Here is a 72,089-nt window from a genome sequence, read left to right as displayed (position 1 = left end):
ATCATTTCATACTACTGACTGCACACATTTCCAATGACATGTTCAGTATCTCAAAAAATATTACATTGAAACCAAAAAACTTTTTTTTTAAGTAAAACGAGAACTGTATAACTGAAACTCTGTTTAAACGCCTGTATTAATTTCCCATCAAAATCGAATTGATCAAATTTAATGTTATCATGATATCACTGTTACCCGGGACCAATAAATAACGCTGTTTACTTTCGGGAGCCAGAAATCAAATGCGGGTTTGGCTGGGATTGCTTCCCTGTGTACGGCGAAGTCATTGAAATTCATGAAAATAATGCATTTCACATTGAAGGTGAGGATGAGAGAGCTGTAAAGGTCTATTTAAATTGTTTTCTTCCTGTATCGTTAAAAGGACAAACTGAACTCTGCACTCTTACATACCTTCTCAACAATAAACAAAAATAAATTGGAATCACGTTCACTTCACTAACGTACGGTGCAGAAAAACAAAAGAACAATAAAAGTGCCAGCTGTAGGCCCATCAATGTCCCAGTAAAGAAGCACGGAGTTTAAAGAAGTTATTTTTAGAAAAGAACAAAGAGATGTAGTTCTGTGTGTGAGTTTGTGTAATGTCTAACTTCCTTCCCACATTTGATATTTAGATGATTCCCTTTGTACATTCTTACCTGGTTTAAATGTATCAAAAACACTCAGCTGTTAAAATTTTAGCCAGAGGCAGACATGGTGACAGAGTATTGGTTTTTTTCTGTTGAAATATTTTTTTTCTACTTCATCTTTAAGAGAAAAAAAAAATTCTTTAATTTAGAATAATTAACTCAAGTTATTGTCTGTGCTCATTTATCGCGTTGAGAATTGAGCTGTTCATCTTTGTAAGAGTAAAGTATTCTCTTTTTTTGTTTGTTTCTTAAAGAGGGGAAACATAAAGGAGGAACAAATTAAAAAAGTAAATCAATGAAGTGCTTCCTGAAGAGACTACTTACTTCTCGAAGAAATTTCTGGGAAAGTTAGACACCCATCTCTGACCCTAGGGGGAAAGGCGTTGCCATTCATTTGGAGTGTTTTCAGTCTGAAGATATTTAATGTAATTTTAGGCAATTTGTGGCGTATGTGTTTTTATTTCAGCGGCGCTGCGGATAGGCAGTAAATGTGTATTGGAGCAATAGCATTTCACAGGAGTGACTGAAAGTTCAGGAGAAGCCATTCTTCCATGCGCACTTTTTACAAATAGATGTGAAGTTAGCTTGGTAAAATAACTCCTGAGGCTTGCCGATGGGGTAATCACTAGAATTTTACCCCATCAAACTGAATCCTGGGCCACGACGTTAATTTTAATCGATGACCAGTGTCTGTCCGTACGTGCTAATTACGTGTGTAGACGTCTATTGGTGATTGTAACGGCTCTCTGTATTACTGTCCTCGTTGAACCTGGTTAACTTGTTCCTTTTTTCACTGAACCCTCTTAAGCTCTTCAAATTCTCCTAGTTGCAATTTTCTCTCACGCACACGTTGCATCTGCCTCTCTGTTTTAACATCCATCACCTACTTCCTCCATTTCGGAAAAGAGGCTGTATCCACTGTCTCGAGTTCAATTCAGAGGCAACAGTGTATCTCAAGTAGGTTTAAGTCCAGGCTCTTTCTGTGAAGCTTAAGTAATAATCCTTTGGCACAAGCGTTTGTTTACTTGACTTATAAAATATGACCTATTAGACCCTCCATCGAAGGGTACTTATGAGAATCCAGTGCAGTGGGAATAAAGCAAGCAGCTCACTGCAAGCTTTATCATAATCAGTCAAGGAATGGGAACGGCAGATACAATGATTATTCTGTTGTAGGTGACAGCTGAAACGAACAATCCCAAATCAAAGACGTACACGTTGGAACACGAGAAGGATCGAGTTTTAAACCCAGCATCCCGTCCCATATTTTTTTCAAGTTATGCATTGACAGAGCGAGTAGAAGTTCTTCTGTAGCAGAATGGCTCAAAATTAGATTTTTGCCACGTGAGCTGCTGGGAAGAGCATTGTATCACCGGCGGACACCCGCGGTCACACTTGAAATCCTTACGTGACCGGGGTCTCTTTCCAGTACACTCCCTTTCAGTCGCTCCGTTTCTGTTCCCAGAGTGACATCCACAGGACACATCCTTCAGTTCTCAGCAGAAATTTCTAGCATCCAACTGATGGTCCTGAATCTACAACGTCACCGCTTGCTGTGCCCTGCCCACCTTTGATGTCCTGACCCGTGTGCACGTTGCATGTGCCAGTTCTGCTGACTGTGTGTGCTGGGATGTGGACAGGTCCCTCAGCCACCTGTCTCCTCGGTCAGGAGAGAGGGAAAGTAATCACTTACTCAGAGGATCATTCTGAGGGATACACAACCATGTCGATCAATGACTTGAACATGATGCACCTTGCAAGTGTTTGATAAATACTACGTGATGACTACACTTTACAAGTGACAGTAAGTACATAAGGAAACACACATTATTGTTGACTTGGAAGTCAGGATGAGAAGAAAATAATGTAGCAGGCATGTCCGGGCACTCTCAATCCAGGAGAGGGTAACATTCAAGGGAAATAACAAAACAAGATGGTCTGGGAACCCTGCATATTTCTATGCGTTACCCGCACACTTCCAGCCCATATGGCGGAAACCCAACAACAGCCAGGTGGCCGATGTTGACATTAGAGACAGGTAATTTGAGTGTAGAACTTCTCTGTCAAATACTCACCTGTCAAGAATATCATTGGCACTATCACTGGCATTATAGTTAAATTGTCTTTTTTGCATTTAGATTTTTGGTCATGTGACACCAGGCAGAAAATTGGACCTACACACACACACACACACACATATGCACACACACAAGATCACTGGCAATGGAATAAATGAAAGGAAAATCAAATTAATTTTTCCTAATTGAATTGCTCTCAAAGACAGGTGTTGGAAGCAAAAATAAGAGCAACGTTTGGTATGTTTATAGCATCTGTGAATGTAAAGCGTATTCTCTTTCTACCGTCAAGTATGAGAGAAAGACATTGGGCATATGAATATGGTTGTAAATTCCTTACCCTACAGGCGAGGCAGTATAATGTTATTTAAAGACAGACTGCGATGAATTAAAGTTGTACATATAAAAAACCACACCATCCTCTAAATGGGACAGATTACCAGGTTGGATAGAAGAACAAAGCCTGATAAATTATATGCTGCTTACAAGAAACACGGTTCAAATAAACACATAAACTAATAATAAAATATTGATTCTAAAAACGCATGCACACGCTAAATGAAAGGTACTTGGAAGAAGCTATATTTTTATCAGATGAAGTAGCCAAAGGAAAAACGTAAAACATAAAAGGAGACATTGAATAAAGACAAAGGGATTTATTCCCCCAGAAGATTTTAAAATCCTGTGTGTGTGTTTGTAACGGAAAATAGGGATTGGCGGAGGACAAGGTATAGGAAAAACTATGGAACTGAAAGGAGAGATAGATGAATCTGCAATTACATTTGTTGAATTCACCATTCCTACCCCAATAATGAATAGAATGAGTGAATAGCAGAATAGCAGAAATTCTATCAGGGTATAGATGACCTCAATGAGAGTGTCAGCCACTTCATCCAGTTGACGTTTTTTTAAAACATCACACAAGAACTGAAGAATACACATTCTGCTCAAGTGTTAAAAGGGGACTCCCTCAGACGGATCATGTTCTGGGCCATAAAAAATAAAAAGAACATAAACAACTTAAGAGAATAGAAATGGCTACAAAGGATTATTTCAAACTCTTAACAGAACGTCCTAAGAATACATGACAAACAAATCTGGAATTCCTAAGCTTTTGAAAATTAAACATTCTAAATAACGTATGAACCAAAGAGTAAGCTTCAAGTGAAAAGAAAAAAAAACCTGCATAAAAAAAAATACAGCACAGGGTTGGGCGGAGCGTATAGCTCAGGCGTATAGCGCGTGCTTAGCATGCACAAGGTCCTCGGTTCAATCCCCAGTACCTCCATCAAAAAATAATAATAATGAAATAAATAAATAAGCATAATTACCTCCTCCCAGCAACAAGAATAAAAATTAGTAAAAGATAAAATTTTACAAAATGTAATTCCATTGCCTTCTGCCTTCTTCTGTTGACGATGAATTTGGATGTCAGACTCGGGACCCAGCTACACATGCCTGGGAAACTTCTGGTCTCGTGTGTGAGGAGAGCGACAGAAGAATGTTCTTAGCAGCATTGCAAGGCGGCGCAAAACCCAGGGGAGCCTCAAAGCTTGTTGGAAGAGGAAGCGGGTACAGAGAGCTTATTATACACAGAAAATGGAATATTACAGAGCAGGGAACAGAAATCTTCTTAACAACTTGCCTACTTGCAAACGTGGATAAGCACGTTTATTGATTTAAAAAATTCCTTAAAAAATTCCTTATTCAATATCTTGTAATAAACTATAATGAAGAAGAATATGAAAAGGAATATATATGTATACCCAAAACATGATGCTGTGCACCAGAAACTAGACATTGTAAACTGACTATACTTCAATTTAAAAAAAACTTTATTATAAAAAAAACTTTAAAAAAGAAAATATAGAGTATAATGCTCTTTTAATAAATTCTAAATCTGTAAACAGGCTGTGTTCTCCTTTACATATGTGTGGGTGCACATACACACACGTGCACACACGTACACATATACGTACGATATGTGCACGTGTCTATATAAATATGCATGCATACTATGTACGTACACAGTTCTAAACTTGAAACATTGTATCCTGTCAGAAATGAGGAATTGTGTTCGGTGCGTTCTGACTTGAGACATGCTTTCCTTTTGAAGAACTTGACTTGAAGAAGTTGTAAGTTTCAAAAGATTCAAGAAGTAGATGCTAAGCCATTAAGACAAATGGGTTCAGAGACTGAAATGAAGCAGCCAGAGATTAATTGCCCGTCAGGAAAGGGAAGACGTGAACTCTATCCAGACACATCCAATAACTGAACACAAGCAAGTTATGTTTGTGTTCAGTTATTGGATACAAAATAGAAAATACAAAAAAAAATTTTTTTAGGAAAGCTTTTGTTTTTTTTTTTCCCCTCCTCTTTAGGAAACCTCTCTGAGCAAAATGACTTCCACCAAAGTGATGTCTAAATGGCATTGTCAATAGCACTATTAAATTACACCGTTAAATTCGCTTTGCAGGCAAGTCCCTGCAGTTACCTACTGCATAATCTCTGCTCGTCAATTGTATGCCCCTCCTCTGTTTCCTGAGGTTCATCACCAAATAACCTCACGTAAAATACAATTTGAAGCCAGTCGACAGAGCTCATCCTTTTTTCAGTCATGCTACGTATTGTAAATTCTGCCTCTTCCGATGGGAAGACAGTAAAACGGGACACAGTTGTTCTGATAGCAGACTGCCAAGTTAAATTAGGACAGATTGGTCATAGGCGTTATTTCATATGAAAAAAACACAAATGTATATGCTCATCACATAACTTTAAGTATGCAAAATAAATTTCCTGTAATTCTTCCACTTTATAGCTGCAGAATTAAAACTCAGGAAAAGTAAATGGTGTATTAAGGGTAATGCCACCGCCAGCCATGAAACTGCAATGACTGGCTGTCAGATGCTAATTTTCCATGCACTATCTATTTACATTCTGAATGTTACACATGGGAATTAATGTTTGCAATGGAGGAGGGTATTTATATGCTCAGAAACTTCATCTATCAAACCTCCAGAATTTGCTTCCTGAACCTTGACAATTATAGATAATCTTAACATTTGTATTCGACATCCGTATTATAATTCATTTTGCATTGGTGGTATTTTTGTGCAGTTACACTAAAAAAAAAAAAAAACCTTTATCGTTACATTCGTGGAGTAGGAGATGGACAGGGTAAACTTCTTTTTTTTTTTAATTTTTTATTGATTTCTAATCATTTTACAATGTTGTGTCAAATTCCAGTGTATAGCACAATTTTTCAATTATACATCAACATACATGTATATATGTATGTTGATGTATAATATATATATATATATATATTTATTTATTTATTGTCACATTCCTTTCTCTGTGAGCTACCATAAGATCTTGTGTATATTTCCCTGTGCTATACAGTATAATCTTGTTTGTCTATTCTACAATTTTGAAATCCCAGTCTATCTCTTCCCACTCTCCGCCCCCTTGGCAACCACGAGTCTGTATTCTATGTCTATGAGTCTATTTCTGTTTCTAATCATTAGAATCATAGGAATTCTTTTAATTATGAGAAAGTGATGACTGTAATATAGAGAATAATTCTAGAATGCAGATACTTAAAAAATCTAGGAAAAGTGTCAGCTAGAAAACAAACAGTAAATTCCTTTTTAGGCTGCAAATGGTCAAACAGTTATACCATATAAAAAACATATCTTTACTTGTCCACATGTTTGCAAGATACACTGTGAAGTGTCCCTGGGAGCCAATGATGTCTTACTAGCAAGAATTGCACACAGTAACGTATAAAATAAGCCAGGGTCTTCTGGAAATTACAAATGATATGTTACCTTCAAATTCAAGAAAAGCAGTAATCACTGGAACGGGGATCAGAGAAGATTTTCAGGCAACAGAGCTGAGCCACGGAAAGGAGAAGGTCCCTCACAATGGGTGATAAGAAAATGTATTGCTTGCAAAAGGAGGTCATGATCAGAGATGGACTGCAGAAATGGGAAATTGGAGTAAAACCTTCTGTACACCAGCAAGGATGGACCGTCTTCACCTAACTGTTAATATTTTGAGGAATTATAAAGATACCTTTTGTATGTATGTAAAAATATACACACAGTATGTATATATATATACACACACACACACATACATTGTGTATATATATATTATATACAATATGTATAATTGGTATGTTTACTGTATATATATATGAAATCTGTATAGCCTCTATGTACAATATAAACATCTCTATATATACATGGAATCTCTCTCTAGAATATACACAGTGTATTTGTATGCGTATATATGTATATATATACATATATATGATCAGATTGTGTTTATAGAAGAACATAATAAATCTCTTTCAGGAAGGTAATAATCCAAAATCTCAGACCAAAGAAAGAGTGGCTGGAGTTTCTGTATCCAAACTGACCCAAGAAGTTACTTGAATATCCCTCTCAGATGCAAGTTATAGAATGATCTCACATGGGCTTTTTAGGATATGACATAGTTATGGTCCTTAAAAACTATTGAGAAAAGTCTTTGAAGCTCACAGTGACGTTAAATTAATGGATGCGTAGAAGATACTGTCATAACTAGATTCTTTTCTCCTTCATTGTTTTAAAAGAAATTCTGTTAAGAGAATTCCTGTATCAGATCATTTTTCTGCCAATTAAAAAAAAAAAACAAAACTCAGGCAAATGGACTAGTTTACATTTTCAGCCAAATGAGCTAATGTGGCCATTTTACAAGTGTTTATTACAGCTAAACCTTTCAGTCATTTATGATGGAACTGAGGTGTAAAATTATGTTCTTGGAAACACATTTTTAGTTCTATGTTGAGGAGTAAGTAAGATCAACTATCGTCAGTCCCCAAAGTGGGCATGTAAATATGTCGAATGATTAGGGAGCGTAGCAGGGTGGTGCTGTGTATTTTTCATCTTTTTTTGACCTCACGTGTTTCTGCAAGTTGATGGTCATTCTTTTTTTTTTTTTTTCAAGGTAGTTCAAGATCATCTTTTTGTTTTGTTTGTTTGTTTGTTTTTTAACATTTTTTATTGATCGATGGTCATTCTTCAGTTGATATCACCCACAACATGCAGGAGGTTTGTAGCTCAGTGGATTGACCATGAGAGGCCAAGTACCCCGTGCTGAAATGTAAGGACATGTTTTTATTTAATACTCTCAGAGTTTTCTAGTAGGTCTTCAGAATTGGAATGAAAAATACCAGTTCTTTAAACGTATTCATTCTTGCAGCGTAAGCAGAGATCTTTGGCCAAGTGCGTGTGATCCACCCTTTAATGTGTGACCGTTACTATGAAGGGGAACTCTTGGAAATAGTAACCAGATTGGCTAGTTCTTTCTGAATTAACCTTAAATTGGGGCGGGGGGGTCTCCACACATTCACGGCTCAAAAAAGTTAGCTGTATCACTGGAATCGGACGAATGTTTGTTAATGCTCCCATCCAAGGAATGACTGAACTCCTTTACCAAGAGGCACTAAAATGTATGGTCTCAGGAGAACAGTGCGGAATGATGATTTCTCCTACGCCGCGCCGGTGGGGCATCTGAGAAGGCATGGTGCCTTCATGGGTCTTTGCTTTCCTCTTTTCACGTCACGGTTGTCTGGATGAAAAATTAATCTATTGATCTAAGAAAGAAACAGAAAATTTTATTCGAGCCAAATTTGAGGATTATAACCCGGGAAGACCATCTCAGAAAGTTCTGAGAAGTGTTCTGCCCGTTAGAAGTCAAAATTTGCACAAGTTTTTCGAGACAGAGGGCTGTGCATCAAATGACGTAGTGCTGACAGTTTACAGAGTCCAGGTGTGAGCATCATCCTGGCGGCTCACCTGACCCCTTCCAAGATCCAGAAGGAACGTTCTCTTTGAGGCGCTGTCTTGTTGATGCTGGGAGAATGTTGCTCTTTATGGCTGAGGAAGTGTTCCTGCCGACGGGGGAAGATTGCCCCATGCCTGCCGCAGACACGCAGTGCACAGTGTGGGGAGACAAAGCCAGAGGGCAGACAAGAACTTTTTATGTAGATTTTCCTTGTGTTGCCGTAAATATGAATTTTCTTCACAGTTGCTCAGTAACAGTCACTTCCTGGCTCCATTCACCACCTTGAGGCGATGGGGTAGGTACACCGTTCCTGTCCGGGATGGTGCCACACTTTCGCCAACACGCATCCTTGGAGATCTCAGGCAGCCACGGAGTGTGGGGGGAACACGAAAAGTTTCCATTTAGGGGCGCGGTGGCTAATTTTACCGTCTCCACTTGACTGGGCCAAGAGGCACTCACATGTTGGTTTAAACATGGGTGTGTTGGTGAGGGTGTTTCTGGACGAGGTTAACATTTGAGTCTGTAGGTTGAGTCCAGCAGATTATTGTCCCTGCCTGACGTGCCTGGCACGATTCAGTCCACGGAGGACCTGAACGGAAGGAGAAGGTGAAGGAAGGGTGAATTCAGTCCCTGTTGTCCTGCCTCTGCACTTGAGCTTGGACAGGACATGAACTGTCAGATCAACTGGGTGACAGAGACAGAGATACATAGATTTCTCATAATAGGTTCTCTTCCTCTGAAGAACCCCAACCCACCTAACTAATACAGGGGGCTCTTTGGGGCCAAGAGTTCTAAAATGTGGAATATCCCACGTAGTCACGTCACATTTTGGACATCTTCAGGGTTGGCTGACCCAAGGATTATGGGATCTGCTCTCATATGTTCGTGGGGGCCCAGATAGGCAAACCATTTTGACAAGAATCAGAAGTTCTGTACAAAGAATTGTCTCTTTTCCCTCACTGTTTTGAGATATCCTCCCAGACATAAATGTAGTAAAACAAGAAACAAAAACCAAACCAAACCAAACGAAACAAACAAACAAATATCCCACCAAAAACCAGTTTATAACACTCTGAGTCTAGAGATCAAATCCATTTTACACGTGAATACAAATAATGTTTTGGATCGTTGGAAGACACGTTGAATTTTCAAGGAAGACATTTAATTATGTAAATTTGGGGGGGGGATGACATTTTGTTTCCTTTTAAAGGTCTTTCCTAAGGAAATCTTTCTTTCAAGACAGACTCGGAGCAAATTCCACCCAGGTTGCAAGTATAAATTCTACTGGAAGCGACAGTTCTTTCTGCACCACTGAGGTGCTAAAGGAACCGAGCTCCTCAATAACCATTCAAAACTCACCTGGATAAGTGAAAGCATTTCCCGCATTTTACATACAGTCGCACTTGGTCGATAACAGGTGAACGTTTGACTGTGATTCTGTCTCACCCAGATTGTTTCCCCTTAGGGCGGGGAAAGAGGCAGGGAGAGAGTTTCTTCCCTGAAAAGAAGAATTTATGGGAAGATAAAAACCTGACCATCACAAGATTATCCTATTCTTCTTTTGTTGTTGTTGTTGTACTTCTTCTCTGCGTGCCCTGCCATGTTCAGACACCAAATACTTCCATTGGCCGTTCTTTCTAGTAAGTTCTTCTGTTTTGGAAATTCAAATGGCAGGCACGCTGTGTCATCATTGACGGTTAGACGGTGTTGCCCCCTCCCCGAAAAAAAGGATGATAATGCAATTCAGGATGCCCAGACTTACAGTCTGTGGTTTGTCTGAAACCTCCCCGGCCGGAATAAGAAGCAGAATCAGGCAAGTTCTGAACGCAGGGCAGAAACCTGGCCCAATAGACGAATATACTACATTCTCTCATGCGATTTCAAGAAGGCTATTATCTGCAGAAGTGGCCTTAAGAGCAATCTATGATTCATGAATTGGTCCAAATGCATCTTTCAAAAGAAAAAGAAAAACAAAAACGATGGAACGTCCTTTGAAACAGTTGCTGCAACCCGTCTCGGTGAGGGTCGAAGCAGTTCCAGGCCATTCATCACCATACACACCCTTCTTGAGTAAAATTGCTAGAAAATGGCATTGAAAGCATTGAAATTGCCTTGAAATAGCCACAGAGCCGTCCTGTGAAAGGTGACCAGGGGAAGAGCGTGGATCTGGGATGCGGGAGAAGGAGAGGAGGCCGTGGACAGAAATGGAGTGATTGAGCCCCACGCAGAAAGGACCTTCCTGTCCTGTACGTTTCCTTGGGCCAACACATCCCCTCGTCTTGTTAATGCCATCAGGAGATGCAGAGATGGCTTCTACGCAACCCGCCCAGGACCTTGGGTGCTGGGCTCTTGGAGAGCTGGGGTGCCTCTCGGCGTGGTCCGCTTTCCATCACTGCAGACCCACACCTCTGAGTGGCCTCTGACACCTCGCCCGTCTATAGGGTGTGACCCGACTCATCACGGGGTCCGGGCTGTCGACGTGAGCCCTTTTCCTGTAGACTTCTCAGCAGTGTCTGTGGGTGGCAGAGGGCTCCTCTGGGTAAATGAAAATCAGAGCAGTTCTGCGGCAGGAGCCACTCAGGAGGAGGGCTGGGGGGAAATTACCCCTGACACCAGAGTAAGGAGGTGGGAGGCGTGCGGTGGGGCAGAGAGAAAATACTGTCCACCCTCTTGGGTCATTTGACCTATGAACATCTTGTCTGCTCTACTGCGTGTCTATCTCAGCATTAAAAATCCTGATGGAAAACAAGTGCCAACATAAGATGTAGATGCATTTAAAGTACTTGGAAATCTGAAAACGCCTGTCTTCCACGTGACTTTTAACAGCACAGAGAGTCAACGACGTCCTCCGTGGCTTGTACTTTGGAGAAGCAGTTTTCCAGACTGGAAGTGACCAGTGAAACACTGCCTTCCCGTGATGCTGCTGTTTTCCTGGTTGTTTAGTGACTAAGGGAAGAGGACTCTTCCTAAAATGTAGACCATGTGGAACCAGAGGAACCCATTCTTCCAATAGCAACTAGGCAGTGAATTCCCGCTCAGGGCTGGGCAGTATTGAAAGCCTGTGGATTTAGCAGGAAACAAAACCGTCATGGCAGGTGCGTTCACATCAGTGACATGGACCCGGCTGGGAGGCGTTGCTACCGAAGGGAAACTCAGGAGATTGCTTTTTTTTTTCTTTTTGCATTTAAAAAAAATTAGATTGCCTTATAGTCAGTTTACAATGTTCTGATAGTTTCCAGTGTAGAGCACAATTTTTCAGTTATACATGAACACACGTATATTCACTGTCACATTATTTTTCACTGTGAGCTACCACAAGATCTTGTATATATTTCCCTGTGCTATGCAGTATAATCTTGTTTACCTATTCTGCATATGCCTGTCAGTATCTACAAATTTTGAAATCCCAGTCTGTCCCTTCTCACCCCTCTCCCCCTTGGCAACCACAAGTTTGTATTCTCTCTATGAGTCTGTTTCTGTTTTGTATTTATGTTTTTTGGTTTTTTTTTTTTAGATTCCACATATGAGCGATCTCATATGGTATTTTTCTTTCTCTTTCTGGCTTACTTCAGTTAGAATGACATTCTCCAGGAGCATCCCTGTTGCTGCAAATGGCGTTATGTTGTCAGTTTTATGGCTGAATAGTATTCCATTGTATAAATATACCACCTCTTCTTTATCCAGTCATCTGTCGATGGACATTGAGGCTGTTTCCATCTCTTGGCTGTTGTAAATAGTGCTGCTATGAACATTGGGGTGCAGGTGTCATCCTGAAGTAGGGTTCCTTCTGGATATATGCCCAGGAGTGGGATTCCTGGAGTTTTGCTCTTAAACGTAATATTTTGAGGGGATCATTTCAGTGTTATATAAAAAGTCAAATGCACTCTTGGTTTTGCAAGTCTTGCATTCAGGACGAGAGGGTAATTTGGGACAATGGGCACACCAGTAGCACGGACCCTCTTTCATGCCCCAATCTTACTGGGAACACCTTCTGCCGTTTTAGAATTAAATACTGCCCACTGTTCATTCTTCATGACCACCTGGAGACCGTCTGTTTTTCCCCCCCATATGAAGCTTCTGTTTCTTTTCCCATATGTGTGTATGTATTTATACACACACACACATTTTTACCTGTAACATCATACACGTAATATCAGTTTTACGACTGTAACCATCTGAAAAAGTACAGCGCAGTGGCATTTAGTACATTTACCATATTGTGCAAACATCATCTCTGTCCACTTCCAGAACGTTTTTGTTCCCCCAGAAGGAAACCGCATACCTCTTAGCACTCGCTCCCCTACCCGCCCCCTCCACCCCTGCCCCTGGAGTGTAAGCAGCCTTCAGCCGCTAAGAATGTACCTATGCTGGACGTTTTAAGCACGCGGGATCTGACAGCGTATGGCCTTTCGTGCACCTAGCGTGATGTTCTCAAGGTGCGTCTGCCTCGTACCACGTTATCGGACCTTCAGTCTTTTCTGTGCTGTGTACCGTCGACACGAACAGAGAGACCTCGCCGGAGGAGAAATACGTGGGGTATCCCACCATTCGGAAAGGAACCCGAGTCCCGGGAAACCCCAAACTGGGAGTCAAGAACCTTCCAAAGAGAGAGCAGCCGACACCCCTGGCTCTGCAGCTCCGTGTCCTGTTTCACATCCACACGTGATCGTGCTTCTGACTTATTAAAGGGCTGAGAGCAACTCTCAGTGAATGGAACTCTTCTCTTTGGTCCATCCCAGCTTCCTAGAGACTTTCCTCTTATTTAGTAACTCAGTTCTGTCAAGTGTCACTGGCTCACCCGGAAGCAGAGAAGAGAGTCTTTGTCTCTCGTGGAATCGGCATTTTAATTAGCAAGCCCTTCCCGGAGAATCAGGCCTGCGTTTTCCTGACTTATGGGAAATAAGCCTCCCGGGAACGTTCCAGGCCCGGAAGGGCACACTTGCAACGTTTAGGAAGGGTCTTGAGGCTCCTTTATAATTAGCTTCTGGAAACCTTCAAACAAGGTCACGGTAGCTTCATAAGGAGAACAGGTCCATTTAAAATGCAAACCATTTAAAACGGAAAAACAGCGGGATGTGACAGCTGCCTAGCGGAAGCCACTCAGTGGGTGTTTTGAAACAGACACCACCACTCGTCCCGGCTTCTCCCCTGAGACGCGCGCCCTGCCTGTGGTCCAGCCGCCCCGCATCTTCACTCTTTTCTCTGAACGCTGAAGCCGGTCAGCGCAGTACGAGCCAGGGCCACGGGGGAGTTTGCGCAGGGCGAGCTGCCGGGGCAGCATTCAACTTTAAAACGTCGTGCCCAGACCGAACACCCTGGCCTTGTGGCCGTTGCTTGAAAACAGAGAATGCGCTTATAAACAAATATTCAGGGAGCACCGGCTTCCTGTCTTTTCCCTTTTCAACACGATGGCGAGCATATCTGTTTAATGGAAAACACCAGAGTTTAAAGCTGTAAAGGTGTCTTACAGATTATTGTATTCAACTGTGCTGTAAAGATGAAAAAAGTGATTTCTGCAGATGTCCAGAAATGTGTCCAGGGTCTCATAGCAGAAAGGTTGTCACTGCCAGGTCGAGCTCAGAGCACTGAATTGTCAGTGCAGAACTTCCATGTCTGTTGCTAATATTGGGGGAGAAGCGGGGGAAAAAAGAGTTGGGGAGGAGGCGTTGTATGGTGTGAATTTTTCGTTCAGGCCGTTGTAGGAGGGTGAGGGGTGCAGGAGAACGATTTGAGAAGCTCAATTTGCAGATCTGTCCTTTACAGTCCAGAATGCACGTTTCCACCCATCCCGCTGCGTCTATAATCTTGGTGTTTCTCAGTCACCATCTGGAGGTGAACATAACATGGAAACAGAATTGAAACTGAGTCCCTCTAAAACCGACTCCCTTACTGAGTTTAGGATGAACCTCTCTGTCCAAAACTGCATTCCCTTTCTTGTCCCATCCCCTGTTCCCCTCAGGATTGAGGGGTATGAAAGCAAAGAGGGGAATGAAACCGAGCAGGACCCACCAGCCCCTCCACGTCCCCTGTTTCTTGTTCGTAGAAAAAGGTTTTAGTTTCCAGGACCTTCCCCAAGTCCCAAAGAGCAGACTCACGCAGTTAATGGTCAGGACAATAGAGTCCCAGGACCCCAGTCCCTTCTGAAGGGACACATGTGACAATGTGATGCATGTCTTTGCGGTGATCTGCAGAAACTAAGACCCCATACTCAGCTGATGATTGAGGTTCCAGAGACATCACCCTGTTCCCTCCCCACCAGCCAATCAGAGGACGGTCCCCCAGCTGACCACACATCCTGGGACCCTCTGGCCTCCACTGTCTTTAAAAACGCTTCTCAGAAAGCCATCGGGGCATTCGAGTATTGGGGCAGAAACTGCCCTGCAAATAAACCCTCACTTGGCTGCAAACACCACTGTCAGAGTTTGGCTTTGTGCGCTGCCAGCCCACCGGCCCTTGCTGGGAAGCAGAATCAATTGCTTTTTTTTTTCTATTTTAAGTGAGTTTTTATTGAGAAATACTGAGAGTGCACAAAGCAGAAACACAGACCTCAGTGATAAATTACACAGTGACCCAAAGTAAAGAAATAAGACAGCTGCACCCCTGGCGTCCGTCTGCACCCCTCACCGACATCACCTCCCCTGCTCCGTCCAAAAACAGCGCTATCCTGAGCGTTTCGGCCATTGCCAGCCACCGTGGTGGACTTTGGGGTCATATCCAGGCTGAGGATACGAAAAATAAACCTGCCATGATAGATGCACCGTAGGTGTCATTCCTGCATTTCAAGGGGGTCTCCCTGCCAGGCATGGAGATTCTGTCTCTTTCCTACATGCAGTAGCGCCTGATGGGTTCTCAAAGCTGGGAACCAGCTGACTGTCCCCGCTCAGTCTATGGAAGTTCCCTTTCCGCGCCGCCCGAGCAGCACAGGGTGTCGTCAAACCGTTTCTCTGTAGCCGGCGTGTGTGTTGATGTACGTGGCAGTTGTTACAATGTGTATTTTCCTGTGCACACGGAGTTGGCTTCTTTCCTACGCTTACTGGTTATTCAAATACTGTGTTCTCTTTTGTGAGGCTCCTGATGAAGGCTTTGACATTTTGTCTCATTCCTGAGTCTTATTTTCTTCTGGCTTCCACCGTGGGCTTTATGAGCCCTCTCTGGTTACGTGTGTTATGAAATTCCGTGCCTGATGGCACGACTGTGTTTCATGCCAATCTGGTTACATTTGAAGACGACCAGTTCTGAAACGTAACATCCTCGATTTACCAACATCTTTCTAATATAAACACTAAAAATAAACATTAGGATTTGTGTGCCTGGCATTAAAATTTCACTTTACATTGGAATCATAAAAAAAAAATCACTCTGCAATACTATTTTATAGATCCGCGTGCACCACCATTTTTCTAATGTAAATGTTGCAAATGAGTATTAGGGCTTGCGTGCGTGACGTTAAAGTTTCACTTTATGCTGAGCTCCTTAAAAACACTCTGTCATATTATTTTATGGATCTGCACCATCTGGTAGAAGGGTCTGGGATGACGGAGATGTCCCCACCATTGCTGTCCAGTGCCGTGGCCTCTGCCACCCATGGCCGTGAGCACTTAGAAGGGGCTAACTTAGACGGTGAGCTTAAACTCTTAACGTTACTCCGTTTCCACGTAATCGGCAGCTGTGCCGTACTCAACAGGTGCTGTTCCAAGTGCTTCATAGTTTTACTTTCTTCCTTCATAACATTTACATTGTTTACGTTTCTCATTCGTAGCTCTGACATTGCTGAGCAATCATTTATTCACATAAGATGGATGTATTTCTGACCTCCCCGGTCTGTTCCCTTGGTTTATTTTTTGATCTTCGTCCCATTTTACTGGCACTCAATTGAATATAGCCTCACATCCTGTAAGGCAGCGGGCGCTCTCGTAACGCACGACCAAGCCCTATCAGGCGCACGTCAGTGCGTGCTAATGAGGTGGGCTTATGCTAATGAGTTTGCGGTCCTGGGTTTATGGTAATGAAGTGACGCTGGAGGGCCGCAGCGCAGCTTCCAGGTGGGAGCTGGTTGCCTTAAAGGCCGCCCTGCCCTGGTGACGAGAAGGTTGGAACGTCCGGCTTGAGCTCTTGACTCCCAAGGAGGAGAGAGGCCTGAGGTGGAGTTCAGCGACCAATGGCCAGTGATGGAGGCCTCATAAAATCCCATAAATACTAGGATTTGGAGAGATTCCAGATGGTAAACAGCGGGAAATGCTGCGAGGGCGGGCCATTTGAGGACAGGGTTGTGGGTACCCACACCCGGACGTCTAGTGCGTTCCACGTGCAGGTGGCCCATGAGGTTTTACAACTGGTGTCTGAAATGGGAGCAGTGTTGTGAGACTGAGCTTTTCCCCTCGCGGGGTCTGTGTTAGTGCTGGGAGTTCCCCTCAGAACCAGAGAACTGGTTGTCCCTGTAGAAAACGCCGCCACACTCCCAGATTTCCCCTCTTCAAGACAAAATCTTGTTAGTCTTTGTCCATCACAGTTACATATAAATTGTAGACTTAATTAATCGGATTCCCTAATAACCCGTTGGATTTTGGGCCTGGTGGATGGATCGGTTGGTGGAAAATTCAAACTTGTACAATATTGATTCTTCTATTCCACTAAATACGTTGGAAACCTCCATTCATTAACGTCTATTATTTTTCTCTTTTGAGTGCTTAATTTGCTTTTGTGATGACTTCCCCTTTCACCGTATTTTGTTTACATTTGTTGTAGGTAATTATTACTGCGATACTATTCTAAATGGTGTTATTTTAAAATTTTGTTTTCTCTTTTATTACTCTTAAATAAGAATTCAGTGATTTTGTGTGTGTGTTGTTTTTGAACCTAATATTGTTACGAAACTCACATATTGATGACATTACTATCTCTGGCTGCTTTTGGGTTTCGTGTGTCCTCCAGATACCGCCATGATTATTTCCTCTTTCTAGTTTATGTCACATATGTTTTTTTCCTTGCCTAATCACCCAGGAAACTACCTCAATACAATGCTAAATAGAATATGTTTTTGAAATACCTATCTTGTTCCTTATTCAAAAGGAAAGGTTCCAGTGTTTTGCTATTAATTAAGAGGTTTGTTAGAGGTATTTTAAAACTATGTACTATTTATCAGTTTATAAAAAATCTATTATATTTCTGGTTCAGTTACTTATCAGGGACTGATGCAAGATTTTAAATTATGATTTTTCTGCCTCTATTCAACTAAAATGGGGAATTATTTTGATGGGTAATAAATGATAAACTAAGTTAGAATTCCACATTATGATATGTATTTCCTAGAAAACGTTTTGCATAGAATTTTGCCAATCATGGTATTGGGAAATTGCAGACTGTAATTTCCCTTTTTAATGCTGTACTTTGATGGGTTTGGTATCAAACTTAAGCAGGAGAAGAAAAAGCTATTAGGAAATCTACTCTCTTCCTGTTAACCTGTCAGTAACAAATGGGCTGCTCTACCGGATATTTTATTATGTTTTGTTTAAAATATGCAGCAAATTGACTTATTTCTGCAGCAAATACCTCTGTAAACCACCTATTTTTAACCATTAGCATTTTCACTTTGCTGTTATCAATCACGTATCTGTCTGTATGTCTGTCTGCCTACCTATCTATATCTGTGCATCCGTGTGTCCATCCGTCTTCATATCTAACTGTAGCCATCTAAGCAGTCGCTCAGCCATCCGTATAATACATAATGCATTTAGCGCACAGATAATTCATAGCACAGAGTACTGAAAGTCCACCACATGGCATATGGCAGACAGCAGTCTTGTATATATTTATCCTGGGTTATCTCTGGACCGCCTCCTCATTTTCTTTGTGAGGACCTTTGATGATCAGACATTTTTAAGTTTGATGCCATCTAAATTGTCAACCATTTTTGTACATGATGGTTATTTCGGGTGACCTAGGGCGTGTGCTTTTCCCCAGTTCGTGGAGATAATCTCCCTTGCTCTATCTTTTATATGCAGGTCCCTCAAATTAATTTGTAAAAACTTTTGTTTGCAGTGTGAGGCAGAGATTACGCTTTATTCATTCCATAGAGATCACTAGTTATTCCAGCATCACTTGTGGAACAAACCCCGTCCTGCCTTCCGTGGACTGCTTTCTCGCCTTAGACAGAATCCCAGTGGCTGTAGAAGTGTGACCCTACTTCTGAGTTCTGGATTCTGTGCTGTTGGTGTAGTTACCGGTTGGTCTTCATGCCGGTAGCACATTGCTTGATAACTGCTGATCCGTTGTTGTCCTGGAGGTCATTTGGTATAAGTTCTGCATTTTTTTTTTCTTTCAAATCCCTTATGGATATTCTAAGTCCTTTGACTTTAATATAAATTTTAAAATCAGCTTGCCAGCTTCTGTCCATAATTTGCTGGGATTTTGATTGAATCTTTAGATTATTAACAGGAAACTCTCACACCGTCACTCTGCATACTTCAGTTGGCCAAGTCAAGTGACCATGTCCAATGTTAATGAGATGACAAAGCATACACCTCACCAGCAGGTTTTGCTGGAGGTGGCATGATGGTTAATTTCATGTGTCACCTGGCAGCGTGTCTTGGGATGAGATTAAAATTTAGATTGACGGACTCTAAGCAGATTGCACTACATCATGTGGGTGGGCCTCGTGTAATCAGTTGAAGGCCTGAATAGAACAAAAAGATAGACCTCCCTCAGCAAGATGGATTTTTCCAGCAAATGGCCTTTGGACTTGATCTGCACCATCAGCCCTTGGGTGTTGAGCCTGCTGGATCATCCTACAGATTTTGCTATCCTCCATCATTGCATGAGCCAGTGTCTCATGATTAATCTCTTTCTGTACACACACATCACACACACACACACACACACACACACACACACACACACACACACACACTGTTGGTCCTATTTGTCTGGAGAGCTAATATGGGTGGGAAAGTATGACTGTTTGCTTATCAGTAATCTAAGTGGCCACACTTAATTACATGTATTGCTAGCCTATCAATCACTTAGATAGATGGTCACTATGATAAACCATTAACAATCTTCCTTTTTAAAAACATCTGGAAAAAGAATATTTAAAATGTGATGGTCTAAATTCAACGTTACGGTCTTCTCAATCTTTTTATTTAACTCTCTTTCATTTGCCTACATGAACTGCCCCATTTTAATCACACATTTATGGTTTCTGAGCCATCTCCTGTTGCTGCTCACAGGACCCCTGTTATGCGTGAGTTCTGCTACTGCTTCATCAGGTAACAAATGTGGCCTCACCAAAGGTCTTGCGCTGCAGCTGTGACGTGTGTCCACCTCCTCTGTGTTATCAGGGTGTGGGTTAAGTGACCCTGCAACTCATAGCCTTGTGAACGATGTCTTATCATCACTAGAAGAACCTTCTGAGTGTATATGGCATCCCAGAGGGAAAAATATTTTTTTGCTTTAGTGCAGGCATAAATTATTAAATACAGCAACAGCAGGATGTATTTAAAATTCTTTCTACTGGCTTTGAAACATTCCATCAATTATAGAATAAGCCATATTGAGCAGGTAGAGTGTCTAAAGGATCTTATTGCTTCAGTTGAATGATACTGGTCCAGTGTCAAGATCTTAAGCATTGAGCTGCTAGCGGGCCAGTAAGTTTAACATAATATTCAGTACAAGTCAGTGCTATTTTTCATGTAGAGATGAAAAATTAAACTCAAACTAGGGAAAGAAATACAAAAAAAAAAAAAATGGGGGGGGAGGAAGAAAATTAGAAAGGTAAAATTTCAAGAACTATGCTGGTTATCCACTAAAATGGGCAAGAACCTTTCAAAATTGCAATTCTGCTTTCATTTGTATCATCTTCATGAATAGTCAGGTTCTTCCCTGTGGTGGTGGAGAAAAATTGTTCAGAAGGAGTTTGCAGGGAAGCAGATCTAGTGGACGTAGGTTTTCTTTCTCTATTTTCTCAGCAAAATTACTAGGATTCACTCTTGGATGAACTTGGACCACCTTTATGTCTAAATATGTTAGTGATGGGATGGGAAGGGATGCTTCCTTGGGGTAGGTAGTGCCCCAAGATCTCAGAAGGAGGGTCAGCTCTACTCAAAGGTCAGATACTGAGGGTGACAGGAGCAGGTATCATATACCCCAATGTTCAGAGCAGTATCATTTACAACAGCCAAGACATGGAAGCAGCCTAAGTGTCCATCCACAGATGACTACATTAGAAAGATATGTGTGGTGTATATACACATACACAATGGAATATTACTCGGCCATAAAAAAAGAATGAAATACTGCCATTCTGAGCAAATGGTACCTAGAGAATATTATGCTGAATGAAATAAGTCAGACAGAGAAAGACATATAGTCTGTGATATCACTTATATGTGGAAGCTAAAAAATAATACAAATGAATGTAGATACAAAAGAACAGACCACAATTGCAGGAAACAAACATGAGGTTACCAAAGGGGAAAGTGGCAGGAGGAATTAGGTGTATGGGATTCACAGATACAAACTACTGTTTGTAGAAATAAGCAGAAACTAAAATAGATAAGCAAGAAGAATTAACCGTTCAGCACAAGTAATTATAGCCATTATCTTGAAATAACCTATAATAGAATATAATCCGCAAAAATTCCGAATTACTATGTGCTACACCTAAAACTAACATCACGTTGTAAATCAACTATACTTCAATTTAAAGAAAAAAAGATGGACCATGTATCAAAAGGGAACTCAAGTAATTGCTCTTTGGTTATAACTGTTCTGCATACAGATATATCCTTAAACATGATCTTCTTTTGTTTGCTATGGGTTTGGATTTTGTACAAATTCATCTCAACTGTGTAGAAACTTATGCTTACTGCGTTCCTTACTCAACATCAGGCTTATAAATGCACTTTCATTTTAATTGCAATTAAGTGAACTTCACCAACGTATACATTCCAAAATACGACTAGGACAAGCTTTTTCTGTTCTCTTGTGTTTGAGCAACCTCCTTGTTTTATTTTCCCAAAAAATAAATTTTTTTTAATGAGTGCTGGTTTGAGGATTCTTTTCCAGACCTCCCACTAAATTTTATCTAGAGATGGTGTGGCCCTAGGTGTTAGAGTTACAGGTGAAACAGCTCGGTCCTGGTAAACACACTTTTACGTCTGATCAGTATATCCACTGCGTGCTTGACCCCGCTGTCGCACGTCCTCGCAAACACCTATTGCCACGGGATGGTTTCCTCCCAAACTATTGGTGGAAGCACGTGTCTTACTGTAGTTCTTACTTTCAGTTCCTCCTTCCTGCTGAAGACAGTAAGGTGTATTTTTTATCATGTTTGGTCCATTATTTTTACCTATGAAATGTTTACTCATGCCTTAGCATTGATTTTCTTTCTTTTTTTTTTTAAGTACTTGATTCCCTTATGCCTTATGCATATTACCATGTTTTCATTTATAAATACTACAGAATTCTACTTGCACTTTGGGATATTTTGAGATTTTTTTTAAGTGTCATCACTGGATAAAAACGATTGAATTTCTGTTGTATTTGAAAGCATCAGTCTTCCCTTTTACAGTGACCATCTGTGACTTTAAAAATATCTTCTTCTATGGAAAAATCATCACAATCATCTTCTATATTATTTCCTGGTAAATCTTAATATCCACAATGGCACGTGATCGCAAATGAATGCCTCCTTCTTGTGGAGCAGGTGACGTTCGAGGTACCTCCATCATTTACCCCATCATAGAACCGGAGTTAGTATTCCAACTTCTAAGACTCTGCCCTTTTTGCCTTGAGTCTGAAACTTAAGGCCCCAACATTTTGCAAGAGCAAATTACAGAAAGCAAATAACTCTGAAAAAAAAAAGTTATTTTTGCCAAAATGGACGATTGAAAGCATTTGCACTGCCTGACAGTGCTTTTATTTGAGTCAAAACCATTTCTTTTGGCCTGTCAATACTGAAACTTTCTCTAAAAAAATTTGCTAAAGTTTAACAGGAAAAATATTCATCTAGTTTAAAATTTTTTAAGTTTGTGTGGAAAAATGCAGCTTAAAATACAGCATATAAGGAATGAAACTGTATGTCCACAAACTATTGTTTATATACATATATAGTTGTATTAAATGTTTTTAACTCTGGAATTTAAGGCAACAAGGTTTTGCAAGAACAAATTATAGAAAGCAAATACCTGAGAAAATAATGGTTTTTGCCAAAATAGGAGACTGTATTATAACTATAATATGTACTTTTTTGTTCATATGCACACGTCTTTCTTCCTTTTTGTCTGTCTGTCTGTCTATCTAGCTATCCATCCAATCTATCTATCTTTCCATCCACACAACCATCTATCCATCCATCTATCCATCCATCCATCCATCCATCCATCCATCCACACACCTATCTCTCCATCTGTCTGTCTGTCTGTCTGTCTGTGTATCTATCTATCTATCTATCTATCTATCTATCTATCTATCCATCCATCCATCCATCCACCCATCTATCCATCCATCTGTCTGTCTGTCTGTCTATCTACCTACCTACCTATTTATCCATGGAGAGCATGGAAAAGTATAAATGATGATATCAGTTACTTTCTCTAAGTGGTGAAATAATTTTTTCTTTCCTCCGAGTTTCCTGCATTTTCCATAATCTTAAAATGAGTTCCTCTAACTTTGGGTTAAAACAAAATTAATTTTGAATATAAGCGTTTACTCACACGTGAACAGTATGATATCAGATGTTACTGAAGATCTCTGTAAAAACTGATCTGTGAAGGGGTTTGCCCTCTTTTTCTAAGAGAGCCGTCTGGAAAGAACCCTCTCCCTCCTGTGTTCAGACTAAGCCCCACGCATCCTCTGGTAACGGGAAGGGAGTTTGCAGCCTGGATGCAGGAAGGACCTTAAGCCCCACGGGGAGCTCCCCAGGGCTTTTCTGCACTAAACTTTGCTTCCGCAAAAAGAGACCCTGAAGCGAAACGCTGTATAGGGAGCCAGAGATACTTTATACCAAGAAAGTGAGAGAGAAAGTCTGGCTGTTTCCACAAAGCAAGATGGTCCCAGAAAAAAAAAAAAAAAAAAAAAAAAGAATGCATGGGTAAATGAAACAGCAGTCTCCAAAACAAAGTCTCAACTGGCAAGAGTGGATGGTTTTCTTAACAAGGCACAGAATAAATGATTTCCCCTCTTTAAAGTTACACCTGATTCGAAAACACTCCCAGCTTTCCAGAGTTTCCATTATGATTTCCAGATAGTTCAGCAGTAAATTTTAAACCTCACAGGTATTATTAACAATGATATTTCAGGGTACAAAGATAGTATGTCATTACCACTTTTCCTCAAAAGTTTTAAAAAAGTTGTACTGATTAGTGTGTTCACCATCCCACCTCCTCCCCAAACACACACACCATCACCATCACCATCGCCACCACCACCACCAAATATTAAAAGCATGTTTGCAGTGTGTTAACTATAGTTAACGATACTGTATCATATACTTGAAAGTTGCCAAAAGAGTAAATCTTAAAAGTTCTCACCAGGAAAAGAGGAACTCTGGGAGGTGGTGAATGTAGTAACTAACCTTAATGTGGCAATCATTTTGTAACATATACATGTATCGAATCATCACACTGTGTACCTTAAACTTACACAGTGTTCAGTGTTGTATGTCAAGTGTATGTCAATAAAGCTGGGAAAAAGGCGGGGCGCGGGGGAGCCTATTGTATCCACAGCATTGGCCAGGTTTTCCCCAAGACATCATCCATTCTCAAACTGTAAGATCCCATTTTGCATTAAAACAAAGTAGACTGTGACACAATGTAAAACGAAACAGCACTTTCTTGCCTTGTAAACATCGGAAAGTGGAGCAGAGGGCATGCCTGCACGCAACGTCTCTGAGAGTGCATCCGCCCGGCGTGGTTAGCAAACACGCCGCGTTTCTCAGAGGCTTCTGCGTGCGGGAAACAACGAAGTCATTGTCTGGGCAGAATAAAAGGCGCATTAGCAACTTTGCTGATACGGGATTGGACAGATCCATTTGAGGTGATGGATGACTTGCCATTATATGGTCATATCCCCTTTAGCAGAACAAGCAAAGATTACACAGAAGTGTGTCCGTCCTGTGCAACGCTCCTCTTCCAACAAGAAAAAGGGTGCTGTATCCTCTACGCAGGTCCTTCCTCTGGATGATAAAGTTTATTCCACAGTAGGGAATCTGTCTAGTCTTATCAAGAGTAGAAGGCAGAATATTTGTCTTTTCTGTGTCCAGACTCTCATCAATAGAACACGATTTCCTAAGACAGTTTTAAGAAACAGGAATCAGGTACTTCGCAGCTTTCTCTCTTTAGAATTTCGCTTTTAAGTCCACTTATAATTTGTCCTCTATGCATTTTCTTTAAGCTTTGTAGACGATCTGTTTTTCTTCTCTTGGCACAATTCCCTGTTAAACGTTTTCTCACAAAACTGGCCCACTTGGTAAGCCCTGGTCTCAAGCACCGTCTCACTGACATGTCGGACCAGACGGCTCTGTCGCGGGTGTCATCCTGCACATCGGAGCAATTGATCGGCTATTCCTGGTCTCCACCCGCACCCAAGACAGCACTCCCATCAAGTTGCGATGACTCAGAATCTCCCTCTGCTTTGACAAACATGACCTAGGGGCAAAATCATGCCCAGTTGGGTTCCATTGGTCTGGACTCCACCACCAAAGAGTTGGAAGTAGATGTACTCACTTCCTGATAATTCTCCCTCCAATTCTGTCCCTCCACCTCCGTGGCCACCACCATCACGTGTACAGTACAGATCAGCAAACTGCAGCTTGTGACCCAAATCCGGCCAGCTGCATGTAAATAGTTCCCTTGGCATACGGCCATGACCATCCCTATGTGTGCGGTCTACGTGTCTCTGGTGGAGTTCACACTATAGCTCTAGGCTTGAGAATTCTTGATAGGGACCATATGGCCTGCAAAACCTAAAGTATCTACTTTTTATTTGGATTTTTGGGAAAAAAATGTTGCAGACTTATGGTCTACATCATCTCCAGTGCTCTCCAACTTTCTCTCTTCATGGGCTTCATCCGTTTGGTGTTTTTAGAGTTCTCCTGGTTTTTCTTTTCTTTTTAAATTGAGATATAAGTGACACGTAACATTATCTTAGTTTATGTGCAACATAACAATTTGATATCTGTGTATATTGTGAAATGATCACCACCACAAGTGTCCTTAACATCCATCACCAAGCCTAGAGACAAAATTGTTTCATATGATGAGAACTTGTGAGATCTGCTCTCTTAGCAATTTTGAAATATGCAATACAGCATTACTAACTGTAGTCCCCATGCTGTACATGGCACCCCAGGACTTATTTATTTCGTAACTGGAAGTTTGTACCTTTTGTCTCTCTTCACCCATCTTGCCCCCCGCCACTCCTTACCTCAGGGTGAATGGATAAAGAAATGTGATGTATATGTAAGAGATAGATAGACAGACAGACAGATAGATGGATAGGTGGATAGATGGATGTATAGATAGAGAGAGATAGACAGACAGACACAATGGAATATTACTCAGCCATAAAAAGGGAAATCTTACCATTTGAGATAACATGGTTGGATCTTGAGGGTGTTACGCTAAGTGCAGTAAGTCAGACAGAGGAAGAAAAATACCGTATGATCTAACTTACATGTGGAATCTAAAACAGATAAACAAAACAAACCAGAAAATTCAAAGTCCTAGACACATAGGACAGATTGGTGGCTGTCTAATCTGCGTTTCATGGAACAACTTGAGCAATGTATTTCTTTTTAAAATGTCGACATGATTATTTCACTCTGCTGTCTAGAGGACTGTGTATCTCTTTGCAGTGAACTCAGGACTAATCCAGTCTCCCTAACTTCTATCTCCCTTGTCCAGGTACTCAGGTCGGTGTGTCCTCCAAATCCTTACCCACCAGGGGTCTTTCCAAATGCTGTCCTCTCTTCCTCCAGTGTGGGCTGCCTCCTCCTTTTGTGTGAATCCCTCGTCTTCGCTCTTCAAGTTTTAAGCTAGACATCATTTCTCTAATAAGTTTTTTTTTTTTTCAGTGACAACCGCTACCCATTTCAAGTGTACACTCCCCCCTCCCCTTGGCCATTCTCCACGATGCTGCATCCACAGGGATGCTCAGCTGCAGACAGACACATCCACATAAGCTCACGTCAGCAGGATGGACTAGGACAGGGTGAAAGCTTGAGTGTAGACACCGAGCCCACACTGCAGGACTTCTCCCATCAGGAGGCAGCTGCGTCTGCCCACAGGTTGCCTCTGTCACACCAGGAAGTGGTCAGTTCCATCACCAGGCTCATCCCCTGGCAGCTTCTGTCGCCATCACTACCATGGCGGTAGCTTCTGCTGCACCGTTGGGGTGTATTTCCAGTGAGAAGTCACAATCTTGGTCCTCGCCCACAGAGTGACAAAAACTTGAAATGGTTCTGTGGATTTCCACCACGGGAAGGAGTAATTCACAACTGAGGGAAAGACTCCCTAAACAAGGAGCCAATTAATAAATAAGGAGTGACCAGTGTCAGGGGGCAGGAGGATTCTCCCATGGTAACAGAAACGACTGGGAAATGGGGGGAGGGGGGTCATTTTCTACAAGGAAGTCTTCCATCTGAGGCTTTCTACGTGGACAACAGTGGTGACTCTTAACTCTATACTCATAGAATTTATACTCATATTTTCCTACTTTGCAAGTCGCAGTGACTACTGTATACTTGCCCTCTTTCCTCAACTGAAAAGTAAGTGCTGGGATTATGGAACCACAGCCTACATATTTACACGTCGCACAGCATGAGGATTTGCTGCCAGCTGAGGACCTCAATGGTGCCCCTTTGTTGAGGGCGATCATTTGTGCCTGCTGTGTTAAGTGGCAGCCGGTGCCCTGCCGCCATGGTAGATTCAGAGTGTTAGAAAAATGTAATCAAAATGGAACGATCAAAATGTAGAGGAGCACTTCGAAGTCCTCTGGACTCTCAGAAAGTCAGGGACGCGTCAGGGACGAGGTGAGTTAACGTGGCGTTTTCGCACAGCCGCTCAACGCGAGGAAAATGGGACGCAGACTCAAAGAACACCGTTAAACTTCGGGGGTTCCTGTGATTATTTTCATTTCAAGTCATCAGAGAAAGGGTGAAACAGAAGTTTAGCGATAAAGTGAGGATGGGAGAGATATTTGATGCTGGATTTTATGAAGTTGTTATGAAGATCGAAAGACATCGACTTCAGGCTCCTTCTGATCTCAGACAATTTTGAGGCAAATCGGCATTTTTTCCCCCCAGGGTCACAAAAGATTGTTTCAAGCAGACCAGTCATAAGTGCATCACCTCAGAGGCATCTGAATTATATATCAGACCCTGTTACTTTTCTTCTTCAAGTACGTCTATAGCTCTTTGCTGTCCCCACAGAGATGCCCAGCGCCTTCACACAAGCAAGGCCCTTCATGATTTAACCCCCTGTATATCTCTCCTAATAGCCTCCTTCTGGTCACTGAGCCCAGCCCTCCACACGCCATCACCCTCCCATTTCCCACAAGGGTTCCTACAGCTGTCCTTTACCGTGTAGACCCATGCTCAGAGGCTTTGCTGAGGCTGATCCCACTCCATATACATGCAAATCCTTTTCACACTCTTCACCTATAAGCAGCTCATAACTAAATCAAGACACAACTTATCTGTTACTCTTCTGAGCATCTAATCCTCCCAGACTCGATAGGATTTCAGATCTCCTCAGTGCGCCGTGTGATCACTCTGCATGGCGTTCTTATCCACTGTGTCTTGAGTATCTTGTAACATACCTGTCTCCCATCCAGGATGAGGAACCAGGTCTGTATCTAATGAACTTTGAAGCATCCAGGGCCCATCTCAGTGGCTACTCAGAAGAAAAATAATTACTTCTGGGATGTTTAAATCAAGGAATGCTTGCATACATACTGCCTTGCCTTTTTTCCTGGGCTTTTTTCCCCTTGTTTTAGAATTTATTTTACTCTAGAATTCAAATGCCTTTGATGCAGAACAGCTAATGCTCAGTGAATTCTAAGAAGTGAGTGATAGATGTCATCCTACTTATAAATTGTTTTCACCAATAATCTGTGAGGCTCCACATGACCTATCAGAAGGCTAAGTTCACAGTAAGGGGCTATTGAATACTTACTGAATTCAGAAAAATGGATAACTTCCATATCTGTCTGGTAAGGGTTGGTTTGTCAGCATCTGATAGAACAGCCAGTCACAAAGCAAGCTTGTTGTAAGTGAGAATTACATGCATCTAACTGATGCAATTCAAATGGATTATTTGGTCTACGTGTCTTCATACTGATCTACACCATTCCTTCACCACCACCACCAACAAAGTACCCCTCCATCTGTTCATCTACGTGTAATCTGATCTGACATCTGTTTGAAAGCAGATACAGTGTTGGAGATAGGCATGAGGACATAAAAAGACAAACGTGGTTACCACCCTGCTGGAGAAGATTCCCTAAGTGCTGAACATCCAATCAATAAGCAATATATCTAGAGATTTCTTATAAGATTGTACTGTGAAGTTGGTGGTGGTGGTGGTGGTGATTCTAATGATGTTCACGGTGGGATCACAGTGATGGCGATAGTAATGATTATGACAATTATGGTAATGATGATAATGGTGACGGTGATGATGGTGGTGGTAGTGATGATAGTGATGCTGCTGATGATAATGGTGGTGGAGATGATGGTGGAGATGATGGTATTGATGATGGTGGTGGTGTTGATGATGGTGATGTTGGTGGTGGTGGTGATGATGGTAGTGGTGATGATGATGGAGATGGTGATGATGATGATGGTGATGATGATGATATGATGGTGATAGCAATGATGACAAAGATGGAAATACGCAGTTTTAATAGCCATTTACTTTTTACCTAGTCAGAAATCACTGCCTGACTCAGTTTAGCTTGTAGATAGAGAGCCTGAACAGCCAGATTTCATCCCAAGTGAAATGTAATTATTCCATGTCTGACAGTACAGCCCATTTTTGCTTTATTTGACATTTTGAGAGATGAAAAACCAATTTAGCAGAAACACCTTTTTGCAGTTGGTAACACACCAGCCAGCTGTCCTGGCCTTCACTCAAGTGCACAAGAACACTACTGAAAATTGGTTTATCAACACATATTAATTGAGCCAAGATAGTTGCTCAATCCATAAAATTGTCTTAAAACTGTAAAAAAAAAAAATCCCCTGATTTACTTATAAGCTGATTATTCCTGGGAGATGTTGCTCAGTGGATGTAAAGTTTCAGTTGTAAGTTCAAGAGATCGTCTGTACAACACGGTACCTAGACTTAACATGGCATTGTGCACTTAATTGTTAAGAGGGCAGATCTCGTGTTAAGTTAGTTCTCACTCACGTGCACACACACACTCTCGCACACACAACAATAAAGAGAGGCTTCAGGAGGTGATGGATAAGTTTACCTCCTTGACGGTGGTGATGGTATCACGGTGTGTGTGTGTGTGTCCAAACTCATAAAACTTTATATATTAAACTTGTTCAGGTTTTATTGCACATCAATTACGTCTCCATAAAGCTGTAAAAATAAAAGAAATAAACATCAGTGTTATCATCAAGGTAAGCAGAACCTCTTGATTTATGTGTCAGTTTGAAAGAACATGGAAAACTCCAGCTCAGACTGAGCACAGCAAATTGTTTTTCTTGAAATATTGGAATATTAAAAAACATCTGCAGATCTAGTAAATCAATACCTACTTAGAGTTGCAAAGGTCACAAAATTTATCCGAATTTTTTTCTGTTGTTTTTTTCTTTTTTTTTTTTTTTGGATCATAATATTTCATGTGGCACTTTGAAAACATCAGTTTACCCATGTGACTTTCCTTTGAGACTTGAGCTTTTCCAAGATGGCAGTTACCTCTAATTCATCTTGGCATCTTCAGATTTGAACCCAGTGCCAGCATTCGCAGTGGACTCGGCCAATGTTTAATGTATTAATGAAAAGTGAGAAATCGGGGATGGGAGACCTTCACACTGAGATCATGTCTCAACACCTCCTGTCTTTTGAGTAGAGAGCTGCATTCTGTGTGTCACCAGAAGGCATCTTAACAGCTAATCAATTCTGTTCCGACAAACACGCTCGGCAACTGTGTAAAAATAAGACGAGATTGCCAAGCAAAGTAAATATTTAATTAAGTAACAGCTAATCAGATTCCCCTTTGCTTTTTTTTTTTCTGTTTATCGTTAAGCGACTCTATCTAATCTAAGACCATTTCCATGAATATTTTAAAATCCCTTCAGCGTTTTTTCATTTCAGTTTTCTGCCTCATTATATTTTACTGACCATAATGCCAAAATTGATTCTGACTGTGTTACTCATGGGGATATGGATGTATATAAAACTTTTAAATTCAGTTAGAATTTGAAATCATATCATCATAAAGTTAGAACTGATCATCTTATTTAAAACAAGCCTCTCTGCATAGGCAGAATTAGAATTAAGCTGCCCTCAAACGATAGTTAATTAGGTTTATCATAAACTTTCATTAAAACATGAAATAAATAGAGTCACGCTCTTAGAGGCTAAATGCAGCGCCTTGCTACTAATTTAGGAGGAGCAAATATTCTCAAAATAAGGGGAAATGTCTCAATTTTTTTGTGTTTCAAAATTAGAACATGCAGCAAACTGGCAAACTTTCTTTTCATACCTAAGATTTCCACATGTTTTTCAAACAGGGTCTTCTTGATTTATGAAGAGGTACAGCACCTTTTGTTTGTACTCTTTAAAAATAAATCGAAGAAAATAAGCCACTCATTGCGGATAGTTATCTAAAGCCAGTTTTCAAGGGCAGTGCTGCAGTGTGGTCTCAAAAGGCCACCAGAACCATACGCTGCAAGTAGGCTTGATTTTACAGAGAGCTCCAAATTTTGTTCTGAAATAAGTAAATCCAGCTTATTTGGGACGAAACTAAGCATGAGAAAGATGGACATAGCATTCAAAATGCTGATTATCTCTGGAGAATAATAAAGGGAAATGGGTATAAATACCTGTCTAAGGCGGGGAGGGTAGAGCTCAGTGTTACGGTGTGTGCTTAGCATGCGTGAGGTCCTGGGTTCAATCCCCAGTCCCTCCATTAAAAAAACAATAAACAAACAAATAGATAGATAACCTTAATGACCTCCATCCCACCAAATAAAAATAAAAATAAATAGATTACTGAAAAAAGATGCCTCTTTAAGAAGAAAAAATAAAGCAAAGAACTATCTATAGATGGGGGGTCGAGACTTTCATGAAAACGGAGGCACTCAAAGGGTCGGAATTTCTCTCAAGAAAAAAAGATAAAGTTGCTTCAACCATTCTCTTTATGGAAATGATGTAAAAATCATGGGCATTTTAAAGTGAAAAAAATCAAGATATTTTAACCTTAAAATCAAGTTGGATCAAGAATCTGGATTATCTGTCAGTGTAGAAAGATGAGCCAGCTTATCACTGAGTCAAGAGTACATTTTAAGGGATTTGGGAACACAAAATGGATTCAACTAGAGAGAATGACGCAGATGCTCCCCCAATATTTTGGAAATAAAAAAAAAAAAAAACTCTTAGGCGAACACAAACACGTGTGGAATGAAAAAAAACAAATTCCGATGAAGTACCCAGATACCCGAGTTCCTAGTGAATGTTCTGATTGGCTCGGTTATGTCTGGTGGGTGAGCAGCACTGTCAGGTCCAGTGAGCTCTGGGATGGTCCAGCTCATCACCGTCCACATTCTCTGTCACTGCTGGCCTGGTGCTTCACAGAAGGGTGTATGCTCAGTTCTGGCTGATTTCCTGGCTCTCAGAGTCTGACTGTCAGGACTTAGTTGCCCAAGGAGCTCAATCAAACAGCATGAGCTCCTGTGAACGCACGTCTGACTGTAAGGATGACCAGGTTGGAAGTCGCTTTTTCCTGTTCCCTCCTAGGAATTCTTAACATTCTACCTGATATTGCTAAGTTTTCCTGTCTGCTTATTTCCTGAGTGTGGTGAATGCCACCCATGGGTTCTGCAGGTAGACTGGCTAAGACTGCACTTACAGGTGCTGGGGGTGGCCACGCCTGGTACTTCCAGCTTCTTAGGTGACAGTTTACAAATGGAAGGAACAAAGGATGGATGGAAGGAAGGAGGGGAGGGAGGGAAGGAGGGGAAGGAGGAGGGAAGGGAGGGAGGGAAGGAGGGGAAGGAGGAGGGAAGGGAGGGAGGGAAGGAGGGGAAGGAGGAGGGAAGGGAAGAACAGAAAAGTATGGAAAAAAGAGGATAGGGAAAAAAATGACAAAGAGAAAAGATTTTATAAAGACAGAGAAGAACCAGAAAAAGATCTTGAAAAAAGCAAATGAGTAGATTTCTGCAAAATAGTTTTCCAGTATTGACTTAGATGGTTTTTCAATTACTGAGTTAAAGGGCCTGCCGGAGGGTGTCCCCCATCTCTCACTGCATTAGAAACTGTCCTCAAAGTGCAATGCCTTAAAACCATGGCGTTCCGCTATTTCTCATTAAGATGCACATTGTCTTGGCGGTTTCTCTATCCACCTGGGCTGGCCTCACTCACACGCTCACATTGAGAGAGAGGTTCAGGCATGACTGGGCTCCACTGAGGGGCTGGGACAGTGGAACCTGCCTCCCCGTGTGGTGTTTCATCCTTATTTCCTTAAGTCCTGTAGCACTGAGGCTGCCTATCTCTGGTTATATTAAGTTCCCAGGGCTGCTGTGACCCAAATACCATGAACCATGTGACTTTGGTAGCCAGCCATGAGTTTGTTTCCTACGTCTGTGAGTCTGTTTTGTACATAGATTCATTTGTATGATTTTTTAGATTCCACACAGAAGTGATGTCACAGTGTATTTGTGTTTCTCTGTTTGACTTACTTCACTTAGTATGAGGATCTCCAGGTGTATCCATGTTGCAGCAAATGGCATTATTTCATTCTTTTTCAAGGCTGAGTAGTATTCCACTGTATGTATCTATCGTATCGCCTTAATCTAATTGTCTGTGGATGGACACTTAGGTTGCTTCCATGTCTTGGCTGTTGTACATGGCGCCCCTGAAACCTTGGGGTGTGTGATACCTGCTCCCTCCATCTTTACCCTCAGTATCTCACCCTACTCCTGAGATCTTAAGGCTGTACGTATCCCCAAGTCAAGTTGTCAACAGATCTCGTTCCTTCTGAGGACTCCAGGCAAGGATCCTTCTTGCCTCTTCTGGCTTCTGGTGACCCTGGACATCCCTCAGCTTGCGACTGTATGACTGCCATCTTTGCCTCTGTCTCCATGTGGCTTCCCCTCTGTGTCTGTGTGTCCACCTGGGTTCCTCCTGTCTTATAAGAACACCAGTGATATTGGCTTAGGGGGGCCCCTCCTACTCCAGGGTGACTCCTCTTATCTATGTGAGAACATCTTCATTTGCCCTATTTCCACGTAAGGTCAGACTCTGCGGTGTTGGGACTTAGGACTTCACTATGTCTTTTGGGGGATGCAGTTCAACCCATAACACTGGCATATGTGTAACCCACCTACCCTAATATTTAATTCCAGTTTCTATGTTTTACCTGCCTTCTTATAACTTAACTTCTAATACATTCCTTCTGTGTTTTCTTTCCCCTGAGAATCTCATTCCACCAAGATACAAATAAGAAAAACACTATTGCTGGAAATCAAGATAGAAAGATTCGCACATTACAGAGGGAAAGACTTCTAGACTTGGATTTTCTGCAACATGGTTGACCAAATCTCTGAGCCAGTGTGATTGTAAACACAAATGCTGGATAAAATATACATCAGCATTATCTTGGATACATCCAGGAGCTGAGAAGAAAATTGGAAATGCTAAGGGGGGAAAAAAAAGGACCAGTAAAGTCAGAACAGGCACTGATGCTGGCTTTGGTTTCGAGATAATTTCTTGAATTGGTGAACGTGAGAACTGATATTCTACCAGGTCACTGCATTAAGGCTACAAAGACTAAAGACCTTGGACAGGTCAAAATAATTAGGTTCATGGAAAAGTGCTCCTAAACCTGTTGCTCCAGGACATGACCATGGCATGAAGTAAAAATCTCCTGGCAAAGTACGAAAATAAGTAAGCACAGTAGAGGAGAAGGGAAGAGCTTTAGAAAAGGTTAATTATCTCTTTTTGAAATTAATAAATGCTTAACAATGTAGGCAGTCTTGGCCGATGGATTTTTTAAAGTCATTGTAATTTTAAGACGTTCATTAAGATAGCATTGCATCCTTGCAAGATGGGTCCAAGATACCATGAGATACATGAGTATACTGACTCTGGTTAGACAGAGGTGGGGTTGCCAGTCATTGTGGAAAGGAGGGGCGCTCACTCCCTTGCATGCGTGCTCTAGTTCACAATAAAAACTGCAAGGAAACAAACAGCAGTTGATTATAAACCATGACTAGGATGAGGGAAATAAGGTTGTAAGATGTCCAACAAGAATGCTGCCTCCTGGTGGCACACACGCTGCCTAATTCAGTCCCCTTGAGTGTGGGTGGGGCTGTGGATGGGGTGGGATTTATTTCCCAAGATGAAGCTACTACCCATTTGGCTTTGACTTGATCACAAGGAGGGGGATTTTCCTGGTGAGCCTGACCTAATCAGGTGAACCTGAAAAGAGGTGAGAGCAGGTGCACTTCTGCAGGGCTCAGGGAAGACAGCAGTCACCAGTGGTGAGGACTGAAAAGGGCTGGCTTCTAGGGACTGGGTCTCCCGCAGCCAGCAGCAAATGACAGGACCTCAGTCCTACAACCCCAAGGAACTGAATTCCCAAAACTTCCAGATAAGACTGCAGCCTGGCCAACAACTGGACTTAATGCATGTGAAACCCTGAGCAGAGGAGAGAGCTAAGCCCTGGACGTCTGTCCCGTGGAGGCCATGAGATAATAAAAGTGTGTTTAGGCTGCTGCCGTTGGAGTTGGTTTTGCAGTGGCCACAAATGGATGGGGGTCATTAGGTTATAGAGATGATGATCGTCCAGATGTTATGTTCACCTTGAAATGATCAAATGTCTTGTGAATGAGTCAGAGCTGTCGAAAGGGGGACAGTCAGCCTAGCAGATCGGGAAGGGGAATTAAAACTTAGAACATCCCCCACATCACACAGAACATGGCCGTATTCATTTCATTCAAGAACCTGTGCCTCTTACTGGACAGGACCAAGCAGGTGATGGGATGTTTTCCCATCTGAGGGGTGTCAGCACAGTTTTCAGAAGGACATTTTCATATCACACTCAGGCAAAAATCAACACATAAATAAGTATAGCAGGCTGACCTTGAGGGGTCCCACATTCAACAACATGGCACGACTCCAATGGACTCATCCAGTTTCCAGGTCCCAGTTGCAAACCTCACCTCCAAAAATTTTCTCCATGCCCTTCGTAAGAGTTTGCCTTTTCTATTGGAACCACGTGGTATCCGTTATTTCCAGAAGCACAGTTCTGCAAAATGAGAAATCGTTTTTAATATTTGAAGGCTCAGTCAACAAATGAGTTGGCATTGGTTTGGGATGAGGGAAAAAAAAACAGATTGCAGATTGTAAAATGGAGTCCACTCACTATGGGGTTTTACGCAGAGTGTCTTTCGTGACAATGTGTGTAACAAACAGTGGCCTTCAGTAAACAAGAAATGTCCAAAGAAAGGCCGATTGGTGTCAGAATCCTTTCTTTAGAATAATCAGCCATCATTTCAGCAACTTCTGGCTCTCTGTTGCTTTTGCCTGGCACGTTCTGTTGCTACAAGGCTGCTTTCTCTTCAGCAGGGGACTCTCCATCCTGCTGGCGTCCCCTCCCCGGCCTCTGCGCCACACACGAGGAGGAAGGCAGGCTCCCCACCATCTGGCATCGATACCCTCCTCGCCAACTTCCCAGGTGAGTTTCTTGTCGATGAAACGGACCCCAGCCATGGGGAAAGACGCCGTGAGCAAATTTCTGCCAAAAAAAGCGTTACAACGAGAGAACGTCAAAGGTAACGATGTTTTGTTTCCGTAGAAGACAACTGTTCCCTGTAGAGCCAATTACGTGTGATTAATATATACTGGTGTGGAGGGTATTCAACTCATCATCAGATTATAAAAAAGCCGAGGGAAGTCTGTCGAGCAGGGGCGTACAATTTGGTCGCTAGTAAAACCCATCTTGGATTGTCTGCAAAGCGTTTATCACAAGGTAAGAATTCAGCAAATCACTACCAATCACTGTTTATTCATTCCAGCACCATTGGATTCACCACCACCATGTTTTTCCATCAATTCTCCTTCTTTGCCTGGTATGTATTAAAAGCCAAGGTGTGTTGCTTACTGAGAGAATGTCTTTGCCTGAACACAGGTGGCAAGAAAAAGTGTAGTTTGCTTTTTAAGGAAATCAGTGGAAGCAAATTTGAGGATGATTAATGTCTTAATCCTGGTGGAAAGGAATTGATACTTAGTAAGATTTTATTTGGCAATCATCTTTTATAACAGTCAGATTTCATTGCTTTTTTTAATGTAAGCCGTACAGATATAAATTTTACTAATCTACAGATTTATCTGTCTTCCAAAAGCTTAGGAGGTGATATTTTCTTATCAACATAAGTACATTCCAATTAAATAAATCCAGGGATTCTGCCCACAAAGAGTTTTGCTTAAAGAGTGTTTGAGTGTCTGTTTTATAGTCATCGTTGTGTTGTTTTTTTTTTTTAAACTTAATTGTGTTGTGCTTGGAGAATCTGGTCTGTAGGGTACAGATCTTAAGTGATTGGTTGAAGGGGACTGTCTGAAATACTTCTACTTTTTGAAAAAAAGAATGCGATATTTGGGCAAATTTAGAAAGTCTGTAAGAAACGTGCTTGCGGTTGGGCAAGTGAATGTTTTACTTACCGCAGCAGGAGAGAATGCAAACCAGGGGGCTGCGGGCTGTCTCGGTATGAAGATGCTACAAAGGAGCTCCTGCAGGATTTGCGTGTCGCTGGGCAGTTTATCTGGACTGGAGATTGTTGGAATATGGAGATATTTCTATGGGAGAGTATTTCAATAATTCTAATGTCCGGGGACAGCAGAAAGGCCGCCTCTGTAACTGGGGAATAGGCAGGAACCCAACCAGCCAGAGAGGGGGCTGTTCTGCATTCGCGGTCTCACTGTTCCTGGCGTGTCTGAGTTCAGACGCCACCCCGGTGCGGTCTGTCTGTGCGTGAATTCACCCCAACCCCAGGGTGGCCTCGCCATCTGCTCTTTGAGATGCGTGTGTCTAACTCCATCCCCGGTTCAGTCTCTCTGCTTTCTCTGTTTGAAAACGTGCATAACGTAAAATCCATTTTTCCAAACCTGATCTCTTAATACTTGCTTGAATAAGAGGCGTGTTCCTGAGTCCAGATCAAACCCGAGGAGCGATCTCAGTGTCTTAAGGTGACCTGCGTCGTGGGACATAACTCAGTCATGGGCGTGCAAGCCGTCCCCCTCCCAGCTTTACTTTTAGAGGAGTCAGTGGGCTCTCCGTCCTCTGGTCTTCAGCTTGTCCTTTGGGCGCAGCGCTCAGAACTGGGCTCATTTCCAGGAGCCCAGGCCCCTAAACACCCGGGTGAAACGGAGCCCCCTTCTCTGACCTCCGTGTGAGGCGAGTAAGGTGTCGACTTCACTCGTGTGAAGGCTGTGAGATTTGGCCGTCACCTGTCTTCGCACCTGCCCTGCTCACAGAAAGCTCGAAAGCAAGGAAGGTCCAGAAGAGTGAGGGTCTGTCTGTGACGGCCTCGGGGCTGCCCGGCTCTGCTGCCCTGGCGCCGCGGGAACCGCAGACACGACGGTCCGGGTGCTGTGTGCCAGCGATCCGGCGTTTGTGCAGCTTCAGGATGCGATTGATCTAGTTTTCTAGTTTTAGCAGGTGGGTTTTGAGCATCAGTGATGGAGGAATAGTGCCATCGTAACTGAGGTAATGAAGAATACTTTGCACTTTCTTTCGTAATCATGCTTGGCGTCACCAGGTCTTTTGACAACTGTAATGGGCTGAAATGTGTCCCCACCCCAAATTCCTGTACTGAAATCCTAACCCCCCAGGGCCTCAGAATGGGGCTGATTTGGAGACGGGGGTCTTTAAAGAGGTGATGAAGGTAAAATGAGGTCACTAGGTGGGTCCTGATCCCATAGGACTGGGGTCCTTATAAGAAGAGGAGATGAGGACCCAGACACACGCAGAGGGACGCCCACGGGAGGACACAGGGAGGAGACGGCCGTCCACACACCAAGGGGAGAGGGCTCAGGAGACCCCAGCCCTGCTCACACCCTGATCTCAGACTCCAGCCTCCAGAATCATGAGAAAATAACTTTCTGTTAAGTTCTCCATTCTGTGATGTTTGTTAAGGCATCTCTTGCGGACTAACACAACAGCCGCATATGTTCTCCTGTAGCTCTGCATTAAACCCCTGCTGGGAACCACCACCTGTATATCGCCACATTCTTTAGAAACTATGTTTCACTTAAACTCGTCTTTCAAGAGGACAATCATGCAATGCCTATTCTGCCTTCAAGATCAATACCATTGGGCCCCAGAGAAGAGGTCTAAATCTTAAAAACTTCAAAGCTGTTTCCATACTGTGTCATGATCCATTGAGATGTATAGAGAGGGAGACCTCGGAGAAACTGCAGGTTTGGTTCCAGACCAACACAATCAAGCCAATATCACAATAAAGTGAGTCACACGAATTTTTTGGTTTCCCAGTGCAGCTAAAACTAATGTTTACATTAGACTATAGTCCATTAGGTGTGCAATAGCATTATATCTAAAAATAAGAAGGTACAGACCTTCATTGAAAACTGCTTTATTTAAAAAAAAAAAGTGCTAACCATCCTCTGAGTCTTCAGCGAGTCTTAAAAGTAACATCCAAGACCACTGATCACAGACACCACCACAAACATAATCGTAGTGAAGACGTTTGAAACACTGTGAGAATTACCAGAACGTGAAGCAGAGACACAGAGTGAGCACATGCTGTTGGGAAAATGGCGCCGACAGACTTGGTCGAGGCCGGATTGCCACAGTCTTCAGTTTTTGCCAAAAAAATGCAATTACCTGTGAGGTCCAAAAACACGAGGTCTGCCTGTGCGCGTACGTGCAGACGTATCATGGCTTTCTCTCTCCCCTTGTTCCCTCTATCATCTTTTTAGTCATGTGGAATGACTGTTTCCGTGAGTTAAAATCTAGTACCTTAGAATCTCATGTGGAAGAATTATTTATCGCATGAGACTATGCACATGCGTTTTTCTTGTTTTGTGTTTTTGTTTTGTTTTGTTTTGTTTTTTTCTCGAGCAGCCTGTTCTGGTTTCTCTAACTTAAGGAGAAATTTGACTTTCTGTTTCTTTGTCAGAAAGATGGGAAGGATACTGAAAACAGAGGTTTCTCTGCCAAATAGCTGGCTAAGTGTAAGCCAGGCAGTTGATCAAGCTGGTGTTTTATCTGGCTAAGTCAACATTCATAGTGGAGAGACTGGCAAATGAAAATCAGTCAGCTTAGCTATCAGCCCCAAGAAGATGTTTTTTTTTTTTTTTCCCATTCCCTATAAAATGCTGTGATCTGTAAAAGCATTATCTGTAAGTAGTCAATGCAGGTGGGAAAGTCATTGGGATGAAGAGGAATGGGGAAGGAGGCTGATGAAAAGGAAGAAATTCAGTAACAATGTTAAGCTTGAAAAAAAAAAGAAAAAAGAAAAATCTATTTAATTCAGAAAATACGGATCACTGTGGGAATATAATGACAGCCCGTTCGTGGGTCTAACTAACTGAAATGTTTTTTGACAGTTAAACTGAATGATAATTTTCAGCTCTCTGTATGTTAATGTCTTGATAATATTTCCCAACCATCCTTTTTTTTAATTCTCAAAATTACTTTTTCTTTACAATCATAATATTATACAATGTTAGCACAGAAATGAAATTTGGAGATAATCTGCAGCAATGTGCCTATTTTATACATGCTTTCAGAGCAGATACAAAGCAGTTAAGTACAGCAGATACAAAAGAAAATCCAGCTGTTTTCGAAGAAAACACATTTCAGTTGAAAGATGCATTTTTTTTCCATTAGTCTAGAAACCCTTAACCTACTTTGTAGTACTGTTAGCATTTTACCAACAAATTGAGACAGGAGGGAAGGGGGCAGGGTAGGCCACCACCATTAAAAGAATGACACAGCCCTTGAGGATACAACAAAAACTGGTTAGAACCAACCGGGCCCAAGATGGCAGAAGACTCAACTCCCACTGGACCTTGAGCCTCATTATACGCTGACGGTAATACACCAGCCGCTAAATGGCACATCCACAGCTGCCATGACAGTTCCCAGGCTGACTGTCAAAGGCCAAAAAGTAGGCGGTGGCCTAATTTCTGGAAATCCCTACCCTCTTCTTTGAAATAATTGGAATAATCCTCCCACTTGTTAGCAGATGAAACTAGTCCATAAAAACTAACAACCCCATACCCTGGGGCCTCTCCCCTTCTGAGACGGCCCACCCTCTGTGGAGTGTGCGGCTCCCTGCATAAGTCCACTTTCACTCTCCTTTGGCTCACTCTTAAATTGTTTCCTGTGGGAATCTAAGGACCTTCCCTTGGCAGGGTGCATGCCAGGGACTCACCTGAGACGTGAGTTGTGACCATTTTCTTGCGCCCCTCATTTTCCTGCAACACAGTGAGTTAGGGTGTTGACTTTCCTAAGCATTGCCTGTCACTATGTGAATTCTGTGACAGGTGCTGTGTATTTCAGTCACTTCTTGTATTTTAATATGTACTTTTTAAGTGGCAATATGATGTATAAAATTCAAAAGAACCCAAGACATCCAGATCCACATCCTGGTAGCAGAACAGCATTATGCATTGTTTGGACCTTCTTGTGAAAAACTGTGTATTACCCACTTCCTATATAAATGTAACACATGGAGTGTGTGTATATGAAAACACACACACACACGTGTGTGTTTGTTTCAGTCTGTCTTTATCTGTTCTACCAGAAATCATCAAATTTTACTAGAGGTTGGCAAAATGTGTTGTCTCCGTTTTGTAGAACTAATACAAGGTTTTCCAGTTGGCCCACTTCCCACCAGTCATAACTAACGTCTGTAATATTTACATTGATAAGTCATATGTCCTAGTCTCTGTCAGGATCACTCTGTCTCTAAGGGGCAAGCCCATAATCCTTCCTGGGTTTTGCCAAATATCCACTCTTTGAGGTCAGATGGCAGGTGAACCTGTGTAGGGGAGCAAACCTCACCACCCCAAAATGTCTCAAGAAACTCAGGAAGAACCTTTCACCTTCCTCCTAACAGCTTAAAGAATGTAGGTGGGGGACCTGTCCCAGGATGGGAGTTGTCACCGTAGATGGCTATTACATGAACCAGCTGTGCAGACAGGGAGGGACCCAGCAGAGTCTGTTTATTAAAATAATTCCTCTCCTTGTCCCCATTGTCTCTGCCTGTTCCATCGAACTTTTTTTTTAACAAACATTTGTTTTCCATCTCCATGTGAATTGCCTTCCTCCCCTTTGAAGTCCCAGACCGCTACCCCCCAACATCCTCTTTTGTCTTTAACTGAAGTTGGTGTTTAAGGTGAGGGTTTGGGCCACTTTGGTGAGAGACTCAGTTTTCCTGGGTCTCTCCCAAATGTTATTAAGCATTTGTGTGATTGTCTCTTTCCATCTGTCTCATGTCCTTTTAACTCTTAGACCAGCTAGGAGAACCCAGGAGGGTCAGGGACAATGTCTTCCACCCATCTGTGCAGTAGTGAGGCAGTGTGGGGAGACGCCAAATCGCAGGTAGCATGTGATGTTGAAATCCCTAGGCTTACAAGATGTGCTGTGTGTTTCCTCTGCTCAGAAGAGAGTCCATCTCTCCCTACGCTTCTTTTGACTTTCTGCTTTGCTTTTCTATCATTAAACGGCTCGTAAAAATCATCTTATTCTTCCATAGCTGGTTTTTCCCTGTTGACCCCCTCCCGAGCCATCACCATGCATGAGAAAAAGGAAAAGAGGTGAGGTTATTGGAAAGGATTGATACATTGCAGGCCCTTTGTGTCCCCAAGTTACCGAAAGCATGTTAATTAGACTGTGTTCCTCTCCTTTAGAAAGATATGTAATTTATTTGGAGATGGGCGTTCTAAGCTCCAAATACTTGCAGCATTTCTCATTTCCAGAGGGTGACAAGAAACATTTTTTCAGAGGCATTTAACTGCTCATTTTAAGATGATTTATCTTAGGTAAAAGGCACAGTGAAAGTCCGAAATCTCAATAACGTTGTTAAATACAAGGGAAACATGTTTCGGGAATTTCTGTAACATCAGAAGGAACAGTTTCATCCTGGACTGTACATATATTTTCTCCCCACTAACAGAACGTGAAATGGAGAACCATTAATCATGGATAATCATTTTTTTAAGAACTTGCTTGATCTCTGTTGATACATAATGTTGCCTGGAATTACTGGAGTATTGCAAAGCTATGGGGATTTTAAAACACATTAGAATGGTTTTATTTTACTGGTTGATGGTCTCCTTTGGGTTCAGGCTCCTGTGAACTGCCACCGCTGAGTAGCAACTGGCTTAATAGCATCAGACAGATGCGATCTTCATTACACTGAGAAAGGAAAGCGGGTCTCTCAGGCAGCATGTGGAGATTTAAATATTTAGTGAAAAATGGCACTGCACACATAGTGAGCTAGTGTTCATTGTACTTTGGCATGCAGTGAAATAGAATAAATCCCTTTTAAATTCCTCATTATGGTGGCATTATAGTGAAATGATGATGAAATATTATACAGTAGGAAAGCGGATTAACTGTAGCTACACAAAAGTATACCCATGGGTCTTAACACATTAATCTATAGCTTTTGAAAAAAGCCTCAAGTCACTCTAAGCCATGACACTACTTTTTTAAAGTTTCAGCACAAAACGAAGTGACACCAATAATGGCTTTTATGACATTATATAACTTTATAGGATTAAACTTAATACATAAAGGAAACTTTCAATAAAAATTCAAGATATCAGTTACTTATGGAAATAGCATGTAGATTGATTCAAGTTACTGATAATATTCTCATTTTTCCTTTGGCTTGTGGGCCCATAGATAATCATTATATTGTTAAAAAGGAAAGAATACATGAATGGAAGGATGGATGGGTAGATGGATGGATAGATGGATGAAGGATGGATGAATAGTGGATGAATGATGGATGGATGGATGGATGATGGATGAATGGAGAGATGGGTAGATAGATGGATGAATGGATGGATGATGAATGGTGGGTGGATAGATGGGTAGATAGATGGATGAATGGATGGATGATGAATGGTGGGTGGATAGATGAATAGATGGATGGATGGGTGAATGGATGGGTGGATGGCAGATAAATGGATGGATAGATGAATGATGGATGGATGGATGAATGGAGATGGACAGATGGATGATGGGTGGATAGATGGATGGTGGGTGGATGGATGAATGGATGGATGGATAGATGGGTGGATGATGGATGGATAAAGGAAACAAAACATCAGTGATACCAGTGAACTATGATTATTCCACATCTTTGCACCTGAATTACTGAAAGAAAGAAACGAATATCAGGGTAGATTATATGCGGATGAACATGTTTCATTACAACAAGTGTGTTCCTGTGTCTGAAGGGAATGGTCTCGTATTGGTAAGGGCTGCATGCGCACCATGAAGTGACTTTTTATGTTACTATTTCATTGTCTAAGTGCCCTGGCTGGGGCATGACATGGAGTGCAGTGGCTGTCCTTTGCCCTGGCCATGCCCTGAAGCCCCAGTTGAGTAAAGGACTTTAAGTGGCTAATTCCTGCCAACACTTCAATGATCTTTTTCTAAGATGGCTTCTGAATGTAATTGTCTTGATCCACCACACAGAGCAATCAAACGTAGACTCTAAATACCCTGCTTTTGCAAAGGAAACAGGTTTGTTTTATGAAAGAAAAGGACAAAGAAAGAAGTTGAGTGAAGCAGAGGTATCAGCTTTCTCGTAGCCCTGTCACCTGTGCAGAATATCTGAGTAGACTCTTCTCAGGGCTGGAGGTTCTCTCCGTGCATGGGGATGAACTACAGTGGGAGAATTCCTGATGGCAGCACACTGGCAGGAGTGCTTGATCGCTGGCTGTCTTCAGCCCCAGATCCTTGTCTAAAGGGACTAGCTCGACAGTGAGCCCCTTCCCTGTGTCTTCTCTGGAAGATGCAGAAAGTGCACCGTCATGACTGGGTCTTCACTTCTGACTTCCCGTGTTTCTTTATGTTCTGAAGAACATGGATGGTCTCATGCTAAATAACCACTCAATCTTCCCCAAGATTGTGAGATTTCAACTCATGGTTTCACTCTCACTAGATTTATCTTTTATTCATTTATATGATCAAGAAAGCCGGGGTCCAGCAGGAGGCAGGCTTATAGCCCAATCCCCTTGAGTGTCGGAACATCTGAGCATCACGGGATGAGCCTTCACTCCCGTGATTAGACTGTGTCACAAGACACAGTTGATTTCAGCAGACGGAGATGATCCTTGCTGGGCCCGACCTAACTGGGTTAGACTTTCACAAGGAGAGCGTTCTTCTCCTAAGCACGAGAGGAATTCCAGCAGAGGGAGATTCTGCGTGGCTGTCTGAGAAGCCTGGACAGCACCCCGTGACAAGGAACGCAAGTGGCGCCAGCAGCTGAGCTCAGCCCCCGTTGAGGAAAGGAGCCAGCTGGGAGCTGGGGACGGGACTCCTACAGCCACAGGGAGCTGAATTTTGCAACCACTTAAGACAGAAAAAAGACTCTGAGGTCAGGAAGAGACCAGGTCACCTCCTTAATGTGAGTCTCATGAGGATACTCAACACAATGACAGACTGATGATTTTCAGGAATGTCTTAGGGTTGTTTCAAGCCACTTCGTTTGTGGTCATTTGTGATGTAGCAATAAAAAAAAAATGGATGTAGGACCTAATAATTGTTGAATCCTACAGTGGCCAGGGCAAACCTTAGCCATAGTAAGGGGGAAAAAAAGCATCCTTGTGGCAATGTATTTATGATCCCTACAAGATCACTTTTAGTTTTCTTTTAAACAGCAGTTTCCACAGTACGCCTACCAAGTCTTCTTTTCAAAAGTGAGATTAACTTCCGCTGCACTCCTGGGAAATTCCTCATTCGCAGATACCATTTATATTTCTTTTCAGATCCAAAAATGTTATGTGACCAAAACCAGGTTTTATGGAATATTTATAACTGGCTTACATTTCATTCGCAATTTGGAAACCTGATCCCATTGAGAAGATATTTCTTAATAGAAACAGTGCTGCAGATCTATGACAAAGACAGTGTACTCTCAAGAAATATAAAAACTTCAACTCTTCATGTCTGTCCGATTATTTTACCTGCAACGTCAGAAAGAGTGAGATTATTTTATAAATGTTAACGATCCTTTGCCCTTTTTTACCCCCCAGAAGCTTAGCATATTTATAAGTAGGGCATTGATTTTTTTTTTAGCATGATTCTTTCAAATGAGATTATTCTGTCAGAATGCACTCGATAATTGATGAAGAGTGTGATTAAAACTGTCTGTCAATATTCACCACATGGACAATGACTCAGCAGAATGTGCAGCTTTGCATTTCATCTGCGTGCATTTCTAGCAGGATATGTTGCAGAGGACGTGTTTATTACGCTTCAGGTAGCAGTTTCGCCAGTTTGAGAAACACCGTCACACTTCTGTCCACAATGACAGATCCATTGGGCTCACATTTATATGCTCCAGAAATGTCCAAAGTACATAACTATTGAGAATCGCGTGTTGCAGGACTTCCAGTCTTCTATTTCTCAAAGCATTGTAAGTAGAAGACCAATGTCTGTTATTGTTAAACGTCCCTGATGAGAAGGCATAGAAAGGTCTATATTGCTTATGGTTGTGATTCAAAGATTTAGTAATTCTAAGACACGGTGATTAACAAGGTCGACCAGAAGGCTGGGAAGCATGTAGCTTTGGTAATTATTCTGTTTACTTTCTCTCGGGAATGCTTCACCCTGGAGGGAGCACCCGAGTAAGTCCCTCCTTTTCTTTCACTTTGCTGGAACTCCAGGGAGCACGAGAGAAAGAACGACATGGACTGGTCCCAGTTTACTATATAAGGGGACGTTATCTCATGGCCCAGTGCAGAGGGATGGAATAAGGCAACTCAGATTAGATGCCCTTCCTGGGGTCAACACACACTGTGGTCGGAGGCGCTGTGAACTTGTAGGAACACAGAAGCTACTGAGTGGGAAGGAGTTGGGGGGTGATGTCCACACACTAGGCTGACTGGGTGCCAGATGGTGACACCGTGAGGGTAGACAGTTACTGCAGGTTGACTCAGAGCCCCGCCGCGCACACAGAAAGCCACAGGTTCTTCAGAGGGACTTGCTGGACAAGATACGACTTGAAACGGACGTCAAAGGAGACGTGATGGAGAGTTTTGCTGTTCTGGAGACTTGGGGGGGTTCAGCAAGGAGACGTTCAGCGAAAGCCTGGTGGGACAGAACACTGGTTTTGACAAGACGGCCGTGTTGACTTCCTCTTCTGCCCTTCCAGTCACGTTTCCTGGTGTGATGTGTCCTTCTCCAGTGAGATTCGTAAATCCAGGCCCATTCTCTGAATTTAAGAAGAGGTCATTAGGGAGATGGCCAAGAAGGCAGAGAAGACGCATGCATAGCTCACCCTCCCCCACAAATGCATCAAAAATGCACCTACATACGAACAATTAGCACACGATAACTGCTCATTTGGCAAAGTATCTCTTACTTAAGAAATGTGAGAAGAATCCTCACAAAAAAAAAAAGGATAAACAACAAGTTTATACTGCAAAATACAGCACAGGGAGCTATATTCAATACCTGGTGGTCACCTGTAATGAGAAGGAAAATGAAAAGGAATATATGTATGCGTATGCATGACTGAAACATGACGCTGGGCACCAGACATGAACACAACGTTGTAGACTGACTAGACTTCAATTAAAAAAAAAAAAAAGAAAAGAAAAGCTCATTAATTCAGAGACTACAAGGTGCCAGGAGAAGTCAGTTCAGGACTGTCGAGTTTTCACATTCCTTCAGGAGCCAAATGCATTGAATGAATACAGGTCAAAAAAAAAAGAATGTTTTCGCACTCTTCCCAGAGCGGATAGAGACTCCGAATATTGCAGGGAGACAGGTGAGTTGGAGGGGCTGTCAGGGAAGCTGAAATGCTGATCTTTCTGGTGGGGAGCCTGGCGACATATCCAGATGCGCAGGTGTCTTGGGGAGGGCTGAGATCCAGCAGGTGGGAACGGTCCCGCCCGTCGGGAGCACGTGGCGAGTCGGGGGCGGGGGAATAACTTTGACCCAAAGGGGATAAGAAGACACACAGCAGTGCCCAGCAGAGCCCCACCCCTGAGGACCACATGGCAATGAGCACGTCATGAGGAATAAAGTCTGAAGGGAATGCCAAAGGCAAGATGGTCCTTCCTTGCCGACCCCCACCCCCCCCAACCATCAGTGAGAACCCTGAAACGCGGAGTCAGTGCAAGAACATCAGTGAACAACAACAACAAAAAAAAACTTGCAGCCATCTGGGGAAGTGGGAGCTAAAAACAAAAATTCAGCTGCTGTTGGAAAAAAACAAGTGTTATCTTTACTGCACACAGGTTGGTACCCAACGATGCCAGCGTTTTCGTCAACCCCTTCCTTCCCTAAATAGCATTTTGGTTATTTTTAACATCCAGTCCAGTGTCACTAGCTCTGGTCTCGCAGGTTCCATCCATTGCCTTCCCCCGGGGACGCCTGTCCGTATAAGGGTCTCCTGCAAAATGTTCGTTTTCAACTTGCTTGTAGGACTTGTAGGAAAACTTCGTCATAGATTTAAAGAGGGAGAAATCTTTACAAACAGTTAACAGGCAAATGAGCAACAACATTAAGGAGCAGGGCGACGCCGGCCCTACCCTGGGAACCTCCGGAGAAGGCCGCGCCCAGAGCTCGGCCCCTGCTGAGGGTCTCCGGCTCGCCACTGATTCCAGCCGTCAGCGGCCAGCCTCCTGCGTGTCCTTTCCCGGGACACGAGGAACGCATCCAGCCAGAATTCACCCCACGGCCCAATCCAGAGGGGAACGCTGTGTTTACATAAGGTCTGAGGAGGAGGGAAATTAGTCTGATTAGAAATTAAAAGGCTAAGGTCGCTGTGGAAGGTAAATTAGCTTGAGAAGAAACCTAATAACGGGTGTCACACAGCAGTTTTTCCCTGGGAGTCCATGCCCTCTTTCTCAGGGGGAATTAGAGGTGGGGATTACCAGGGGCTTTGGGGCATCTTACTGTTACCCACCTGTATTGTGGGAGGGGGTTAACGGGCTGTAAAGGGGACCGTGGTAGGAGGGAGACAGGTACAGAAACCAGGACATGGGATGTTGACAAAGCGTTCCGTCACTGTAGGACAGAGGACAGCCCTTACCGTGTTCTTGCACCTTGTCCATTCTTGCACCGTCATCTTCATTTGGAGAAGATGTGTTAACATCCTGCAACGTGGAAGAGTCGACCTAGGGGCCAAGGCGTGTGCTGCCTGCCCTCCGAGACTCCATTCCGCTAGTGAGGTAGACACCTGCTTGACACAGCCCGTCCACGGTCCGCACGGGGTCCGGGGGAGCTGTGGACCACGTGCTGCGGAAGACGGGGTCCAGGGTGGCGAAGGCCTTCTGTTACCCAGCTGGGGTCCGGCTGCTCAGCCCTCAAACATCAACCCCCAGGAGAGGCAAATGTTGGTATAGAGGAAAGTTGCTTTTCATCACAATGCCAGCAATCTGGGGAGAAGGTGGACTCACGTTCCCCCAAAACCAACTCCCAAGATTCTGCTCAGCCATGAAAGTTTTAAAGGGAAAAGGGGGACGTGATGTCAGTGTCACTGAGGTGGGCTTGGGGGTCAGAGTCGCCGCCCGCCCACCCCACTGCCTACAGGCCCGTCGACCCCTCCTGATCTTTCTTGGGCTGCGATGTTGCTCGCACTGTCTGTTGGCGAGATGACTGAGGGGGAGGCTATGCAAGAGATGTGATCATCTGTTAATGGCTTCTCCTCCCTTCCCACATCTTTGATCTGCGGAGAGTTGAACCAACGGGTTGGGCAACAGATTGTGTGATGAAAGGATTTGAAAGGTGTGCTTGGGCTGCAGGTGACTGGAGCCTGGGTTGGGGCGGGGGCGGTGCCTGATTTAAACCTTTGCTAAAATGACAAGACAGAAGGGGTCTCCTGCTGAGGACAGTTTCCTGCAAAGAGCTACTTATGCTTCTGGAGAAGTCAGGGAGGTTAAAAGAAAAGGGGGCATTTGCACTGAAACATTTGTTGTGGGTTCTAGGCTTTTTTAGGGGGAGGGGGGTGGTTTGGTTTTTTTGTTTTCTTTTTTTCTGTTGCATTTTGGTTTTGTATCCACCCCTGGTGAGATCATTGAAAGAAAGGGGGCCGGCAGACATGAACAAATCCGTCACCACCTGGGAACGCGTTACTTCTAACCGTTGCGTCGTCCAAACTCACTGCACTGAAGCGTCCTTGCTACGATCTCCCGCAAAATTATGCACAAATCACGGTGAGTTAGGATGCTCTCCTAGTGAACCCGGGCTGCTGTCACCGAACAGCCCAGACTGGGTGGCTTAGAGGACACAGATTTGTTTTCTCACGCTTCCGTCGGCTGGAAGAGTGACAGGTAGGGCTCTCTTCCTAGCCTGCAGACAGCTGCCTTCCTGCTGGGTCCTCCCGTGGCTGAGAGAGAGAGAGAGAGAGAGAGAGAGAGAGAGAGAGAGTGTCATCTCTCTGCTGTTTGTTCTCATAAGGACAATACCTGCATTTTGAGGTCCTCACGCACATGACCTCTGTAACCCTAATCGCTCCCTCCAAGATCCCTTCTCCAAACACCATCACATGGGGCTTAAAGGTTCAACAAGCGATCAGCAGACAAGCTGAAGACCCTTCAGCCTGAGTCTGCGAAACGGTTTACAAATGGAAAACGACGCAGCGTTTGATCACGGCGGTGTATTTTTGCAGAAAAAAGATAACACTTAGGCAAATAACACTTAGTATGCTGCTAAAAGGAACGTTAGTGAAGGGTTTCAAACGTTTAAGAGGCACGCAGACGACATATTTACAGGCAAGGTTCATGCCTTTTTTCTTAATAGGCAAGGATCTGTTAGTCTAAAAAAGATACCCAGGGCGGGGAGGGGAGAGCTCAGTGGTAGAGCGTGTGCTTACCACGCACGAGGTCCTGGGTTCCATCCCCAGTCCCTCCATTAAAACAAGTCAATAGGGGACGGGGGTGGGAAGGGATAGACAGGGAGTGTGAGATTTGCAGAGACTGACTGGCATGTATAAAAGAGATAAACAAGTTTATACTGTAGAGCACAGGGAAATATATTCAATATTTTGTAGTAGCTCATGGGGAAAAATAGTATGAAAGGGAATGTATGTATATTCATGTATGAAATAAAATAAAGCAAAATAAAATAAAATAAATAAGTAAATAGATAAAAACCTAGTTATCTATCCTTCCCTCCCCCCAAAAAAGAGATATCCAGACAACATTATTTACAGGCAAGGATCCATTAGTCTAAAAAAGATACATATTTATGGGCAAGGTTAGTCTAGAAGTACCTGAAAAAAATTAATTTGAAAGAAGCAGGTGTTAGCTTATTTCTACTCCAGACAGAGAGCGTCTCTCTATACAACCCTGTTGTGCCGAGGGGCACCCCCTACAGACAATGCAGAGATGGACACTTTGACACCAAACTCCCCGTGTCTCAGGAAATACCTTGTTTTTCATCAGTCACTGACACCGATAGATATCAAATTTCTGTAACTAACATACCAAAAAAAGCTCCAGAGGATGAGTATGTTTCATTTTCTACGAAACCTCCTAGAGAAACAGGAGGAGAGACGTGAGCGGTCTCCCCTCCCCCTAACCCCCCGTGCAGGGGAGAATCGCCCCTTCTGGATGTTGGAAAGATGTGACTGTGCAAAGCCCCAGGTGCTCCTTACTCTGTCACGGCACGTAGACCCACTTGTGTCTTCCACAAGGTACCACCTAACTTGCATTTTTGGCACAGAGTTGGTGGGGTGTCACGTCCAACTCATACTGGCTTGAGAGAGCAGATTATTCCATTTCCCAGAATTTTCTGAGCTGCTCCATGTCACTTAGGTAGCTTTAAATGTTCAACAAAGGGGATAGTGACATCAAATAACTTGGGAACGGCTACAAATTAGGACTCCCCCCCCGCCACTGCAGACAGTTCCTAAATATTTACCAGCAGACTGTTGCATAAAACTCAAATATTCAATTTATTCCTTGAATGTTAAAAAGCCAAGTCTGCCACTTGACATTTGCTTATATATGAGTCGTTTCCTTCTGTCTGTTAAGGACCAGAGTTTCTTGTTAGCTCTGGTGCTGCCAATAAGAGTCAAAATGTCTAATTTGATCCAATAGTACGATCTGGAGTGACACAAAGGGTACCTGCCTCCTGTGCAGCCAAGACAGTTTGGACCTCGGTCTCCCTACACAACAGAATGCAAGTTCTCAGACCCGGTGTCCCCCAACCTCCATCCTTGCATCCAAGGGTGGCTCTGGAAAGCAGCCTTTTCTACCTGAGAATAATTCATATGCAAAGACCGTGGACCTAAAATAGTTGAAACCATCTGAAAAAGAAGCATCAAGTAAGCAGTGTCATGCTGTCTTATAAGAAGTCTTGCCTCACGTCCGTAGTCATCAAGACAGCGTGGTTCGTTGGTGGAGGGACACACACAGCTCGGTGGAATGCAGCTGTGAGCCCAGAAATAGACCCACACAACCTACAACCCACCTTTCAACTGATTTCTGACAAAGTTGCAAAAAACAGTTTACTGGAGGAAAGCTCGCTTGTCAACAAATGGTGTTGGAGCAATTAGACATCCATGCGTAGGCATCCAAGAAACAAGTCGAAACCTCATCCAAAAATCTTGTACAGAAATGAACTCAGAGTGGATCATAGACTCCAGTGCAAAAGTGTTGTTTATAAAGAAAAATACAGGGGGGCAATTTTGCAGCCAAGGCTAGGCTAAGAGCTGTTAGACTTGACCACAAACCCTTAAACACAAGATCCATGAAGAGGGGAACAATGATGATGCATGAAAATTAGAAACATTTGCTATTTGAAAGCTCATGTGAAGACAATGAAAAGACGGATTACATACCAGGAGAAAACATTTGCCAAGTCCACATCCAATACAGGACGGGTATCCAGAATTCTTAAAGAATCCGCAAGGCTCAACCATTTTTGTAAAATCCACTTTGAATCGGCAGAGCACAGAGCACATGGGGGGCAATGGAACTGTTCTGTGGCCACAACGGTGGATACATGTCATTGTACCGCCACACGTGGTCCAAACCCAGGATGAACGCCACCAACAGTGACCCTGAGTGTCAGCTGTGGAAGTCGGGTGATGATACATTCTCTTGTACGTGTGGACAAAGAATGTCCCCTGTCACTTAGGAAAACAAAGGAGGTTCCAGCCATCCAGCCATCACCACTGCAGCCACAACCTCCCATCAGTGGTGCCCCCTTGAGTGGGTTCGGGATGGAGAAAAACAGGACAGTGGCTGTAGATTAAGATGCACATCAAAGGAATTACTCCAGTGAGCCCAGACTCTTGGCATCTTCCCACACATAGAAAAGTACTAAAAGCATTGATCTGAGATGTCTGGTTTTCTTTAATTAACAGTAACCTTTTGATGTTCTAACTACCTGGGCTTTTTTTTTTCCTGCAAAACAAACAAACAAACAAACAAACAAAAAAACTATGTATCCTGGCTCATCCTTTACCTCCTGGGAACAGTCCCCCAGAGCGATCTGAGAGGCTGTCTCCCGGGCTTAAGTCCTCAGAGTGTCCCCTGAATTAAATATAATTGTCAGCTTTTAGGTTGTGCATTTTGTTTTCAGTGGTGGTAGGTCCTGCTCTAGTGCAAGATACCAATTATAGTGGGAACCATGTGTATCCGGAGACAGTATACAGGAACGCTTTCTAATTTCTGCACAAGTTTTCTGTAACCCTATTGCTGCTCTAAAGAAAAAAGTCTCCAACTTTTTTTTTTTTTTTAAGAGTAAGATAATCCATTATGTCAGCTGGATTTTGCTCATTTCACCATGGACACGGGGAAAATTACAGTTTGAATCTTGACTGACCTTGTGCCTATTTCTTGAAGGAAATGGGTTTCAAATGGTATGAAAATTAGTCCAAATAAATCGCTGGTGGCAACAGGCACAATGAGTTTAAAATTTGCCTTGCAATATACAGGGATGTTTGGAAGACATGAAGAGTACATGTTAATGTGGAAAATGTGTTATACAATTGGTGAAGACTTGATTTTGGTTGGATAAGCCAGATCAAGTTAGTAAGGTAATCTTACTGTTTTCCTTGGTAGAAAATGAGCTCTTTAAAAAATTTACCTGGCTATAAAGAATAGTCAATTCCACTGAAATTTACAATAGGTTGTTACAAATACAACTAAATATTTTAATTGTTTTAGCATCAAGGACCTAGTAAGGTAAATGTTAACATGCAGCTCTCATGTTCAATTTTATAATTTACAGTTACACCAAAATTCAGAAATGATTAATGTGATATTCATAGGGGTAAGGAATTAATAAATCTATTTCTTTGCATTAATAAGTCAAGCATTTTATCCAGAGGAACTTTTTTTTCTTCTCCTTCTTTCACATTTTTTTTTTTTCAGGTCAAACTAGAATATTTTCTTCTTTAAAGATGAAGTTCCCTCATTAACATTCTGCGTCAATTTTTCCCCCATAAAAAGCAATTTGAGTGAGAAGCATTAAGTGGAACGGAGTCCAAAAGCAATAATATAAACATTAAAAACAAGCAAACAAAAAAGTCTCCACCTGACCAAAATATAATCCCTGCATTTGATTTTCTGGGAAAAGAAGCAAAAGAGCAGTGTTAGGAATATTTCCATTCCCTGTAACCCACCAAAAATAGATCTGTAAGAAATGAGTTGACATACAAGCGTATTCAGTCCCTTTTGCCATGTCTTTTTTTTAAGAATACAAATGTGTAGCCGTCTGACAAGAAAGAGAAGATAAGATATGGCAAGTAAAAATGCCCAATTATGTTGAAATGTAACACTGACTTCAGAATCTTCTACTTTTGGTGCCGTAAATATACCCTTGAGAGAACTAACACCTTAGCTCCAAAGAGTGTCGGAATGGTTTCTTCAAACTTTAACACAGCTTCTGCCCAACTGTAATCATAATTTTTTCTGAAAAAAAAAAAAAAGATTACTCATGAAGGACATTAGGGGCCCCCATGATTGACTTGTGTCCCCTCAAGATTCGTATTTTGAATCTCTTAACACCCAGGATCTCAAAATGTGATGTATTTGGAGATTGGGTCTTGAAAGAGGTGGGAGGTAAAATGAGGTCACTAGGGTGGGCCCTGACCCCAGAGGACTGGGGTCCTTATAAGAGGAGGAGATGAGGACCCAGACACTCACAGAGGGACGCCCACGGGAGGACGCAGGGAGGAGCCGGCCGGCCGCACACCAAAGGGAGAGGGCTCAGGAGACCCCAGCCCTGCTCACACCCTGATCTCAGATCCCAGCCTCCAGGCCTGGGAGGGAATAAATGTCCCTGTGTAAACTACCCGAGTCTGGAGGGCACCGTTACGGCAGCCCTCACAGACTAAGACAGGAGCTGTCCATGGTCCTCAAGCATAAAAATTACATCCGGTGATGTTCATTGTGGTCACTGAGAGAAGAAGGAGGCATACTCTAACCAAGTAGTTATTTCAGAGGCACAGATAGAGCCTCTGGTCATTTCCACTGGACAGACTTTCCCTCCTGGGGAGGATCCATCTCGTTTCCTAGGCGACTGATTCTCCTTCACCACGCTGCAGGTTCCGATGAGAGCCTTGGAGGGTTTGGACCCCTCTGTCCCTTCTTCACAGCACCGATTCCGGAGCAGGACCTGCTTGCCCGTGTGTGAAACACTCCCCGTCTCTCTTGAGTGCCCACCTCTCAAATGAGATGCTTTGAAGTTGTGCTCCTTCCTCTTAGCATAGGCAGTGGATTGTGTGTGTGTGTGCGCGCGCACGCGCGTTTGTGTGTGTGCTTGCTTTTTTGGTTTTTCTTTGTTTGACTGATTTTTAATGAAGAATTTTAATCTTCACATAACTCTAGATTTGTGTACTGTTGTAGGAAACAGTATAGAGAAATGTCATGCATGCTTCCTGGTAGCTTCTCCCATGGTAGCATCTTGGTGAATTATAGCCTAATGTCACCAAGAGAATATTGACATTAGTAAATGGACCTTTCCCGGCGCCACAAGGTTCCCTCGTGTTCCCTTTTGTAACCACACCCACCTTCCTTACCTTCACCCTGGAAGCCACCAGCCTGTTCTCCATTTCTGTGCTATAAACATGTTTAATTCAGTTCAGGCACCTGTAAGTATGATTGGACAGTATTGAGGACTGACTTTCCCCAGTCAGTGTCCTTGGAACTCATTTTGATTCATATAAGGTGGTGCAGGTGTCAGCAGTTTATTCCTTTTTCTTGCTGAGGGACACACATTATGTGAGTGCACACAGCTGTGTCACAATTCCCTTACTGAAGGATTTAGTGGCAAATTCCAGTTTGGGCCAATATGAATGAGGGTGCTAGAAATATTTAGCTACAAAAGTTTATGCACACGTGAAGCCACACGTTTCCATTTCTCTGAGATAAACGTCCAAAAGTTCTGAGTTGTATTGTTGGTTTTTTGTTTGTTTGTTTTGTTTTTGTTTTTGAAGAAACTTCCCAACTGTTTTGCAGAAAATTAGTTCCATTTGTACTTCCATAGAAATAGATGAGTGATCCGATTTCTTTTTTTAATCTTTTTTATTTAATTGAAGTATAGTCAGTTTACAGTGCATTAGTATTTCTGGTGCACAGCATCGTGTTTCAGTCATACATAGGCAAACATATATTCGTTTTCATATTATTTTTCATTATAAGTTATATGATATTGAATATAGTTCCCTGTGCTCTCCAGAAGAAACTTGTTGTTTATCTGTTTTATACGTAGTAGTTAATATTTGCAAATCTTGAACTCCCAGTTTATCCCTTCCGACCCCCTTTCTCCTGGTAACCATATGATTGTTTACTAAGTCTGCAAGTCTGTTTCTGTTTTGTAGATGAGTTTATTAGTGTCTCTATTTTTCTTTTTTTTATATTCCACATATGATTGATATCATATGTTATTTTTCTTTCTCTTTCTGGCTTACTTCACTTAGTATGATCATCTCCAGGTCCATCCATGTTGCTGCAAATGACATTATTTCATCATTTTCATGGCAGAGTAGTATTCCACTGTATAAACATACCACAGCTTCTTTATCCAGGCATCTGTCAATGGACATTTAGGTTGCTTCCATGTCTTGGCTATTGTGAATAGTGCTGCTGTGAACACTGGGGTGCAGGTGTCTTCTCTAATTACAGTTCCCTCCAGATACATGCTCAGGAGTGGGATTGCTGATAAGTGATCCAGTTTCCACACATCCTTGCCAGCATTTGGTGTTCTCACTATTTTTTTATTTTGGTCATCTCATAGGTGTGGGTGACATCTCCTTTTCAATTTGCATCCCCTGATTCCTGATGGCACTGAATCTTTGTTTATCTGCTTGTTTGGCGTCTCTCCAACCTCTTTGTGAAATGCCTCTGTCTTTTGTCCATCTTCTCATTGGTTTGTGTGATTTATGGTTGAGTTGGGACACATTTTTTAATATATTCTACCTATTATTCTTGTGTCAGGTTTGTAGGTGGCAAATATTTTCTCCAACAGTGTATTTTTAATATGTTATTTTCTTATCTGTTTAATCATTTTATTAGGTTTCAGACAAGAAGCATTTGGGGATCTGATCCCTCCATAATTTTATCTTTTAAGCCCCGTCATTTTGTTAGAACTATGTTCATGTCTTTTTTATACAATTAATTGTAAGAAGGGCCTTTTGCCACGTAACCTTAATAATGCAGTTTGACTCAATGGCTTAGTCAAGAAGGACCCCTCAATGATGACCCCAGGTTACTGCCGCAGTAAGCAAGCGGTGGAGGGGATGGTGGGATTACAAGATACAGAGACGGAACGATCATAGAGGAAGGAACTTTTCAATAATGCAAAAAGGAAAAAAAACCCTCCAGGAACCTGTAAGAGAAAATTCCTCTTTCAGGTTGGCACGTTTGACCTTGCGGAAAACCCAAAAGCCGCTGCCCCCTTCTTCCCCATAGACAGGAGATGTTCCCTGAATTCCTGCTTGAAAATTGGGCGTCTCCGTCTAAATACGTTTTATGATGGCTTCATTCTCTCCTCAGTCCTCAGCTGCCTGTATCAGGGTTATAGCAGGGAGTCATAAAAGCATTCAAGCCTTTTTTTTTCAGGACGTCATCTGTATGAAACACATTTTGCCAGCATCTAGATTATACTGTGATATGTGTGAACGCAGGGGGTTCTCCCTTCCCTCAGAGATGGTCCGTCAGTGCGTGGGGACCACCCGGTCGAGGGACACGTGTGAACAGAACAGAAAGGAGCCAGTGGTTTCTTTTAAAGCAGCAGTAATCCCAGGTTAATACAAAAGCAAGTGCCCAGGGCAACCCGATGACCTTGCAGGTTCTAAGTCTGCAGGTGCGGGCTGGGACCTCTGGTCCCCTCTTTCTAGCAAGCTCTCCAGCGACGTCGACTTGATGGCTCTCAAGCAATCCATGTATAAAAAGTTCAAAGTGAATGCAAAACTCATCAATCTTGTTAGCTGTCAAGACAGTGTTTTACCATTTGGGAAGTCTGGTGCCTGGGGAGAGCTGGGCTTTGGTTTCTGACTCTCTGGCAATATTCTCTGTCTATCTGGACCCTGTTCACCACATTTCCATTTTGCACAAAGTCCACAGCACTGTCTACTTACTCTTGTAAATTTGTCTGCAGTTATGGTTTACTTGGATACAATGTGTTCTTAACTCAAAAAAGGAAAAGAAGACAAATTTTCCCCTGTAGTCATCCAGAGGAAATTTGATTCATTGTGAAGAAAATACTCAGTTTTGAGCACACGTCCTCTTGTATATTGGGCGCAAGTGTTTGGTAAAGTCACGTTGGCAAAATTCTGACCGCTCCGTCTTGATCAAACATTGCACCTCTTGAATGAAGTTCTGTGCAAAGACTCCAGCCAACGTTGCAAGAAAACAGCTGGCAATTCTAGAGGGTAAAATAAAATGAAGACACGTGTCTATCTTATTGCAGAATGCCATGCAATTTAGCTGTCCTGCAAAGGATGTAGCTTTGACATAAATGGCACGCTTTTTGCAACATGGTTATCAAACCAGAATAATGTGGAACCCAACTTATAGATTCCGCCTTTCTGTAAAATACTGTAAAATCCTTCTTCATTGAAGCCATTGAGAACGTCTTTGTAAATGTTACTTTTCAAGTTACATAAGGAAACATTCACTCAGTCACACGTACTTGGGAGTGAATGTTAAAGACCCTCACACAGGATGACTTCACTCACCAAAAAAAGTCACATAATAAGAGTAATTGCTTGGTAAATGTTTGCTTGCATGGATTAATTTTTTTAAATAATGCGTCAGGTTTTCAGTTTCACAGTTACATGAGAGCAAATTTGAGACTGTGTATAAGCTATGTAAATCATTGCTAAGTCCCCAGAGTCCCTAGTTATGAAACATTATACACGGAAATATTTTCTGCCAAATAGCATTTACATATATCCAAACTGTAAACGTTACCTTTCGGTAATTCTTTCTGTCTTTTTCATGTAGAATTCTTAAATCTAAATTTGCAAACATGCAATACAGACCCTTAAGCTTGGGAGGCTTCACAAAATACATTCTCATTTAAGATTTTATTTTAGTGGAGATTTTAAAAATTTAAAAATTAAAATGTTACATCAGCATGGGATGCAACAACAGTTGGGAAAAGGAGTGGACGATTCTTCAACGCTCTCCAGCAGTCGGACAACCTTTGTGAAACGCATGGATTCACTGATATATTACGTGCAGATTAATCGATACAGTATCTGCAGTGTTCCCCCTGAGGGGCGTGCTGTTAAGAATTCCGCATTTTAGATGAACACAGTCATGCATGCACGCACACACCACCCGCCTTACACACACACACGAAGGTGTACACACACGAGGCCACACTCACATACACTCGCACTTTCTCTCTTGACACACACACACAGCTCTTCCAACGCTGTCAACCTGGGACTGGAAACATACCCAGTGGGTTTTCCATCCCAGGTACCATCCTGACCTCTGGGAAGAAGCCCCCACTGGTTAAAGTCCTGTCTGTGATGCCCCAGGACAGTGTCCCTAAGAAGCTCAGTCAGCCTGATTGACACCAGGATCTTCTCAGTCCTTACACAGGGAGATACTATCTTTTGGGGAGGAGGGGTCAGGCAGGTAATTAGGTTTTATTTATTTAAATCTTTTTTTTTTTTTAATGGAGGTTGGGATTGAACCCAGGACCTTGTGCATGCTAGGCACTCACTCTACCACCGAGCTACACCCTTGATCCTTCCACTTCCATGTCCCTTTAAAGCTCTGAATGAAGTCTCCCCACTTCTCTCTGATTCCTTCTTCACAGACCTTTCAGATTTCCGCCTTCTTTCTCCCACTACCCCGGGCGGATTCATCGACTCCGTTTTACATCCGTCATCAGAGCAAAGTGAACCTTTCCTCCCACGTGCTGCCACAGTCCCCACCTTGGCAGCAAACTCTCCCGCTGCAAAACTCACTCACGCTGGCTTTGAAAACCACCCATAATCAGGCTTCACTTTTGTATCCAAGCTGACCGTGCCCCTCCGGGAAATTGCACATTTATAGGAACTGCACTGTTGCAGGAGATTCCCCTGTAACATCAAAACGGCTTTTGTTCATTCACGTAATTTATTCTTTCCTCCCACAAATGTGTTTGGAAGGCTCCCGACACTTTGGGAACTGACACATTTAACAGATGGTCTGCTCCTGGCTTCGAGATCCAGTGACTTTAAGTTCTTCCTGACTGCCTCTGATGGAAATATGCACCCCAGCTTCCTGGATGGCACAGAACCTGCCACGGCCTCAAGCTGTCCTTGGGCTTTCAAAATTGGAGATCCAGTCTGATCGCTAAGGACGTCCATTGCAACGCTCAAAAGTGGATCAGTGTGAGATTGATGAGAAACGTTCAAAGCCAAACATTCTTGCCTCTAAAAAAAAAAAATTCCTCTCTGTTAGTCTATCAAGAAAAAAAAGTAGGAACAAAACCAACAAACTCTTGTAAATATTAAATATATAAAAACATAGATACATAATTATCAGCTGTATACTAGCAACATTCTGTGCAGTATATAGATGTGTGTATACATACAACCCCTGCATTGTGCAAATATTGTATTTTATATGAAGTATACAACAGAATAGCAGACGGTATTTATATTGAAACAGTGTATACCATCTATTACTAGATGTTACATATGCTGTGTATTGATTTGATATACGTTCATAATATACTGTGTATTAATTACATAATACTATGTATTACAGTATATCCCATCTAAACGGTGTGCACTTACGTCTGCACACACACAATTATATATACAAATAATTTGATTTCATATATAAGCTCTCCCTGCACACAGTTGCTATCTTCTTCTTTATGTTTTAGACCAAAAATAAACACGTGGGCTACATTCTTAGGGAGCAACATTTGCTAGTAAATTATTTTCTCAGCATTTCTGACCAAGCACAGCAACCGTAAATCAGAGGAAGGTGGCTTTAGTATCAACGTCCCCAAACGCCAGGAGCTGCCCTCCAGGGTGATGAAAGGCGCTTTTGCGTGAGTCAGGCCCCTTCCCGTGTCGAGTTCCCACCAGGCGTTCTGCTTTCGACGGGGTCCTTGATTCCCCCCAGGGGCTTCTGGGACGCTGCGGGCTTTCAAATCAAGGGAGGTTGACGCCCCGGCGTGAGGATGAGGAGATGTGTTCCTGCCAAGGACTCGGGAGTGCTTGAGAGAACAGAGTGTGCTTCCTCAAGACTCTTTGACAAAACATCTCTCACCAACAGGTGGAGAGGTGAAGAGAGACTTCTTGATTCCCCGGTGTTGGAAGACGTGCTTAAAAGGCTTCCCGCTGGCTTGGGTCGGTCTTTCGTCGCTAAAATACTGAACTGACGTTTAGAACCATGCAAATGACTGTACCTTTTAACGCAGACACCCTCAGTATCCTGATTTATAATCCCGTCATAAGTCAAAGTTTGCACAGCACACCCTGCCTGCAGCAAGGACTTGACTGATAAACTGAGAGGCTGAGAGATGCAGAATGGATTGACTCACATCCCAGGACCTCACCATCGTCGCAGCACTTGCGTCCCTGAGTTCCCAGCCCCCTCACCATCCCCACCGTCCGGGCTCCGTTTCCGAGTTCCCACAGTGTTTTCTGTTGCTGTGCTCAGAGCTCCGTGATCTTGTGATTGGCACGTTGATACGTCAGGGGTCTTCCAACCAGGTCCCTCAGTTTCTCACTGTTTTGCTTTCCCTCTGCCGGAGTCCTGTAGGCTTCCAACGCTGAGACACAAGTCAGTGACAACCCACCTGCACCCCATTAACAGGGGGCATCGTAGGGTTACATCCTACACAGTGTGTGTTTGGCATGCATGAGTTCCTGGGTTCAATCCCCAGCACCTCCATGAAAAATAAATACATAAACCTAATTACCGCCCCCAAAACAACAACAACAAAAAACCTGATATAAATAAATACATTAAAATTTCCCATTTACCAGCATCATTTAAGTCTCCCCGCTCTCTGTCTGTACCAGTGACAGCGTGCACGCCTGTCCAGCGAGCCGTGTCAATGGTAAGATTCCAGTGCACGTTTGGAACTTTTGCTGGAAACCGTATTTCTCATATCATCCAAATACATTCCCACTGCACTTCATCTTCAAGTAGCCCAGTTCTTTCCCAGCTGGAGTGATGGGGGTGACAGTGTTCTGAAAAAAAAAAGAAAATTGTGTTTAGGTTCCTACATCCTTAACTGATTCACATGTGCTTTAAATTCTGCAAGTCACAGGGATCTTTGACCTGGAGCCACGACTTAAATCATTACCTGCCAAAGAAAGGAAAACTATATATATAAAATGTGCACAAACCTACGTCACCACCTGACGTATGTGAAAATCTCTTGCTCAGTTACTGCATTTCTGCACATCAAAGGATTGTGATGAGATTTAGGGTGGGAATGAAAAATCCACCAGTTTTTCTCAACTGAGAGAGCAAACCTGACTTAAGGAAAAAAAAAGGTTCTCACTGTTTAAAGTTCTATTTTGGATAAATGATATAGGTATAAAATATTCAATATTTTTTGTGGGGGAAGAATTTTTATTGATACATAGGTTACTGTGAAATACATACAGTGGTAGGTTTTTAGAGGAATCAAAAGATAGAATTTCAGTTAAAGTGTGTTTTCGTTTCAAAAGAATACAGCGTTCTCTGAGTCTCTCACTTCCTCTCTGTCTCACATGCACACTCACACGGACACAGGTGTGCACACACAGGACCTTTGCGTGCACACACACTCACACGGACACAGGTGTGCACACACAGGACCTTTGTGTGCACACACACTCACACAGACACAGGTGTGCACACGCAGGACCTTCTGGTGCACACACACTCACATGGACACAGATGTGCACATGCAGGACCTTTGGGTGCACACACACTCACATGGACACAGGTGTGCACACGCAGGACCTTTGTGGTACTCAAACATCTTGAGCTTTAGTTTTCTCCCTCTCCTCTTTTGTGCAGAAAAGTCTTGCATCTACACATCTCGCAACGTGACCTAAATCAGATGCTCATTTTGGGGACAGATGCTCACTCCTGACAGAGATGCTTCCTTACCTCAGTTTCTCCCAGCACATGCAGGTCTTTTATAATTATAATAACATGCATATCCAAGTATGTATATTTATACCGTGTTATATCTCAAACATGTGCTTTCGGCTCCTTAAGTGCAACCCCGCCCCTAATGCATGCTTCCTACCGAGGGATCCTTCGCTATTGTTGCCACGTAAGTTTCCTAGGAACTGACCATGCCTTAAGCAGGAGCAATGCAGAACAGCCAGGATCCGTCTCCATTAGGTGGACGTCTTCGGTCTGGCATCTCCCGTGTCATCCAAGTTCAAACGTGTATCACTTGAAACGCACTACCTTAAAATATCACGGTGTGTGGTCCTGGCAAAATTCTGACAAACAGAAGTTATCCGACTCAATGCCAGCCCATGCCTCTCAGATTTTACTCTCTTGCTGCCCACATACTTGATTAGCACTTGTGTAATCTACTTGACATCAATATACGATCAAGTCGGTCTATTAATCCAAAAGTCAGCCAGTTTAACAGAAATGGATTGAAAGATAAGTGTGAAATCGTTGGCTTTATGTCACGTAGACGGCAGTGGCTAAGGTCACACCATCACTTCACTGTCAAGTCTCTGTGGTTTAATTTAAGCCCTCGTTTCAGATACAAAAATTGGGGTGTGGGTCCACGGAATGGCTGGCCGGTTTAGTGCAGATTCAAGAGTGGAAACCAGGATGAGACTTACTGTTCGCTTTACGATCACTTTTTAAACTTCTGTGTTGAATCTCCTCTGATAATGACGAGCGATACATTTTAGGTTGATGATGATTAACGCCTTAAAAGGACAGTTAGCGTTTAAGTAAGCTTGATTAAAAATCAACGGCCATGAACACCAATGCAGACAGCCCACTGTGTGGTAGAATTATCTTATGCTCCTGTGTTTTAGCCACAGGGGTTGTGTTTTTAAGCTTTTTAGTTTTTTAAAGTTTTTGGTTACTGAGAAGATTGCATTTTTTTCTCCCAAATTTATGCGGTTGAGAGTGAACCCTGCACGGTATCACAGAGGCAAATCAAGATATAACAGAGACCCAGGTTAATCGGTAATTTTCAAGAAAGGACTGACCTGAGTGGGGAGAGGAGTGGGCTGCACAGGGCTGCGGTGAAGAGGGAATCCAATGTAGAGAAGGACGGAAGGGTGTGAGGGTTTGAAAATCCTAAGAGAGAAAATCCATTCAGGGGAGACTGGAAGAGTCGGCCTGATTCTGTGGAGATCCAGACTGTACAAAACAGAAAGGACCCATGAAATCCTTTGGCTTTTCAACGCCGGAGGAGGGGGCCAGATGTCCATAGGTTCTGACCAAGTGAAGTTGAGGCCGTCATAATGTGTCGATCGCATCACACTCAGTTGCCTTGGCAACGGCCCAGCCTTGACACCATGAGGGGGACACAGGTAGCCCGAGCAGGGAAGAGAGGCAGAGCCCACTCCCCGGGGTCCGGAGAGCTGCCCAGAAGGGGCACGGGGGGTGCGTGTGGAGCACAGGAAGGACCATGGACAGCGGCACTGGGCTGGCGCGTGAGCAGGTGCACTGGGCCTGCAGGCTCGGGGACCAGGTGGTCCTGAAGCCCCCGGAAGACCCCCCGGGACACTGGCTGTCGTCCGTGTCAACTCCGCGGTGAGTCTTCATACCTCTTCCTTGGTTCCTCGAGCCCACCTGATCCCAGCGTGTGGGGGACTGGACCTCCTGGGAAGATGGCAGGTGAGGAATAAGCCAACTGAAGGTGTCTCGTGGCCCCCTCAGAGTCATGCGCAGTAAAATATGGTTCCTCTGAGTCATCCCGCCCGTGATGACAGCTCAGCCCGGGTCAGCGCCTTTGTACACGTTCCCATCGGTGGAAGTCAGAGCATCGTTCTCAGAGCAGAGAGGCACTGACAGAACAGAAATCAGTCTGAAATTGTGACTTAACTTGTAATAGTTTTCCTTGTTCAAGACAGTCTGGTGACGGTTCCCCCTTGAACAGAGGGTCTCACGGCCATTGTACCGTCCTTCTGGATTAAAATGACCCAGAAGAACATTTCCCTTGAAAATGTGGAATTTTTCTCTCTATCATCAGTAAAATTACCATTGTGTTAGCTCTTTATTCCCTTTTTTAAAATTCTTATTTTTCAATGAAGTGTAGTCGATTCACAGTGTTAGTTTCAGGTATATAGCAAAGTGATTCACTTACACATATACGTATATATATTTTTTCAGTTTCTTTTCCATTACAGCTCATTACAAAATATTGAACATAGTTCCCTGTGCTGTACGTCTTTGTTGTTTATCTATTTTGTATATAGTAGTGTGTATCTGCTAACCCCAAACTCCTAATTTATCCCTCTCCCCATTCCTCCCTGGCAATCTGTTTTCTATGTCTGTGAGTCTGTTATTTCTAGTTTGTAAGTAAAATTTGGTGGATTTTTTTTTTCTTGTAATCCTGACACTGTCCCTTCATGTGAGGTACATAATTGTTACTTTGGTTGGTAGATACATTTGCAAAAATATTCTCCCATTCCATAGGTTGTCTTTTTGTTTTACTTATGGTTGGTTGGTAGAAACAAAATTAGGAAGTTAAGTGAGTAACCATGTGACAGAATACTATTCAGTCATTCTGCAAAACTGCGTGGTAAAGTTTTCATCCCCATTTTTTTAAGTATGTGAACATTTTTTTTTTCTGTTAAATGACATATAATCATGTGGGTATTTAAATACAGGTCTTACCGACGAACCGTGTCTGTCCTCTCAAAATGAATGTTTAAATCCTAACCACTGAAGGGATGGTGTTAGGACGTGGGGCTTTTGGGAGGTGGTGAGGCCGTGAGGGTGGAGCCCCCACGAAATGGACTAGTGTCCTCCTAAAACAGACCCAAGAGCGCTTCCTCCCCACTTCTCCATGTGGGGACACCGAGGACATCCATCTGTGAACCAGGAAGACGGTCCCCACCAGACCCTGAATCTGCCAGAGCTTTGATCTCGGACTTCTAGCCTCCAGAACAGAGAAAAATAAATATCTGTATTTTATACGCCACCCAGTCTAGAAGCACAAACAGACTAAGTCAAACTGTTTAAAGCAACAGTTATTGGCCAGTATAGAATCCTTGAGATACAAAACAGAGGAATATGAGATCACATATCTAATATCTACAAGAAACTTTTATCAGAAAGACTAGAAGAAACTTTTAGATAAATGTATCCAAAGAAAAGATTTTTTTTGCAAAGTCATTATGAGTTTAGGAAAAGAGATGGTTAAACATTAATATGAATTATAAGTAGAAAGAAATGCAATGTCTAGTTTCCTAGGAAAAACGTGATTTAATGCTCATGCACAATTCAGTGTCTCATGGAATCTCACGTAACCATCAGAAATAGTTAAGTGAATTTTATTGCTGTTAGAAAGTGGATGTGGGTAAATATATATTTCTATGCATAATGTATATTATATGCACATAATGCTATAGGGAACTAAATTATGCAAAACTCTACTTAAGTAAATAAATGCAATTCATAAGTTTTTTTTTTTCACTCGAATTCTCAAGAGATTTGCCATCAAGGTAGCCAATGCAACGAGGTAATTATTAGCAGAATTGTCATTGGGTTCCTTAAAGGATATAGCTGTTTCCAGCTATAGACCAGAAAAAGGCATATCTTCAGAAATTTAGAAGTTTAGATACCATTCAAGGAAACTGTCTTCTTGGAATCTGGGTAGTGTGGAAATGTGATTTTACTAAAACCCTTTTATTTGGCCTTATTCAGGCTGTATGTCAGGCAACATTAAAACAGAGCGTGATGTTAGAGTACAAAGTCTCAATTTTGGTCAAAACAAATACCATGTTAATGCTATAATGTTTCCTCTCTAATTATTCTTCAGAGGAGTGATGAAGAATTTAACATCATTAGCTAATTGGTCCCATTATCAAAAACAAGACATGTGTCTCAGACTTCCAGCAGCCTTAATTAGGGTTCCTGGAACAAATTCACAGTCTGTCGCAACCTTCCTCCTGTTTTGTTTTTGTTTTTTTGCTTTTTTCTTTGCAATAATACAAAATTTTACAATATGAATAGCAAAAAGGCTAAGTCCTACCTCTGACTCAAAAATCCGCCACTAGCCTTCTGCTGAATTTGCAGCTCCCACACACGTCATGTGAAGAATATCAGCGATGTATCACCATTGAGGAAAAAGTGATAACCTTGGCTTCCCATTGGCTTTCAGATATGAATATCGGAGAATATGTGTTTGCCTGTCATTTTTCATTTTCTGAGCATTTGATTTTGGGAGCAGCAAGAGTAAGTATTTCTGCAGAAGCGTTCAGGTCAGTTGCTGTGAACCTTTGCACGTCAAAAGAGTGGCCATCTGTGCGCTGCGATGTGGCGAGATTTGTTCCTGCGCAGCTGTGTTGGTCATCTTCTTGAGAGTCTGAGATTGGTCGTTCCGTTCCAAACATGTTGCTAAACATGACTCAGGTGCGTTGTGTGGACGTTCTTCAAAAAGATGGACATGACGTCATCTGCCAGAGGGAAGATGAGACCCTTGCATTTGCCATCTCATTGCAGCCATACCTGGATGCAGGTATGTTGTCTGTGCAGTGAACCAGGTGCCCACTGAGCTGAAAATCAGCTGCCCTTACCTCAACATTGATGGGGGACATGGCTGTGACATTGGATGTGGTCCTTGTCATCTCCAAACTATGCATAAAGGAGTAGGTGGTCTCTGTTTCCACCTCACTCTCTAGCATGTGTCCCAAATTTGGGGGGCGGGGACTTGTTAACACGGTTTAAGTAACCACTGCCGTATGATTTAATTTCATTTTATTCCCATATACAACCTCTCCTTCTAAATGACCCCCAAGGCAGCGTGGGATCCAGTGTACGAATTTGGGGAGATAAAACTTCAGTGGGGTACAGTTGAGCTAGGGATGTTGCAAATATTCATAAATTTTGTTTGTGCTTCCTGGGAAGTGTATCCAGAACGTTCTGTGCACTCAGCCCACATGTGTGATGATGAGAATCATTTCATCCTAAACGTACCTTTAAAGATACACTAGCTTGTCTTCAGCAAATGGTGTTGGGAAAACTGGACAGCAGCATGTAGAACAATGAAGCTAGAACACTCCCTTACACCATATACAAAAATCAACTCAAAATGGATTAAAGACTTAAACATAAGACAAGATACAATAAACCTCCTAGAGGGAAACATAGGCAAAACATTATCTGACATACATTTAAAAAATTTTTCTCCTAGAAGAAATAAAAGCAAGAATAAACAAATGGGACCTAATGAAACTTACAAGCTCCTGCACAGCAAAGGAAACCAGAAATAAAACAAGAAGAAAACCTACAGAATGGGAGAAAATTTTTGCAAGTGAAACCGACAAAGGCTTGATCTCCAGAATATAGAAGCAGCTCATACGACTCAATAAGAAAAAAATAAACAACCCAATCCAAAAATGGGCAGAAGACCTAAACAAGCAATTCTCCAAGGAAGACATACAAATGATCAAAAAGCACATGAAAAAATGCTCAATATCACTAATTCTCAGAGAAATGCAAATCAAAACTACAGTGAGGTATCACCTCACACCAGTCAGAATGGCCAGCATTCAAAAGTCCACAAATGACAAATGCTGGAGAGGCTGTGGAGAAAGGGGAACCCTCCTCCACTGCTGGTGGGAATGCAGTTTGGTGCAGCCACCGTGGAAAACAGTGTGGAGATTCCTCAAAAGACTAGGAATAGACTTACCATATGACCCAGGGATCCCACTCCTGGGCTTGTATCCAGAAGGAAATCTACTTCAGGATGACACCTGCACCCCAATGTTCATAGCAGCACTATTTACAATAGCCAAGACATGGAAACAGCCTAAATGTCCATCAACAGGTGACTGGATAAAGAAGAGGTGGTATATTTATACAACGGAATACTACTCAGCCATAAAAACCGACAACATAATGCCATTTGCAGCAACATGGATGCTCCTGGAGAATGTCATTCTAAGTGAAGTAAGCCAGGAAGAGAAAGAAAAATACCATATGAGATCGCTCGTATGTGGAATCTAAAAAACAAAAACAAACAAACAAAAACAAAGCGTAAATAAAGGACAGAAATAGACTCACAGACAGAGAATACAGACTTGTGGTTACCAGGGGGGTGGAGGGTGGGAAGGGATAGACTGGGATTTCAAAATTGTAGAATAGACTACACTGTATAGCACAGGGAAATATACACAAAATGTTATGATAACTCACAGAGAAAAAATGTGACAATGAGTGTGTATATGTCCATGAGTGACTGAAAAATTGTGCTGAACACTGGAATTTGACACAACATTGTAAAATGATTATAAATCAATAAAAAATGTTAAAAAAAAGATACACTAGCTTGACTGAGAAGAAGAAAATATGAAAATTTCTTTGATTTAAGCACCAGTCAAACAGAACAAGACACATAGTCTGTAATGGGGAGATAGGTTCACGATGAAGAACAGATTGCTGCTTCCAACGACTGAGGTGTTCATCAGGATGTTGGAATATGGTGATTTTTGAACGTATGTTGCTCAGTGTCAGTTTTCAAAGACCTGGAGTGGAGAATGGTAGCATTCTCAAGGAGTAGTTCATTGATGACTTCCGTCCAGATCATTTGGAGGCTTTTAAATGGGCCGTTCCCTAGCTTCCCCCACCCCCCATACACACACCTGCTGGACTGGACCATCAGGGAATGATGTGCGCCTACCTGCACATTGGAAAACCTCCCCAGCTGTCTTGAGTGCGTGCCCAGGTTGGCAAGACAGAAATCTTGCTCATGGACAGACTTGGGAGATGGCAATCCACGGCCTCCAAATGGGGCAGTTGTTTGAAGGGCAAGGTGCTGACTCTTGGGGAGGCTTGCTGTTCAGATAAGGATTAGGACTTTCGGAGCCCCAGTGAAGTAGGATGGGGATAAAGACTTCCCCGAACCTCATCCAGGGAACGTAGCAGCTGTCCTGCCTTGGAAGATGTCGCAGACACAGGGCCATGTTGTTTTGGAAGTGTCCGTTGAAGGAGTTGGCATGTGCCCCGTCCCCGTCACCTGTAGTTGGAAAAGCTTAAACTGAGAGATAATGGGGTGGAGGAACCCCATTGTCTGGAACCTTGTGGCATTTAGAATGAGAAGGCAGGAGTTAGAAAACCGATCATCAGTGCCTAAGCCCAAGAAAGAAGCTACCTCCTCTCGTGCCTTGGAAGACCCCGTTCCTGTCTGGGGGTCTTAAGTCCGTGTAACTAGGATACAAAATTTCTAATACTGGTATGTTACCCTGTAGAGCACAGGCTCATGTAGAATCTGTTGAAATGGTGCATTGTCCAAAACAAAGAAACAAACAAACAAACAAACAGAACCTCTCCAAAAATAAGCAAGGAAAACCAGTCTTAGGGACCCTGCTCTTCTTCCAAAGTTTATTTTGCAAGTGGTAGCAGCAATAGGCTACAGATCAATCACTTACATCCAAGAGCAGAATCATCAGTGCCATCCTTGGAGAGGAAAGACTATATATAACTGGAGACTTCGACTTGAAGGAAATTACCTAGGTCCCTGCCAAGATAAATAACCCTAAAATTTTACCATGAAACACCACCAGCCAAAAAACATAAATAAATAAAAGACATAAATGCATTACTTTCCACCTCTTCCAATTATGAAAGCCCCGCTATTAAAATAGTTCATCTTTGTCACCTGAAGGGCATTCTCTGAAGTGTTTATAGCGATCATAGACTTCTGTTGACTCGTTCTGTCGGTAAGAGGTGCTCTGGATGGGAGGACAGTTGGAGCAATGCCATCAACTGTAATTCTACTTAAAAATGGATTTTCCTTTCTCTTTATAACTTTTAAAGAGGCCCAATGTCCTTTTCACGGGCAGAAAGAAATCCAGTCCCTTGTAAGTCTTTACGTTAAAAATACGGACAGATGCTGTATGAGGAACAGGCAATGAGCAGAGACGTGCAGTTGACTAATCCAATGGGAACAAAGAGGAACGTATGAGTAGGTCCGACTCATGTTGTCAGAGCCTTGTCTGTGAATCACAGCACGCCGGGCTAAGCTTTTGGTTTTGTTTGTTTCCGGTAAAAATAGGTAAGCGGGTAGAACCGTCTCCCTTGCTGTGGGAATGTCATGGGGACGTGACACATAGGACAGAAACATCCTGGAGTGTGATCCCTTAGTCTCAGGAACTCACGGCCAGGGTGGAGGGTGCGCCTGGGGCCAGGAGGGAGGGTGGGCCTGGGGCCATGGGAGAGGGTGCTCCTGGGGCCAGGGCGGAGGGTGCTCCGGGGGCCATGGGAGAGGGTGCTCCTGGGGCCATGGGAGAGGGTGTACCTGGGGCCATGGGAGAGGGAGCTCCTGGGGCCAGCTAGGCAGGATTCAGACACAGCAAACACGAAAGAGCATCACCTGGTGAGTGGGTTGGAAGGAGCAAGATACCGTGGTCTCAGGCAGGTGATTTGAAACATCTAAAACCTTAGTGAGAAAGAAGATAAATGTCCTGTAAAGCTGAATTGACTGAATTTAGCAAGTCAAATGCACACAGCCATTTTTC

General features: G+C 42.7%; 1 non-coding gene across 1 annotated transcript; it reads left to right on the top strand.

Annotated features, from left to right (window-relative positions):
• Positions 1-50,784: 50,784 nt before the first annotated feature.
• TRNAG-ACC (transfer RNA glycine (anticodon ACC)) lies at positions 50,785-50,857 on the top strand. Its single transcript has one exon. It is a non-coding gene; the product is annotated as a tRNA-Gly (tRNA).
• Positions 50,858-72,089: the final 21,232 nt, after the last annotated feature.

Source organism: Camelus bactrianus, chromosome X (genome assembly GCF_048773025.1).
Source record: "Camelus bactrianus isolate YW-2024 breed Bactrian camel chromosome X, ASM4877302v1, whole genome shotgun sequence".
Classification (NCBI taxonomy): Eukaryota; Metazoa; Chordata; class Mammalia; order Artiodactyla; family Camelidae; genus Camelus; species Camelus bactrianus.
The sequence above is the reverse complement of the archived record's forward strand: the minus strand, read 5'-3'. Positions and strand labels throughout refer to the sequence as shown.